The following is a 72,089-nucleotide window of genomic DNA, read 5'->3' as shown; positions in this document are numbered from 1 at the left end:
AGATTTACATCTTAACAATTTTCAAATATTCTTTGGTGTCTCTCAATAAAACTTTGTATTTTTCGTTTAGATTCTGAACATTTTTATTATATTTATTCCTAGTTACTTGACACCAACTGGTCTGGCTATCTTACAGGAAAGCCATTTACTGACACTGTAACTTTATTTTATTAACTGGTAATCCAAAGACTGAATCCAGACTAAAAGCAATCCATACTAAATACAATTATTTTGAATACTTTATTTTGAAAACTTCAATTAGCAATATTCCATGTCCTTTTGAAAAATTAAGAGATCTAGACCATTCCCAGAAATTACCAATAGGCTGGAACTAAATTGCACTGTCCCCTTTGCGTAGGAAATAATCTTTACTTTCCTACTTTCATCTGCACTACTTTCATCTGCACTACTTTCATCTGCACTACTCCTTGTTTTATTCAAAAACTAGGGCTGAGTAGGAAGGGATAAACATCAGTGATCTTATGCTGTTGTTGATATAGTTTTTCTAGTAACAGAGTAAGAAAAGTAGAACTTTTTTTGTAAATATGAGTCTTGGTTGGGTTTCTCAGAAAGCACAGCCTGTGACAAGGAGTTGAATGCAGAGAGTTTATTTGGGAAGGAATGAAGGAAGCAAGAATGAGGGAGTTAGGAAGACTGAGAAAGCGAAGGAGAGAAAAACAAGGCAATATTCTTTGCTGAACTGGTTACTGCAATAAACAATGGAGGCACAATCCTCCCCAAGGACCTCTGAGAACTGTGAAGATGCCACCTCAGAATTTTTCCTTCAAATAATGAGAGCTGGTGTATTCATCCACTGCTCCCCCCTCTCTACATTAGTTGAGGGCTGCAACTAGGGACACTTCATTCCACCACCCCACCCCCTGCCCCACCCAACTCTGGGCAGAATCAGCTCCCTTAACTTTGGGGAAAGCCCTGAGGCAGAAAAAAACAGCGATACTGCTGGGGCTTGAAGTAGGATCAAGGAAGTATCCACCACAGTCACTTCCAAAATCAAAGGGTGGAGAGGTTGTGGCTGGGGAAACCCAGCAGCATCGACAAAGCCATTTTCCTGTCAAAAGTGGGGAAATCAAGATAAAAATCAAATGAATGCATGTTTGAATAAAGTATCTCTGTGTCAAAAAAGACACAACTTAAGACTCCATTGTGAAGAGACCTTCAAGATGGCAGAAGAGTAAGACGTGGAGATCACCTTCCGCCCCACAAATATATCAAAAATACATCTACATGTGGAACAAATCTTACAGAACACTGACTGAATGCTGGCAGAAGACCTCAGGCTTCCCAAAAGGCAAGAAATCCCCATATACCTGGCATGTAGTTGACACGGCTTTGGTGCTCCAGCTGGGTGTCAGGGCTGTGCCTCTGAAGTGGGAGACCTGAGTTCAGGACTTTGGTCCACCAGAGACCTCCCAGCTCCACATAATATCAAACAATGAAAGCGCTCCCAGAGACTCCATCTCAATGATTAGACCCAGCTCCACTCACCAACCAGCAAGCTAGAGTGCTGGACACCCTATGCCAAACAACTAGCAAGACAGGAACACAACCCCACGCATTAGCAGAGAGGCCACCTAAAATCATAATAAGGTCACAGACACCCCAAAACACACCACCGGATGCGGTCCTGTCCACCAGAAAGCCAAGATCCAGCCTCAACCACCAAAGCACAGGCACCAGTCCCCTCCACCAGGAAGCCTACACAACCCATTGAACAAAACTTAGCCACTGGTGGCAGACACCAAAAACAACAGGAACTACAAACCTTCAGCCTGCAAAAAGGAGACCCCAAACACAGTAAGTTAAGCAAAATGAGAAGACAGAGAAACAGCAGATGAAGGAGCAAGGTAAAAACCCACCAGCCCTAACAAATGAAGAGGAAATAGGCAGTCTACCTGAAAAAGAATTCAGAATAATGAGAGTAAAGATGATCCAAAATCTTGGAAATGGAATGGAGAAAATACAAGAAACGTTTAACAAGGACCTAAAAGAACTAAAGAGTAAACAAACAATGATGAACAACACAATAAATGAAATTAAAAATTATCCAGAAGGAATCAATAGCAGAATAACTGAGGCAGAAGAATGGATAAGTGACCTGGAAGATAAAATAGTGGAAACAACTACTGCAGAGCAGAATAAAGAACAAAGAATGAAAAGAATTGAGGACAGTCTCAGAGAACTCTGAGACAACATTAAATGTACTGACATTCGAATTTCAGGGGTCCCAGAAGAAGAGAAAGGGACTGAGAAAAAATTTGAAGAGATTATAGTGGAAAACTTCCCTAATATGGGAAAGGAAATAGTTAATCAAGTCCAGGAAGAGCAGAGAGTCCCATACAGGATAAATCCAAGGAGAAACATGCCAAGACACATATTAATCAAACTATCAAAAATTAAATACAAAGAAAACATATTAAAAGCAGCAAGGGAAAAACAACAAATAACATACAAGGGAATCCCCATAAGGTTAGTAGTTGATTTTTCAGCAGAAACTCTGCAAGCCAGAAGGGAATGGCAGGCCATATTTAAATGAAAGGGAAAGGGAAAAACAACCAAGATTACTCTACCCAGCAAGGATCTCATTCAGATTTGACGGAGAAATTAAAACCTTTACAGACAAGCAAAAGCTAAGAGAATTCAGCACCACCAAACCAGCTCTACAACAAATGCTAAAGGAACTTCTCTAGGCAGGAAACACAAGAGAAGGAAAATACTTACAATAACATACCCAAAACAATTAAGAAAATGGTAATAGAAACATACATATGGATAATTACCTTAAATGTAAATGGATTAAATGCTCCAACCAAAAGATGTAGACTGGTTATATGAATACAAAAGCAAGACCTGTATATATGCTGTCTACAAGAGACCCACTTCATACCTAGGGACACATACAGACTGAAAGTGAGGGGATAGGAAAAGATATTCCATGCAAATGGAAATCAAAAGAAAGCTAGAGTAGCAATTCTCATATCAGACAAAATAGACTTTAAAACAAAGACTATTACAAGAGATAAAGAAGGACACTACATAATGATCAAGGGATCAATCCAAGAAGAAGATATAATAATTGCAAATATTTATGCACCCAAACATAGGAGCACCTCAGTACATAAGGCAAATGCTAACAGCCATAAAAGGAGAAATCAACAGTAACACAGTCAAAGTAGAGGACTTTAACACCCCACTTTCACCAATGAACAGATCATCCAAACTGAAAATAAATAAGGAAACACAAGCTTTAAATAACACATTAAACAAGATTGACCTAATTGATACTTATTGGACATTCCATCCAAAAACAACAGAGTACACTTTCTTCTCAAGTGTTCATGGAACATTCTCCAGGATAGATCATATCTTGGGTCACAAATCAAGCCTTGGTAAATTTAAGAAAATTGAAATCATATCAAGTAACTTTTCTGACCACAACACTATGAGACTAGATATTAATTACAGGAAAATATCTGTAAAAAATACAAACACATGCAGGCTAAACAATACACTCCTTAATAACCAAGAGATCACTGAAGAAATCAAAGAGGAAATCAAAAAATACCTAGAAACAAATGACAATGAAAACACAATGACCCAAAACCTATGGGATGCAACAAAAGCAATTTCAGTGGAAATTTCAGTCTTTTTTCTGGTACATTAACTTTTGTAACATGCATATTTTTGTACCACAGTTGTAGTTGACACTATGGTTTATTTCACAATGGAGTCTTTTTTTTTTAACATCTTTATTGGAGTATAATTGCTTTACAATGGTGTGTTAGCTTCTGCTTTGTAACAAAGTGAATCAGCTATACATATACTTATATCCTCATATTTCCCCCCTCTTGCATCTCCCTCCCATCCTCCCTATCCCACCCCTCTAGGTGGTCACAAAGCACCGAGCTAATCTCCCTGTGCTCTGTGGCTGCTTCCCACTAGCTATCTATTTTACATTTGATAGTGTATATATGTCCATGCCACTCTCTCACTTCATCCCAGCTTACCCTTCCCCCTCCCCGTATCCTCAAGTCCATTCTCTACATCTTTATTCCTGTCCTACCCCTAGGTTCTTCAGAACCTTTTTTTTTTTTAGATTCCATATATATGTGTTGGCACACGGTATTTGTTTTTTTCTTTCTGATTCACTTCACTCTGTATGACAGACTCTAGGTCCATCCACGTCACTACAAATAACTCAATTTCATTTCTTTTTATGGCTGAGTAATATTCCATTGTATATATGTGCCACATCTTCTTTATGCAGAATCCTTTAATAACTTTTAAATAACATCAGACTAATGGAATTCTTAAAAATGATTTCAATGTCCAGTCCTATAAATTAGGTAATTCATGTGGCTCTTTAATTATACCACCACATTAAAAATTATTTTTCACAGCAACAATGTAGCCTCAATTTTAAGACTGGTGTTTTAATACTCTCTCTGTGCTCTTAAGCAAATGGTTTCACCAAGCTATAGATTTTTTCTATTTAAAATGACATAATAATTTAATGGAATATTAATACCAAGTAAAGATCAAATTAGATCACTGATAACCTTATGAATAAAATTTCAGGCAAGAGAATCCAATTTTCAGAACTTGATAAAGAGGTCTACTTGTGGTCAGATTCAATTAGTCTCAGAGTACAAGAATAGTTATTGGTAAAAACCTCTGAAAATGATAAAAGGAGACTCAGAAATCTCAGCGAAAACAGGATGGTTTATAGGATTGCTCAGACTCTCCAGAAAAGATCCACTATAGACACGATAGTGAAGAGCTTTGTTTGTCATGCTAAGTAGTTTGGACCAAATTTGAAGGCAAAGAAGAATGGAAACAATTCAAAAGCAGGTAGGTAAAATAGTCATAGTTATTTTTAGAAAGAAAATTCCACACTCAGTGTAAATGGTCAAAGTGGTGACTCTTTGGGAAACAAAGTGGTTTAAAAAAACAACAGCTAGGCAGCTATAGATCAGGTAAAATGTGATACTTGACTTGCAGTGATAATTGTAATGAAGAGCAAAATTTAAAAGCTTACATGATGGGACTCAGCAGCCATCTACCCTCTCTTAATCATCAGAGAAAGAATGATTTATATCCATAAAGAAATGTGTCATTGGGCAAGTGAACTTTGAACCACACAGGCTCAGATGGTATTAATAGTTACAAATTTAATAATGGCACTCTTACCTACTTGCAAAATTTACTCAGCATTACAAGTGAAATGCTGAATTTCAGGGGGGTGGTCATAATTTTATAAAGAATTACTGGAAATGCTTATGGGAGTTGAATTATTTCCAAGAGCAGTGTTGTAATGTGATGGTGGATCATCTTCCATTCTTGCAGATGTTTTTCTTCTGAAGCTAGAGACATTAGAATCATTCTTTTCCCCTCATGCTTACTCCCCACAAATCAAAATTATGGGAAGTTTCTAAACACGTACAGGTGAATGACTGCAATGCCAGCCTGTAAGCTAAGTGGTTGATGCTGCTTCATTAGGTCAGATTGAATTGCTGAATCAGTTCTGAACAGAATCACAACCGATGATAGGTTCTCTTGACAGGTAAAGGCAAGCTAGTCCAAAATGTATTTCTATTTTAGTTGGACATAGCTATATTGGGCTTAAATCAGTAGAGGGCCAACAACTTACCCTCAAAGCCAGTTGATACATCTTTATTATAGCACAAAACTACAACCGCCACACAGATCCAAGCTGCTTTTCACCTCAAGGCCCTGGCACATGGAGGTCTTCTTGGAACACTCTTCCCAAACACCACAAGTTTCTGATTAGTGCAATTAATTAGGGCTGGGAGGTGTGTACCACAAACCAGAAAGAAGGTAGTATCCACAAGAGCCTCAGCTAGATCATCTGGCAAATGCTACCTCATGAGAAATGCCATTGTTTCTTAAGGCATTACTGAAAGCATCACTAAATGACAATTTTAATATCTGCCCAACCACAATTTGGAAAGCAAATAGCTATGTAGTGCTTCTAACTTTAGCTTCTTTAATTCTCAGGACATTTTTAAGCTCTCTGTTTTGCATCTTCTTTTGAGCATTGCTGTGAGGAAATCACTAATCTTATAAAACCAAAATCATAAAGTGATGACAAATGTCACAGTCTTCAGGAAACTATATCCAGTTGCTGTTTTTCACTCTTTTAATAGTCCAAGTTTTATAAATTAGTACATTTGACACTGAGATTTCAGAATGATATATTTATTTAAAGAAGTAGCTAAGTAATACATTTTTATCTGTGTTTATGTTTGATATTCTTTGTAAGTCTCCCAGTAACCAATGATATATTATTCTTAAGAGGGAGAGGAACTGTCCTAGGTAGAACTGTGTTTTGAAAAAGCACAGCCTGGGCTTTTGCTTCTGTAACTTTTTGCCCTTTTACCTTAGAAATAGCATTTATTTGGACTTCTATAAAAGACCTTGTATTTTAATGCCTTTAGAATGAGATTTTGTGTTCAAGTGTTTTTATTTAGTTTTGGTCCATTTATTGTCTACTGTTATTCTAAAAATAAAATAAATAAAAACCACTCTTATAATTTACTTGACCCAAAAATATTAGTGTTATATTTTATTTGGAAACTGAAAAGTCTCAGCACCCTCTGGGAAGCCAAAAAACTGACTGAAGATTTACTTTACCAGAGCAGGGAATTATTGTAAGATCAACTGGACTCAAGCAAGAATGGAAAACACAAGGATCAAAAAAGATTATAAACACTGAAAGTGTGGGGAGGGAAATATAAAATTTATCCAAACAACCTTGTTAAAAGCTTTTGGTTAGAATTAAAAGGTAAGCAATATTTTCAGACTATGGGAATTTTGCCAGTCTACAACATAACACAAAAATTCCTTTGACACCAGTAAGAAATTTATAGCCATCTAAACCGTGGCCTCACATAGGTCTGCTTTGTCTTTTTGTATACAATTTTTTACTGTCAATCTATATTATCCCATGTTCTAGCCACTTTCTGGATAGTTCTTACATTTTTCAGGTCAAATTTGTTTAGGGTTGGAGCAAAAGAAGTGTTTAGGAAAAGAATTAAAATACCAGTACTAAAACAGTGGTACAGTTTTGCACTGTCAAAAAGCTTCATGGTTCTTTGTGTGTTTCATACCATGCCATCTGTGGCTGGTTAGCCTAGTTGATTAGGCCAGTGATTCTCAAAGTGTGTTCCTTAGACCAGCATTGCCTAGGGACCTTCCCCTGGGATCTTGTTAAAAAATGTAAATTCAGTGGTTCATCTCAAGACCTACTGAATCAGTCACTGGGATGGGGCCTGGCAATCTGATTTAGCAAGACCTCCATGTAAAAGAGATGCATACTAACATTTGAGAACCACTGGATAATAAACGTAAGGTAACATACTCAACTCTTATATGGTCCATCTACCATAACTTTATCTTAAAGTCTCAGACTATACTCTTGTTATGGGCTGAATTGTGTCCCTCCAAAATGCGTATGTTGAAGTCCTAATTCCCCAGTCCCTCAGAATGTGGCTGAATTTAGAGATAGGGTGGTTAAAGAGTGTCATTAAGGTTAAATGAGAACTCTAAGGTGGTCCTTAATCCAATATTACAGGTGTCCTCATCAGAAGAGGATATTAGACATAGACAAAAGACCATGTGAAGATAAAGGGAAAAGACAGCCATCTACAAGTCAGGGAGACAGGCCTTAGTAGAAATCAACCCAACTGACACCTTGATCTCAGACTTCTGCCTTCCAGAAATGTGAAGAAATAAATTTCTGTTGTTTAAGCCACGCAGTCTGTGGTCCTTTGTTATAACGGCCCCAGCAAAATAATACACCTCCTCATTAACCCGCTTAACCTTAAGTTGGAAACTGTTGATGGTCACAGAAAACATATGGCAAACAGGAAAAATGATATTACATAAAATTATATTCTTTTCTGGAAAAACAATTGAAAGGCTGAGTCCTACTAATGATAGGTCTTAGTGGTATTGTTGAATACTAAAGGTAGTATTACTTTTGTGTGGTCTAGACAACTGTTTTCCATCCTGAGTTAATAATAGAGACCAGGTGAGCTGAGTGCAATATTTTAAAAAGCCTAATAGAAATCTACCCAAGATAAGACTTCAAGAATATAACTTAAAAAAAAATCTGAAATTGCTAGCATGATGTTGGATCTATTGGTTATACATCTGGGATTTAAAAAGAAAAGTTAGATACCCATCTCACATGACATAAAAATATAAATTCCATTAAGACTACACAATTTAAAGATAAAAAACAAAATTTGAATTGTAGAAAATGACATAGGGGGATATATTTATAACCTTTGAGGACAGAAAGACTTTCTAAACAAGAAACAAAAGAAGGAATCCATAAAAGGTTAGTTCTACCTAAGTAAAAATGTAAAATTCTTGCATAGTGAAAGACACCTTCAATGCAGAAGAAAATGGCAGCCTGGTACAAAGGTATTTGTAACATATATCAAAAAGTATTAATACCTGCTATGGACTGAATTGTGTCTGCCCACCCCCCAAAATTCCTATGTTTAAGCTCTATCCCCCAATGTAATGGTATTTGGAGATGGGGCCTTTGGGAGGTAATTAGGTTTTAATGAGGTCACGAGGGCAAGGTCTTCATAATGGGATTAGTGCCCTTATAAGAAGAGACCAAACAATTTGTTCTCTCTCTCTCTCTGTCTCTGGCATGTGAGGATACAGAAAGAAGATGGCTAGAAAGAAAGCCCTAGACCAGTTATCTAACTGACTGACACCTTAATCTTGGACTTCTCAGCCTCCAGAACTGTGAGAAATAAATTTCTGTTGTTTAAGTCATCCAGTCTATGGTACTTCATTAGAGCAGCCCAAGCTAACAAAGATAATATCCTTAATATACACAGTCTTCCTGCAAGTCAAGAGGAAAAAATGAGTGTATTAAAAATAGATAAAGGTCAGGAACAGGAAATTTATAGAGGAAGCACAAATGACTAATAAATGTATGAAAACATGCTCATCTTCATTAGCAAAGTGAAATGCAAGTAACCTAAAGGATGACTTAAAATATGCTTTATCTTTGCCAATAAGATTGGTGACAATAAAAAGATTGCTGGAATACACAGTAGATGATGTCAGGAATAGGGCATCTTCTCTTAGAAGAGAATGGCTGCACACACTGCACAATTTAGCAATGCATATGAACATTGAAAATGAGCATGTCTTAAGCCAGCAATTCCACAACATACACACACACAAAGTAGAAAGGTGTGCATATCAAAATAGCATTATTTGAAAAAGGGAAATAACTGGAAACAAAAACAACTCTCCTTCAATAGGAAAATTGTTTATTTAAGTTATGGCACATTTATATTATGTAATACTATTTAGCTGTTAAAGAAGAGTATTCTGAATATATTGACATGGACAATTGAAATTAAGTGAAGAACACAATAGATGTCTCATTTTTTAAAGCTAAGATGATGTTGGTGTATACTAGTGTTGAATTGCCTCCTTTAATGTGGGAAAGCTAGCACTGTAACAGCAGGATGCACTTTGTTAATTTGGAGTTTACCAATCAGACATTAAAAATAATTCAAATGAAATTAAATATGAAACTCTAAGACTGAGTTTACATCCTAAGTAAAAATGTAAAGGGCACTTCAAATCCAAAATATAGTTCCTTTAGATTTCAATAATTCTACCTTTCCTTTTTATGAATAAGATGTATATAAAACAGTATTTTCATTATTCTTTCACAAACTATCTAGATTATTAACTAAAAAGTATACTTTAACAAATATGAGATTTTTGATAATGTAAAAACCTTCCAACTATTTTTTCATAATTGCATATCATATCTTTATCATATTACTTTCAGTTGATATTTTTGCAGGGCAGAAAGACAGCTCTGCTGGAAATTCTTTGCAATAACTCCCTACAGAATCTTTGAACAGGACACTTGGTATATATGAACTTACATCTCAAGATTCCTAAGATTGAAATTTAACCAAGTTTCTGATTCATTTCATATACTGTCATGTTTGGGTTCAAAATGAATAGACTTGGAGAAAAAGAAAAGAAATGTAGTTTAATCTTGTTCTAGTGCTATTATACTACTTTGGGTTTTCTGACAGTTCGATAAAATTCAATGGCAAAGAGTATATCAAGGTATCAAAATATTCAATTATAAGGAGACTGAAAATTCAAAGGCAAAAATAAATTTCAAATATCCTCATCTATTAGAAAAGCAACTATTTCAGACAGTGTTGCAACTAAGCTATTCTTAGGCATTGTACAGAAAGGTCCCACTCCCTGCATTTTTAAGAACCAAGTTTTTCACTTTTTATTCTATGATGTTTTGTTTTGTTTTGTTTTGTTTGTCATCTAAAATTTCTATTAATTTCAAAAAGCTTGTGGAATATATAATGGCATTCATTCTGTCTTATCTTTATAGATTACAAGATTCTTAGATTACAAGATTCTTAGGTGAATGAGATCTAAATGTTTTTAATCCCACGATGTTTCTAAATAAAAAAAAAAAATTTTTAACCTGGTTCCAGTTTGAATGCCGTTAGAAAGGCAATAATGAAAAAAAAATTACTTAATGTGGAAATCACTAGTGCTATCTACCAATTATTTTCAGTTCTCCTCCTGGACATTTTATAGTATTGCATTTACCTGCCCCGCTTGAAGTTAGTGGGGCCATATTATTTGCTTTGGCCAGAAATGTGTGAGCAAAAGTAATATGTATCACCTCCAGGTGTAAGCTCTAAGAGCCAGTGCATGATTCACCAGGCTGTTGTTCCCTTTAGCACTGCAGACAGCAACATATAAGATGATGGCTGCTTTGTCCCCTGAGGTCTCTGAGTGGTTACGGTAAGCAGAGCTCCCCTTCTGAGTGGACAGCATCCACAGGTGAGATACAAGCCTTTCCGGGTTTATGGCACTGAGATTTGCAGGTTGTTTGTTATCACAGGTATACTTGGGCCACTGTGTTTTGGAAATGATCAGATTCCCATCAGAATTATGACCTACCTACATAAAATGAGGCACAGGTAAAAGAAAGAAAGCAGATGTCACAGAAGAGTGGACAGGAAAGGGATAGCAAAACGTAATAATGGAAAACAAGCTGAAATTCTTCCCATCTAATAGCAGGTAAAAATGGAAGTTTAGGTAGGTTCAAGAGTTCCAAGTTTTATATGATCTTCCTAAAAATAACCACTCTTGATAAACATTAGTCCAAGTTTATTTTTTAAAAATCATTTGTTTAAAGTTTTAAACTAGTCAAAGCACTAAAATTACATGAATTGCATACTGATGGAAGCCACAAAATACACATATCACTCTTTACTCTCTTATACAACCCAACAAGTATGAAGAGAACAAAATACATTTATTCACGTAACACATTTCATCTACTGTTAAAATATGTCAATAACAAGTTGAAGTCCAACACTATTCTTTACCAGGTGGTAAAATATTCTGACCTCCAGATGAAGGAGAAGGAAAATGTACACTCCCATCCTTTATATTCTCACCTTAGACAATTAATTTAGAGCAATAATTGTGATATAGGTGATGCTAGCAATAAGTTTCACAAAAAGTTCACTTTATTTATTTAACAAATAATCTTATTTGGATTCTAAACTCAGATTAGCACAAAACTGAAGTAAATTTTTCATTTTAAGACTGAAAATAATCAAACAAGACCATATGTTTTACAAGACAGATATATCTGTGTATGTATGTGTGTGTGTGTGTGTGTGTGTTTTAAGTATTTTCCACTTCAGCAATACAGATAGTTAGAAGCAACTTTCTGCCTTTAGAAAAAATGTCTAAAGAACATATTTCTATCACCTAGTTAAATCCATCAGCAAAAAATCTGATGTTTTGGGATACACTTACAGCTAATTATGAATCAGCATTATCTGTCTCTGCATTCACAAGCATAAAAACCCAAGTGCTGTTGGGGGTTTTTTGATCTCATTTTTTTTAGAGTTCACTAACATCAGAAAAAGTCTGGTATTTTCAAGTAATTTGCCTAGAGTAATATAATTACCCAGAAATAATTTGATCAAACTGCATGTGAAGTTGCCTAGCTACTACTTAATCCAATGAGAAGGGAAATTCAGTTACTCTGATGGTCTAATGATAAATTTTAAAATAGAGTGTAAAACTTCAAAACTGGCAAACTTGCTGAACACTATTTACTTTGAACAAATATATGAAAGTTATTGGTAGATGCTCCATTTATTATTCCTTATATAATAAATTGTCAAACTACACTGAAATACATATAATAACAGAAATAAAATTCTGAAGTCAGATATGCATATTGTTGTGTTCACTTTATTTCATTTTCTGTGGACAAAAAAGCTTAACACAATGTAAACACACATATTCTTTGACTAATTGTTTTTTCAATTTTTGGTGTTTATTTTTTGAGTTTAACAGCATCATAAAACCAATTTAGTTACCCTAAACCTACGCTCAGATAATAGAGATAACCCTTCCAGGTTATGCAGAGAATGACCACCCTGTCACTTTCAAAATCTTGCATGCTAAGCTCATACTCTCCCACATATGGGCATGTCACAATATCTCCTCAATGCAGACACACATGGCCAGAGTGACATCATGACCAAGGGTCATGAAATAGAGCAACAATTCTGTCATTTGAGTAGAAGCCACAAGGAGAAGAGGCCTAAAACTCTGAATGAGGGTTTCTCCTCCACATCTCTCCCAGATCAGGCTCTATGGGAGTGTTTGCTGCAGCGTGCTACCCAGCCTGAGAAGAAAGGATGGAGCTTTGGTGCCTTGTGCCTCTTCTTACAAAACGCCAACACTCTCTCAAGCAACTGTAGGAGATACATATCTCCTCTAAACCATCTACAAGTTCTTTTAGTCTTTAAGTGCTCCTAAAACACATGAGAACATGTATGTAATACAACAAGATAACAAACTGCAATGGCTTTTTTTTTAAGTATATACACTGAAGATATATATATCTTAAAATAACCAGTATGTAATTGCCAGTTTAAAAATGAACAAAAACTTCGCACATCCATGCTCATTTGCACCAAGAAATTCTTTCCAGTTTTGGCAAGTATCAAGCACCTACTCGGTACTCTATATATGAGAATGACCTGCATTTGTATGATTCATCATTTACTGGTCATAAACTAAGAATATCATATGCCAGTGTGTATATGTATGTTTCCCTACTTTAAATTCATTGGGAAAAAAAAAGATAGTTGTCTTTAAGTCTTCACTGAGGCTATTTGCTTAATTTCTTTTTTTTAAAATTTATTTATTTATTTTTGGCTGCGTTGGGTCTTCGTTGCTGCGCACGGGCCTTCTTTAGTCACGGCGAGTGGGGGCTACTCTTCGTTGCGGTGCGCGGGCTTCTCATTGTGGTGGCTTCTGTTGCGGAGCACAGGCTCTAGGCGTGCGGGCCTCAGTAGTTGTGGCACGCAGGCTCAGTAGTTGTGGCGCACGGGCTTAGTTGCTCCGCAGCATGTGGGATCTTCCCGGACCAGGACTTGAACCCGTGTCCCCTGCATTGGCAGGCAGATTCTTAACCACTGCACCACCAGGGAAGCCCCAATTTCTTTCAATGTATTCATTAGAGTTTACCAACATTGACTAAAGTTAACAATAACTTCCAATGTAAATTACCAGTCAAAGGCAAAAATTTGTGAAAATAATAATTTAAGTCTAATTGAACTGCACAGATTTCCTAGAGAATCTAAAATCAGTCTCACGGGGAAGATTAATTTTAAAACAGACCCCAGTTAATGAAGGGACTCTTTTTACAGAAATGCATTTCCCTATTATAAAGCAGAACTAGCTACTCTATGCTGTGATAGACCCACTACATTTTGAATGATTACTAAAATTCTTTGGGTTAAGTTATACAAACAAGCAAAAATAAAGTTTAAAATATCACTGAGAAATTTGGGGAAAGATTTCAACCCTTGATCTCTTGGTTAGCCATTATAAGGGTCTCAAAATGCCTGCTAATTGCCAACCCTCTCCTTGGCACTGGTAGCACAGGCTTTAGAAGATGCCACATTACAGATTTAAGGAGCCCTCTGAAGTTCTTTGTGTGTGTGAGAGAGTGTGTGTGTGTGTATGTGTGTGTGTGTAAGTGGAAAGAGCCACGCTAGCTGCAGGTGGTCTTTGAATATTATTCTCTAGAGGTTGTGTTTCTTTTGTTCCCTGACATAGAAGTGACACTGTGTCAATGACTCTAAAGGTAAAGTGCATTTGCCAATGTTCTTTGCACCTATCACTTGGGGTTTAAGTTCTGTTTTGCATTATCTATGGCAGAGCTTCTTAGGAACTGCTATAATGCATGTCACCTATACATGTGCTCACAGAGCCTTTGTTTCTCTAAAAATTATTGACTATACACTAGAATTTTCAGAGGAAATGGTGATTACTTGAAAACTATGACTTAACAAGAATATCTTCAAACAACACTTGACCTCCATAATAATAAATGCAAGCAGTCATATCTGTCAAATATGACAAGGATAGGCTTATTCTAAACAGGCTCACAAGATCAGGCAAACTGACAGCCACACCTCACGTATGTGGAAGTCATTATAAAAAGCCACAACGAATCCACTGTGACATGACAACACTCTAATTGAGGCTACATAATCTGGGGTAAAACAGACCAGATCAAAAGAGGGCGCTCCGCTTCACTGTGCTTAGTCTATAAGGAACTGCTATAGAGCAGTGACACCCCCAAATAACCATTTCACTGTACGGGTAGTAGGCCAAGTAAATGCTACAGGCTTTAAGAGAGTCACTTGTTCCAAAAGCATCAATAACACAGATAAGCCCCAAATTGTTTTCAATTTGACTCCTGTGGCATTATTTCATCACGTTTACCTCCAGTTGACAAAAACATGTGAAAATGCACAATTATACAGTTAATTTAACAAATTTCAAAAGCCAAATCTGACAAAAGTGCCCCCAAAACTATCTGGCTGAGGGTTGATTTTTCCAGTTAGGCTTTCTATATTTATACATTAACTGAAATATTGCCAAAACTTTCCTTAATTTGGTCCTAGACCTACACTTATTTACCATCCTACTGAACTAGGTGCTTGTTTGCTGAGTTACTTTCTCTGTAACTGGTGACTCAGAAATAGCAGCAACCTTTAAGGAATTTTTAATGGAGCTAAGCTCCCAAACATGTAAGCTGATGATATGTACTCCACAACAGCGTCTGGTAAATGTGTAGAGACTCTTAAGGACAGCCTTCCGAAGAAGAATATACACCCAGGGATCTAAGATTTGATTCCATGTTGCCATTCGAAGAGTAAAAAGCGTTCTTTCACAGGCACCCATAAAATCTTGCCTATTCATTCCAATGCTGGCCATTGTCACCTGCAAAACAAAATACGGAAATCAGCTGAGAGACATTTTCTTACTCCTATAGTTCTGTTTTTTAACATCTTTATTGGAGTATAATTGCTTCACATTGTCGTGTTATTTTCTGCTATATAACAGTGAATCAGCTATACATATACATATATTCCCATATCCCCTCCCTCTTGCATCTCCCTCCCACTCTCCCTATCCCACCCCTCTAGGTGGTCACAAAGCTCAGTCCTATAGTTTTTTAACTGAACAAACTGCTTTATGCTATTCATTTCACTTTCCACAAAGTGATGTTATTTTGCAAAATACTGAGAAAAAGAAATGAACAGTCACAGAAACATTGATGTAGACATCTGAATCCTTTGAATTTAAATTGACATCAGAACTACAAAAATGTTAACTTATCTGGCAAGTCAAATGTGCACAAATAGGTATGTGCACATATACCCAAGAGAGGACAAACACTGATCCTAGTAACAGACCTATTCTTACTTCTGGGAAGAGAAAATTCAAAACCAACACACATTTGTAAATTTCAATGGAAAAACTAAAGTTTATTTATGCAAATAAAGTATAGATAAGCTAAAGTTTGGATAAACTATAGAGCTTTAAAATTTTTATTTAGAGCATCTGATACTAATTTGCACATGGTATGTTATATTGTTCTGGAATGTTACTTTTAGAATTTTCTGCCTGGTAACTACAATGATACCAATGTTTTCTCTTTCATATTCCCTTTCCTTCATCTCTTACCCTAACCTTAACTTGGCTAAAATATTCCAAAATGCAATGGGATTTCCTAAGGGCTTTGAGGAAATGGGTTCCCCTCTTCATTACCATTGAGACTTAACAATAACAATGTAGATTTTGGTCTCATGTGTCCATTTCCTGACCACTCATGATGTTAAAGAGATCATTTTGTAGAATAAGTTCCATAAATGGTCCCAGCTATAGGTTAGAACTAGTCTAATCACTGAGCCCAGCTTTAACTTCTAAATGAACAACTGCAGAGCAAACAAGATATCTTTGAAAACACCTAGGATATAAAAACAAATAACAAATAAATGAACAAAAGGTAAAACTGAAAACTTAAGGGAGACAGATTATTATGCCACCAGGATTAAGAGAAGATGTAAAAGCCTAAAACCCAAATGAAAAGAAAATCAAGTCTTCTTGGTCTTCTTGATGGATCATTATCAAGAAGAAATATCTTAATTTGGCCTGGTGATACTAATGGTTGAAGGAAAAATGTCCCTTACCAAAACCTTCATTATCTACACAACAAAGTAGAAACTCCTTAATTGCCTTTTTGATGATGCATCTGAAATCCTCCTCTAAACCTCATCTCTCCTGCCAACACCCTCTGCTCCAACCGCTGTAAAGGCCTCATCTGTCCCAAATGCACCATTCCCTTCTGAACTTTGGCTTGTGTAAGTCTCTTCATTTTGAACTTCTACTCCCCCTTTCTCTGCCTGACAAACTCCTACGCATCCTTCAAACCCCATGTCAAAATGGGCTCACCTCCATGAAACTTTCTCTGGCTTCACCGAGATGAATTAGCAAACTGTGCTGCCCCAGCACCCTGTCTATACCCAATTGTATCACTTGCCACACTGTCTGATAATTATGTATTATCCTGTATATCTATGATCATCTCTTCTTTGTATTTTTATTTCTAATATCTGGTACAAAGCTGATACCTAAGATGTTCTTAGTAAGTGCTGAAATGAATAAAATTGTATTAGTTTTATTCATTGAGGCTATTTCTAGAAGCACAGCAACTAGTCATCAGAGAAACATCTGCTCATCCATCACAGAGGTCTAATATTTTGAGGCTTAGAATGCTTCTAAAAGTTTTAACACAACACCATCCACTAGTAAAGGATTCCAAGCTTTTTTGTTGCCACTAAAAGGAACAAGATCTTGCAGTCCACACAGATCCTTTGGGAAATGGTTCTTTCCTTTATGGGTCCTTTTGTAGGGGAAAAATGTATCAAAGTGCAGGCTTCATGATTCTCTAGCTAAATAAGGCCGGCCAAGTTTCAACACAGAGAAAATTAGTCCCCATACAATAGTACCTGGGTCAGGTTCAGAGTCCTATATCCCTGCTCCCCAAGTTAGCCAGCAGGATTGAAGAAATAAGCCTATATGAGCCCTGTTCCTCTCAGAAGAAAGCAGAGCCAAGCCCCAGTTGGCTATCGGATTGAGATATTGGGTTGGCCAAAAGTTCATTCAGGTTCTCCATAACATCTTACAAGAAAACCTGAACAAACTTTTTGGCCAACCCAATATTTTCACTTCATGTTTTTTCTTTATTCATCAAATATGTGTTGATTACCTGCTATGTGTCAGGAAATGTGCTAGGCACTGAGGACACAGTGGCAAACAAAGCAGACATTCCCTGCCCTTATGGAACTTAAAATCTATTTGCTGAGTTTTGGGAGGGTTTTTTTGGTTCAAGAATGAAGGAATCAATCTTTCTCTTGCTTCATGAATATTAAGTGAATGCGTTTCCTATTAATGACTAGGTGTGTTCCTGGAGATCTCAGAACCCAGCCAAGACATGGCTCTGTGTAGTCGGGAAAAAAGATGCTTGGTGCAATTGCATGGAACAGCTGGGCCTAGTTTAGAAACAACCTGAAACTAACACAACATTGTTAATCAACTATACTCCAATATAAAATAAAATTTTTTTAAAAATGCCTGAATTACATGACACACACTTCTCTGACTTGACTCTTCTCCCTCCCTGCAAGCAGCAGTGTGGTCACCAGCCGTGAAAAGCCATTGAGTCCTCTGCTGAGGGCAGCCAGTACTCAGACTTCTCTCCAGAACACCAGAGCAGTGGCCAGGCATTCCCTCTCTCTCCCTCCCTTGACCCCCAGCCCCAACCTGGAAGAGAGGTTGCTTTAGGGCCTAGCTTGGGAGAAGCACCAACCACTTACCCACCAGTAAAGATGTGGGTGGAGTGTTCATGTTAAAGAAAGATCATAGTATATTGTTGACAATAGTATATTATTGAAAATTCAGGACAACCAAGTATGCAACAAAGGATAAATTATGGTAATTTCATGTAATGGGAAAAAAATGAAAGCACTGATGTTTGTAAGATTCAGTTTGTAAGATTCAGTCTTAATTTTTTTTAAAGCAAGTTACCAAACTTCACTGTACGGCACATGCGGCATCTTAGTTCCCCAACCAGGGATCGAACCCATGCCCCCTGCAGTGGAAGCAGAGTCTTAACCACTGGACCGCCAGGGAAGTCCCGCAAGTTACCAAACTGTATTCACTGTATGATCCCAATTTTGAAAAAAAAGAAAAAAAACATAATTTTGTGCATGCATAGAAAAAAAAACCTGGGGTGTAGTTCAATGTTTTCCTTTGTTAACTCTAGATAGTAGAACTACAGAGGATTTTGATTTTCTCCTTTGGTTTGTCTCTAATTTACTAATTTGTTGGATAGATTGTGCATTGCTTTTGTAATCTGTATCTTTTTTTCCCATGTAATTTGTTGAAATATACAAGCGTACCTTGTTTTATTGCTCTTAGCTTTATTGTGCTTTGCAGATACTGCATTTTTTTCTTACAAATTAAAGGTTTGTGGTAACCTTGTGTTGTCAGGTGATGGTCAGCATTTTTTTTCGCAATAAAGTATTTTTAATTAAGGTATGTACATTGTTTTGTTAGACATAATGCTATTGCTCAGTTAATAGCCTACCGTATAGTGTAAATATAATTTTGTATGCCTTGGGAAACCATAATTTCATGACTCATTGCGATATTCAGTTTATTGCAGTGATCTGGAACCGAACCCACGATATCTCCAAGGTAAGCTTGTACTATGGTACTAAAGAATCAGAGCTATTGTTAATCATTTATGAATGCCTATGTGTATGTGAGAGAGGTGCTGCAGAATTGCTGGGGAATTTCAGCCCTTATAAGCCTGGTAGAAGGTTGGGAGTTGGGGTAAGAACAGGAATGTCTACCATTTTCCCTAGGCTCCATCAACATCCACCTCACAAGCCCTGAAAGCATTCTTCTCCAGCCAGCCCACGGGAACTTGGATTCCAGAGAGCCGTGCACAGATTCTCATCACACACGCAGCCTTTCATCTAGGTTCTAAGAGCTACCCGACACGTAACTATTGTGTGTTATTTTCTAAAATATCTTCCATTAGACCTTGGCAGGTTACAGTTGGTCATCTTTGTTTATGATTAGAATTCTAACTGAGAAGTGGAAAGGCCAAATGTTTGGATACTCTATGAAAACATAAGTGAATTAACCTGATACTTCTCAAGACACTCAACATTAAGACAATAGAGAAATAATGGAATCAAAGATGTGTATGGGCCAGAGTGTTTATGTTCATTGCTAGCTTCAAAGAGCATAACAGACAGATGTTACAATACAATCTCCATTTATTTGGGCTCCATAGTACAATTATATCAACTGTTAAGGTCACCAAATTAATGAATCTACCAGGCTACTTTACTCACAGATAATAGAGCTCATGGTCACTAAAGTTTTGTTCTGGAAGTTACTCCATCATCCCCTACCCTAAGTCTGTATATTTGTTGACTGGTATCAGCACTCCAGTGGCTGTTCACAATTAAAAGCAATGGTAAATTCAAGAATTATAATTCTGTTCCTTTGAGTAATCACAAAAGTAAATCAAGCCAGCAGTAGTAGTTTGAGTGTCTACTATGTCCAGGCCTTGTGGTAGATGCTAGTGATGCAAAGAACAATATTTAGAGAAATCCCAACATATGATATATTTTGCTTTGTCTAGTTTTTACTTCTGTCTCTGCCACTAAAATATCATCTTTAAGGCATGTATTTTTATCTGGTTCTCTGCTGTATCCCCAGCACCTGGCATAGAGTAGGGTAGGCCAATATTTGTTGAATGAATTAAATGAATGAAGTCCCTATGATGAGAGACTGACAAGAAAGCAAACAGTTATAATTTGTAAGTAATATAATAAAGACATATAAAAGGTACCACAGGCAGAGCTATTTGCTGGTACATGATCACAGATGCAGTAATTAAAATAATGAGTTTTTGCAATTTTTCTAGTACATCAAAACTTCATTTACTCAGACTTTACTAATTTTGAATTTTGTTTCTGCTAAAGTTTGCATTTCTCCTTGGCACCATTTTTTAAGGAAATTTAAATGAATACATAATAAAAACATTTCTGGTAGAATGTCCAACTTCTTTAGATACGAGGCCATTTTCTAGCATTTTATTAACATCTATTTTCATATGAACAGTGTCTATGACAACTATACATTGTTCTCATCTAGTCACTAAAGCAGGTATTTTCACACATAGATTTCTTTTCTTTTTTTTTTTTTTTTTTTTTTTTTTTTTTGCTGTACGCGGGCCTCTCACAGCTGTGGCCTCTCCTGTTGCGGAGCACAGGCTCCGGATGCGCAGGCTCAGGGGCCATGGCTCACAGGCCCAGCCGCTCCGCGGAATGTGGGATCTTCCCGGACCGGGGCACAAACCTGCATCCCCCGCATCGGCAGGCAGACTCTCAACCACCGAGCCACGAGGGAAGCCCCTCACACATAGCTTTCTTATTCCAAGCAGACCATTCCTTTCCTCCTTTCTGTCCTCATAAAAGACTTAGTTCAGGGACACTTTCTTTGGGGACTGAAAGCATACACAGAAGTACAGTTCACTGATTTGCAAGTTATTGTCCCTTATAGCATGGTCATCCAGAGACTGATCTTTAGGGTTGGCACTTGAATAACCACAGAGATGGGGGCTAATTGTGATTATGTGATTACAACCCAGTCTTACCCGATGATGACAATGGTCCATCTGGAAGCTTTACCAAGGAATCATTTCATTACATCTCCAAGTTTGAGAAGTTCAATCTATGTGATAATTTGGATAACTAGTGAATAAAGAACCAGGTATAGATGAATGATTTTTAAATGTCACAGCACCTATGATTATTGCAAATTAGAAATTTCATTTAATTTAATTTCATTTTCATTTAAATTGCCTTAATGGCAATTTTGGAAAAGGTACATTATATAAATCACTGAATCCATCTCAGTACAACAGGTAACTTTTAGAATTGAATATATTTGTGGTGATTTAACTCTAGCATTTATTCTTAAAATAGAATATTTTATCTCTGCAACAATGACTACAAGAACTTTGAGAAAAAAACTTACTCTAGTGTAACTCCCAAATAATAGATTTTTTTTTAAGTAACAAATTGAAATGTAGAGGCTCTAACAGGATATATCTTTCAACTATGAACTTTTCCCATACGTGAATTTTATAAATTTCTCCATTGTTGAATATAGAATCATTTCCTATTTATTGAATACTCATTAAAATTAAGACAGTATTTGCACATGGTGAATGATTCAGAGATAAGTAAGACAGAAATATTATAGTGCAGGGAGAAATGGACAAAAACATGTGGCATTTCTTATACCACAACTCTAGAACAGCTGTGAAATGTTGTCTACCCCTAAAGTATACATCAGTGCTGCAAAATACAAACACACGTACAATAGTATTTTTTTTCTGTTTGATGTGTTGATAGAGGATTAACCAATGGTCCGATTGACAGCACATTTTTGTCTCTGCCTAAAGACATTGACAGTTACAAAGAAGTGAGAAAACAGGGCATGCTATATCAAGATAGCTCACCCTAGAATGGGACTGTCCTAAATCATAATATTTTGTATGCATCTTTGCTGCTTCATGCCGGCTGAGGAAATCAGGTTCAAAAGGAAGAGCAGGAAAAATTTTCAACTGAACAGTACATAGAGAAGAAAAAAATTATAATACTTGAAAAAACAAATATTAATCTTTCTAGAGAATGTTCATTTGTAGAATCCGTGTATTTTCATTTTCTATTCCAGTATCTTCCCCCAGGCCTGCACTTCTTTTGAGTCTGTTTAGAGGGAAAATTTATGCCAGAACTCCTAGGACTAATCGTCCACGTGGTCCCCTGCTGCTAGGCCTTACAAAAAAAAAAAAAAGTTGTATTTTTTTTCTGACACTTTTCAAAGGAATAAAATACAGTCATTTATCCCAGAATACAAAATATAACAAAAAATTTAAATAAATAAAATGTTTATACACACACACACACACACACACACATATACATGTATATCACATGTGATTTCTTTAAGGAAAAAAATATAGGAAATGTGAAATGAGTACAATCAAAAGATATGTTCTACAAACCAAATAGAGATTGTATTGAGCTACAATGAGAGAAACTTACTCATAAATGAATGAGAACAAACTATACCGTTAAGAGAACATCTTTATTACAACTGCAGACTCTATCATAGAACTGGACCACCATCAAAACACAGGCCAGGGCTTCCCTGGTGGCTCAGTGGTTGAGAGTCCACCTGCCGATGCAGGGGACACGGGTTCGTGCCCCAGTCCAGGAGGATCCCACATGCCGTGGAGTGGCTAGGCCCGTGAGCCATGGCTGCTGAGCCTGCGCGTCCGGAGCCTGTGCTCCGCAACGGGAGGGGCCACAACAGTGAGAGGCCCGCGTACCGCAAAAAAAAAAAAAAAAAAATACATGAAACACAGGCCAGCATCAGGCCATAAGAACTGATCTTCCTGGTAGTTATGGGATCCTAAATCATGGGAAAGGCAGAAAGTCTCCTGTAAACCAGAGCAACATGCTATGTCACCTATGAGTGAGATACAGCCACAAATAATAACAACTAAAATTAGAACTGAGTACTGCCCTGTGCTAGGAAAGCTCTTTTTATGTATTAGGTCAAATAAACCTCACAATGACCATATGACATATGTACTATTGTTATCTACACTTTACAGATAAGGGAACTATGGTTCAATAAGATAAAAGACCAGTCCATGTTAAGTGTCAGGGCCTGAATGAAAGTATGTCCAGGGCCTGTCCTTCTAATTACTACACCAGACTGCCTAAGGGCCCTGCAATTTACTTGCTCAATATTCTTACCAAACTTCACTCTGGAGAGTAATCAAAGCTTCCTAGGGAGTGGGAGACACTGAGAGAGACACTTGCCTGAGGGAACAGAGATCTCACCGCAACCAGACCTGGAGAAGGCGGCCCCTGGAATCTGCTGCTCCAGCTGACCTCTCCGTCCACCCTGAGGCAGTGGTGGGGATGGAAGAAGAAAGCGGGGCAGGATTGAAGCCCTGTTCCAGTTGTAAAAATACCTGAAGAAGCCTTTCTCTTTTTCCCTTCAGATTAACAGATATATCCAACTTGCCCCTATGAGAGGCCAAGAATAAGGCAGAGGCCATACAACAAGGTTTAGGATTGATGTCTCTCAGTCAGAGGGGTCCGAGGTACTATGCTAAAGTTTCTCGGCCCAAATCTAGTCATGAGCTACAGTAAATGATTATGTGTTTTTGTGATCACTACCTCTAAGGCCTACGTTCATGTTTCAAAGAGAGCAAAAATATAATTTAACTGATCCTGAGAGAAGGGAAAACAAAATGTGCTTCATTTATTATGTACACATGTACCTTTCTACATCACTTCACCTGAGAAGACAGAATCACAAAATCTTAGTGAACACAGGAAAGTTTCCTTTATCTAGTCCAGTCTTCTTCACAAAGCACAAATTCCTTGCAAGTGTCCTTAAGTAACTAGTGGGAAAGACTCAGCACTACTCATGAAAGAATCTCTGCCATTTTAGGGCTTCCCTGGTGGCACAGTGGTTGAGAGTCCGCCTGCCGATGCAGGGGACACGGGTTCGTGCCCCGGTCCAGGAAGATCCTGCATGCCGCAGAGCGATAGGCCCGTGAGCCATGGCTGCTGAGCCTGCGCGTCCGGAGCCTGTGCTCCACAACGGGAGAGGCCACAACAGTGAGAGGCCCGTGTACCACACACACACAAAAAGTCTGTGCCATTTTAACTGTGTGAGTTGTTGAACATTCTCTATTATCACAAGCTAAAATTTACTCTATGTATCTTAATGTTTCCTCTCCGGAGCATCATAGAATAAGTGCACTTGTTTAATGTCAGCCTTTCACATACTTTAAAGATAGCGCTGGTCTTATATTTTCTTCATTTCTTCAACTGCTCCCCATACAACACAGTTTGCAAACTCCTGGCTGTCTGCTTCTTACACCCTAGTTTCATTCTTCCTTTTAAAAATTGCACTGGTCAGAAATAAAATTAACATTCTATAAATGGTCCAGTAATTACAAAGCTCAGTGGAACAATCATTTCCTGTGATCTGGACAGACTACCTACCTGTGCTTCCAGGAGTATGTCAGCTAGTTTCTCCTTGGCATGCAGCCTATGAATGGATCCTAACTCCTAGCACATTATAGAAAATAAGCTTCTTACTTATTAATTGTACTGTTAGTGAATATGTAGAGTAAGATAACCTTCACTTTTCCCTGCTTGTTTCCAAATTATTCACACTTAGATGTATGAATGTATAAATATACATCAACATATTCATACATCTAAATATATGCAGAGTTAGAGTCACAGATTTATGACTCTGTCTAGATTTACTTCATGGTATAAACATCCAGTTCCAGAGCCTCATATGTCAAACCTGAGGCAGCACCAATGCATACGCTCTTTGATCCACTTTGATGATGTCCCTCAAACCCACATCCTGCTCCCTCTTCAGTGTCCTATCACTTAAAAACCAGAACATTATATTACAGGCTCCTAACTGGTCTTCCAGACTCAACTTTTTTACGTATTCATTTATCTTATTTCAATTTCTTTATTCTTTTATCAAATATTTCATAAATGCCAAAAACATGTCATTTTCCTATCTTTCCCTCACTGGGAATGACCTATCCTTCTATCCTTCCTACCCCATCTTCTCCAGGAAGCCTTCCCTAAGCTCTCTATAGCTTGGTAATCTCTCATTCTAAATGCATTCACATCATGCTTGACACCACTTCATGAGCATTGACAGACATAGTATCAGTGCAATATGAAAAATATAATGAGATAAGGTCAGTATATGTATAATAGTCCTTCAATTATATTTTAAGTGCCTTGAGGGTAGGAATTATGTTTTTCACTTTCTCAAATCCTTCTCCTCCACCTTACATAAGACAATAGAGAAAAGACTCCCACAGCTTAGGTGAGAAAGACAAGAAGAAACAGGCAATTTCAAGAACAGAAGTTCAGAGATTTAAGCAGAAAGCAGGCCTGACAACCCCAGATCCAAGTCAAGCATGCAAAGTGAAAAACAACAGACATAAAAGAAAGCTTATGTGGACATGTGTTTAAAGGAATGCCTCAGATATATGAGACCATTAAATTTTAGTCTGCCCAAAAGTGCTTATTTACTTAAAGGGACCTGGTTAGTTACACTGAGTTTTAAATATTTAATTTTTTTAAGCTTAGAAATCAAACATCTCCCCAGAAATCTTTCCTGTCCTTAGGGAAGGGTCATAGTCTCTGGTCAAAACTGAGAATGATATGGGAGGGTGAAGAGGAGAGATACAGATGCAGAGATTTCCACTGGCCAGATCCCAGAAGGACTTGGGAGCTTGGAAATGGGAGGCAGGGGGAATGGGTGCATTCAAGGTGCTACAACAGAAACTTCTCTGCCTTAGAGGTTAAAAATCTTGTGCCGATTATCACACTAAGTGAGGTAAGTCAGACAGAGAAAGACAAATATCATATGATAGCACTTATATGTATCTAAAAAGATGATACAAAAGAACTTATTTACAAAACAGAAATAGAATCACAGACATAGAAAACAAACTTATAGTTATTAAAGGGGAAAGGGGGAGAGGGATAAATAGGGAATCTAGGATTAACAGATACACACTACTATACATAAAATAGATAAACAAGAAGGACCTAGTGTATAGCACAAGGAGCTATATTCAATATCTTGTAATAACCTATAATAGAAAAGAATCTGAAAAAAGAATATATATAAGAGTATATACAATAGATGCAGAGAAAGCTTTCAACAAAATTCAACACCCATTTATGATAAAAACCCTGCAGAAAGTAGGCATAGAGGGATCTTTCCTCAACATAATAAAGGCCATATATGACAAACCCACAGCCAACATTGTCCTCAATGGTGAAAAACTGAAACCATTTCCACTAAGATCAGGAACAAGACAAGGCTGCCCACTCTCACCACTCTTATTCAACATAGTTTTGGAAGTTTTAGCCACAGCAATCAGAGAAGAAAAGGAAATAAAAGGAATCCAAATGGGAAAAGAAGAAGTAAAGCTGTCACTGTTTGCAGATGACATGATACTATACATAGAGAATCCTAAAGATGCTACCGAAAAACTACTAGAGCTAATCAATGAATTTGGTAAAGTAGCAGGATACAAAATTAATGTACAGAAATCTCTGGCATTCCTGTACACTAATGATGAAAAATCTGAAAATGAAATCAAGAAAACACTCCCATTTACCATCGCAACAAAAAGAATAAAATATCTAGGAATAAACCTACCTAAGGAGACAAAAGACCTGCATGCAGAAAATTATAAGACACTGATGAAAGAAATTAAAGATGATACAAATAGATGGAGAGATGTACCATGTTCTTGGATTGGAAGACTCAACATTGTGAAAATGACTCTACTACCCAAAGCAATCTACAGATTCAATGCAATCCCTATCAAACTACCACTGGCATTTTTCACAGAACTAGAACAAAAAATTTCAAAATTTGTTTGGAAAAACAAAAGGCCCCGAATAGCCAAAGCAATCTTGAGAACGAAAAATGGAGCTGGAGGAATCAGGCTCCCTGACTTCAGACTATACTACAAAGCTACAGTAATTAAGACAGTCTGGTACTGGCATAAAAACAGAAAGATAGATCAGTGGATCAGGATAGAAAGCCCAGAGATAAACCCACGGACATATGGCCCACTTATCTTTGATAAAGGAGGCAGGAATGTACAGTGGAGAAAGGACAGCCTCTTCAATAACTGGTGCTGGGAAAACTGGACAGGGACATGTAAAAGTTTGAGATTAGATCATTCCCTAACACCATACACAAAAATAAGCTCAAAATGGATTAAAGACTTAAATGTAAGGCCAGAAACTATCAAACTCTTAGAGGAAAACATAGGTAGAACACTCTATGACATAAATCACAGCAAGATCCTTTTTGACCCACCTCCTAGAGAAATGGAAAAAAAACCAAAGATAAACAAATGGGACCTAATGAAACTTCAAAGCTTTTGCACAGCAAAGGAAACCATAAACAAGACCAAAAGACAACCCTCAGAATGGGAGAAAATATTTGCAAATGAAGCAACTGACAAAGGATTAATCTCAAAAATTTACAAGCAGCTCATGCAGCTCAATAGCAAAAAAACAAACAACCCAATCCAAAAATGGGCAGAAGACTTAAATAGGCATTTCTCCAAAGAAGATATACAGACTGCCAACAAACACATGAAAGAATGCTCAACATCATTAATCATTAGAGAAATGCAAATCAAAACTACAATGAGATATCATCTCACACCAGCCATAATGGCCATCATCAAAAAATCTAGGAACAATAAATGCTGGAGAGGGTGTGGAGAAAAGGGAACACTCTTGCACTGCTGGTGGGAATGTGAATTGGTACAGCCACTATGGAGAACAGTATGGAGGTTCCTTAAAAAACTAAAAATAGAACTACCATATGACCCAGCAATCCCACTACTGGGCATATACCCTGAGAAAACCATAATTCAAAAAGAGACATGTACCAAAATGTTCATTGCAGCTCTATTCACAATAGCCCAGAGCTGGAAACAACCTAAGTGTCCATCATCGGATGAATGGATAAAGAAGATGTGGCACATATATACAATGGAATATTACTCAGCCATAAAAGAGATGAAACTGAGCTATTTGTAATGAGGTGGATAGACCTAGAGTCTGTCATACAGAGTGAAGTAAGTCAGAAAGAGAAAGACAAATACCGTATGCTAACACATATATACGGAATTTAAAAAAAAAAATGTCATGAAGAACCTGGGGATAAAACGGGAATAAAGACACAGACCTACTTGAGAATGGACTTGAGGATATGGGGAGGGGGAAGGGTAAGCTGTGACAAAGCGAAAGAGAGGCATGGACATATATACACTACCAAACGTAAGGGAGATAGATAGTGGGAAGCAGCCGCAGAGCACAGGGAGATCAGCTCGGTGCTTTGTGACCGCCTGGAGGGGTGGGATGGGGAGGGTGGGAGGGAGGGAGATGCATGAGGGAAGGGATGTGGGAACAGATGTATATGTATGACTGATTCACTTTGTTATAAAGCAGAAACTAATTTAAAAAAAAAGAATGATTGAAGCAGAAATTAACACAACATTGTAAATCAACTATACTTCAATAAAGTAAATTAAAAAAAAGAGTATATAACTGAATCACTTTGCTGTACACCTGAAGTATTGTAAATCGACTATACTTCAATTTAAATCAATAGACACCAAAAATACAAACAAAAAAGAAACATTGTATATCTATACAAGAAAGTACTGTAAGAAAAAAAAAAAAGATGTGAGACACTCGATATCTTCTAATAGGGCTGTCTCCATGGCACATTGTTGAGGGTAAAAAAGCAAGGTGCAGGAAAGCATATATTACATTTTGTATGAAGGGGAAAATAATTTATACATATATTTATGTTTACCTGCATATTCATAAAATGTCTTTGGAAGAATAAGTAAGAAACTAATATCAGTGGTTGCCTGTCAGGGATTGGACAAGAGTGAGAGAGACATACCATTTTAAAGTTTTTGAATTTGAACCAAATCAAAACATAATGCAAACAGTAATTCCAAAGGAGACAAAACAAATAAAACTGAAAAAGTCAAAATTAAAAACTTTTTTGAAGCCCTGATAAAATAATTTTACCTTCTTTCAGATAAATTGTATAATCTTTAAAAATCGTGAATCACTGTATTGTACACCTGTAACTTACATAATATTGTACATCAACTATAACTCAAAGAAAAGATTTCAAAAATTGCCTAAAAAATTATCTCATTCTTTGAACAAGAATTTAATGTGTACTACCATTTAAAAAAAGAGAGAGAGAGAGAGAGAGCTTGTGCCATTCCCGCACTTTCTACATAATAAGTTGTTAGATTCAACCACTGTTAAATCAAACTCACTGGTAATCAGTTTGATTTAATTTTAGAGAAGCCACCTACTGCTGGCCATTGGATATTCCATTCAGTGTCTGACACCCCCAGTCACAAGAGTGGTACGGGAAGACTAGGCCCACCTAAGGTGGCTTGGGCATAGTAGGAATAATGGAATTCCTTTACCCCAATCTATCTTCAGTAGAGGGTAGAAAGGGAAAGGAAAAGTCATGTTGGCACTAGATATATATTAACAAAACTCCCAACAGTAGTTACTATTTTTCTGATACTGCAGCTAAGAAAACTAAATCACAAAGACATTAACTTGCCCAAGTTTGCACTGCCGGTAAATTGCAGAGGCAGGATTTAAATCCAAGTCTATCTGGCTTCAAAGCCTGTGATCTTTACCATTCCCAGTAATGAGACCAGTAAGTGCTATGTTACACTCATGAACAAGAAGATAAAAAGAGGGGCTTCCCTGGTGGTGCAGTGGTTGAGAGTCCGCCTGCCGATGCGGGGGACACGGGTTCGTGCCCCGGTCCAGGAAGATCCCATATGCCGCAGAGCGGCTGGGCCCGTGAGCCATGGCCGCTGAGTCTGCGCGTCCAGAGCCTGCGCTCCACAATGGGAGAGGTCACAGCAGTGAGAGACCCGTGTACCACACACACAAAAAAAAAGATAAAAAGAAAATAACAATTAACATTTAGTGAGTAGTCACTATGTTCCAGGCACTGTTTTAACACTTTATACCTAATATCATTTTTAAACCTATTAACTCTTTGAGGAAAGCAGTATTATCCCTATATTAAGATGAAGGAACTGAAGCACTGAGAAGTGAGGCAATTTGCCCCAGGTCACCCAACTAAAATGTGGTGGAGTCAGGATTTGAGGAGTGGGATATGGTGGATAAGGATTCATGTACTAGTCTCCCTGGCATTGGTAGGTCTCATTTTTAAATCTCTAGGTTTCTATTTCTGTCTGCCTATGTCTAGTTGTCTTTCTATCTGATTCTAGCACTCTCTCACCTGGTATTTCTATTAATATACTTTCACTAGAAACTTTTATTTAAATCGGGAACATATACTTATAAATGTATTGCTCCAAATCTCTTGTGCCATAACAACAGATGCAACTGACAGGTAAGTCATATGAGTTGGGTACCCACTGAGACTAAGAAGGATGGTTGTCAAAAAGCTGCAAGGGCAGAGGAGAGCTATTTATCCAGAAGGGAAAGATATTTTTTTTTAATATTAACTAATAGATGTAAAGTGATAGAATAGACAAAGCTCAGCATCGGTTTTTTTTCTTCTTCTTCTTATCTACCCCATGATAAATGGCATGATTATCATTTTATTAGTCTCTTTCCTCTCATCCTTTTGACTGGTCATCAAATACCCTTTTGGATCTTTTTTTTTTAATTATTTTTTTAATCCACACTTCTAATTGTTATCCTTAGTCGATCATTTCTATTCTTAAGCAACATTGAAAATAAAAAATCAATAGGAAAAACTTTTAGGTCTTAGAAAAAGAAAACGTGTATGAAAATATGTATGTTTCTTTATATATCCTACCTTGTTATAAAAGTGATTTGAGGCATTTTACTTTGAATTATGCTTTTAGCAGTATTGTAAACTCTGTTTTTTTCTAGCTATGATTATCTACCTTAAACCCATAGTTAGGCTAAAGAAATATTGGTTATGCTATAAACATTAGCAACGAGAGATGCATAAGATATTTTCATCTTAATCAAGAAATGTTTATCTAAAATGTCACGACTAAGATAATTATTAACAACTCACCTATGATTTAAAGAGAGAACAACTGGTTGGAAATCAATTGTAATATTGGAGGTGCACTGTTTGGGGAATAAAAGACTACTTTGTTTGACTGCTGGCAACACTGGTTTTTTTTAACGTCTTTATTGGGGTATAATTGCTTCACAATGGTGTGTTAGTTTCTGCTTTATAGTAAAGTGAATCAGCTATACATATACATATATCACCATATCTCCTCCCTCTTGCATCTCCCTCCCACCCTCCCTATCCCACCCCTCTAGGTGGTCACAAAGCACTGATATCTCACTGTGCTATGCGGCTGCTTCCCACTAGCTATCTATTTTACATTTGGTAGTATATATATATATGTCCATGCCACTCTCTCACTTCGTCCCAGATTACCCTTCCCACTTCCCGTGTCCTCAAATCCATTCTGTACGTCTGTGTCTTTATTCCTGTCCTGCCCCTAGGTTCTTCAGACCTTTTTTTTTTTTTTTTTTTTTAGATTCCATATATATGTGTTAGCATACGGTATTTGTTTTTCTCTTTCTGACTTACTTCACTCTGCATGACAGACTCTAGGTCCATCCACTTCACTACAAATAACTCAATTTCGTTTCTTTTTATGGCTGGGTAATATTCCATTGTGTATATGTGCCACATCTTCTTTATCCATTCATCTGTCGATGGACACTTAGTGGCAACACTGTTTTAATAACAAAAGCAGACTGTAGCAGTAAGGTGTTTCAGGACGGATGTTAAGGTGTTTCAGTAAAACATCTGCCCTGAAACACATTATGTTTTTCCAAAGAGAAATTTCCTACAGGCAAAGTCGTTTTATTACTACAGAAGATCAGAAAGATTTTCTAAAGCCTTCTCTAGGTCTAGCACAATAATTTATTATGTAATGGGAATTTTTAATGAAATGAGTGTCCCTTTAAAGAGAAAAAACATCCACCATTTTTAAGAGAAAATCAGTCATTGAAAAAGGCAAACTAAGCCCACAGACCAAATGCAAAGGCTCTCAGCAACCTTATGGGTAAGTTTGTTACAAACTCTTTACAGATGAACAAATTGAGACACAGAACACATAATAGGTAGAGTCTGGGTCAGGATTATAACCAATGTCTATTTAAATCTAAAGCATATTATGAGTATAGTTCAAAATGAAATCAACATATACTTCTGGTCAGGAAAAAAAATCAGGCCTCACAGATTATCCAGTCAATTTAATTAAAAATAATTTCATTTCATGGCAGCACTTGCGTCAGTCTGGTTGTTTGGTCACCAAGATAAGACAACTCATTAATCATTGAGATTTCTTTTTTTACTTTCTGAACTTAATTCTCTGGAGTGATGTAGTTACACTTTTAATTTTTCTTTGGGGTATCTAAGTAGCAAACTGAAATTTATCTTCCTTCGTTGTAAATCAGTGTATACACTAGCATTCTCTAGACAACAGTCTACTGGCCTAAATCCAAACAAGTTCACTCCCATGTGATTTTCAACACTTAGCCATAAAGCTCTGTTCCAAATCTGTTTCCTCTATGAAACAATCTAGTGCAATCATTATACTCCACATGGTTCTTTCTCGTCACACTTTGTTATGTATTACCCAATTTTCAACTGTTTCAGAAGCACATACCATGGATCCACTAAACAGTAAATTCTATCAAGAAAAAGACTTTGTCTTGTGGACTCCTTTATCCCAAGTGCCTTGTTCAATGTGTGGTACATAACAGGTGCTCAATAAATACCAAATGAAAGAATGAATGAGAAGAAATTTTATGGTCCATGGAGGCTACAAGCCATGGCTCTTATTTTACACTGTGCTGGGCACATAGTGAGTGCCTAACTGTGAATTGGTATACAATCTTCTCAGTAATTCAGAAAACCATCCCAATTTGCTGCAATGGCCACATCATATCATAAATAAATGAATAGCCAACACTCATCAAGTTCATGATACTTTTATGCTCAACATCCAATAGAAGCAGAATTAATGGGTTGTAGGGTTTGGGGAAAGGGGATCTTTTTAAATTTATTATTTTATTTTATTTTATTTTATTTTATTTTAGGTAAGAGATTCAGTTAGTTGAAGTGGTAAACTTAGACCTTAAAAGTTTAGCATAAGCCTGTCATTGATGTGTCTCTTTGACATGATTTTGGGAATGCAATTAAAATGACATTTTTGCATTCTATTGATCATCACTTCCTTAAGACCTCAGAAAGGCTGTCATTTACTGGTGTATTAGCATCATCATCATCATCATAAAAAATTACAATAAATTATTTTGTTAGTTTAAGATACAGTTAAGACTCAGAGGCCAGCAATCATTGTCTAAAAACTAAACCATTTTACGACAATATGAAAAATTACTGCATTTGTACCATTTAAACCTTTAATCCCATAGCTTTTTTTAAAGTCATAAAAATTCAACTTTTAAATAAAACCAAAACTCTACAATGCAGTATATACAGTTATTAGGTTTAGTTGATGTTCTTTCTGAAATAAAGTACTGACTGGGGGACCTTCAAGATGGCAGAGGAGTAAGACACGGAGATCACCTTCCTCCCCACAAATACATCAGAAATACTTCTACACGTGGAACAACTCCTACAGAACACGTACTGAACGCTAGCAGAAGACCTCAGACTTCCCAAAAGGCAAGAAACTCCCCCATGTACTTGGGTAGGTAGAGCAAAAGAAAAAAGAAAAAACAGAGACAAAAGAATAGGGACTGGACCTGCACCTCTGGGAGGGAGCTGTGAAGCAGGAAAAGCTTCCACACACTAGGAAGCCCCTGCACTGGAAGAGAAGGGGCGGGGGGCTAGGGGGAAGCTTCGGAGCGACTGAGGAGAGCACAGCAACGGGGGTGCAGAGGGCAAAGCGGAGAGGTTCCTGCACAGAGGATCAATGTCGACCAGCACTCACCAGCCCGAGAGGCTCGTCTGCTCAACCGCCAGGGTGGGTGGGGGCTGGGAGCTGAGGCTTGGACTTTAGAGGTCAGATCCCAGGGAGAGGACTGGGGTTGGCTGGGTGAACACAGCCTGAAGGGGGCTAGTGCATCACAGCTAGCTAGGAGGGTGTCCGGGAAAAGGTCTGGAGCTTCCGAAGAGACAAGAGACGACTTTTTCTTGCCTCTTTGTTTCCTGGTGTGCGAGGATAGGGGATTCAGTGCACCGCCTAAATGAGCTCCAGAGACAGGCGCAAGCCGTGGCTATCAGCGCGGACCCCAGAGACGGGCATGGGACGCTAAGGCTGCTGCTGCTGCCACCAAGAAGCCTGTGTGCAAGTACAGGTCACTCTCCACACCTCCCCTCCCGGGAACCTGTGCAGCCCGCCACTGCCAGGGTCCCGCGATCCAGGGACAACTTCCCCCGGAGAACACATGGCGCGCCTCAGGCTGGTGCAACGTCCCGCCAGCCTCTGAAGCCTCAGGCTAGCCCCGCATCCGTACCCCTCCTTCCCCCCGGCCTGAGTGAGCCAGAGCACCTGAATCAACTACTTTAACCCCGTCCTGTCCAAGCAAAGAACAGACGCCCTCAGGCAACCTACATGCAGAGGAGGGGGTTAATCCAAAACTGAAGCCCAGGAGTTGTGCAAACAAAGAAGAGAAAGGTAAGTCTCTCCCAGCAGCCTCAGGAGCAGCAGATTAAATCTCCACAATCAACATGATGTACCCTGCATATCTGGAATACCTGAATAGACAAGGAAACATCCCAAAATTGAGACAGTGGACTTTGGGAGCAACGATATATATTTTTTCCTTTTTCTCTTTTTGTGAGTGTGTATGGATATGCTTCTTTGTGTGATTTTGTCTGTATAGTTTCACTTTTACCATTTGTCCTAGGGTTGTGTCTGTCCTTTTTTATTATTTTTTTTTAGTATAGTTTCTAGTGCTTGTTATCATTGCTGGATTTGTTTTCTGATTTGTTTGCTCTCTTTTTTTATTATTTTTTTTTAAATTTTTAATAATTATTTTTACTTCAATTATTTTTCCTTCCTTCCTTCCTTCCTTCCTCCCTCCCTCCCTCCCTCCTTTCCTTCCTTCCTTTCTTTCTTCCTCTCTTTCTTTTTCTTTCTTTCTTTCTCCCTTTTTTTCTCAGCCATGTGGCTGACAGGGTCTTGGTGCTCCGACCAGGTGTCAGGACTGAGCCTCTGAGGTGGGAGAGGCGAGTTCAGGACATTGGACCACCAGAGACATCCTGGCTCCACATAATATCAAATGGCAAAAGCTCTTCCAGGATCTCCATCTCAACACTAAGACCCAGCTCCACTCAACGACCAGCAAGCTCCAGTGCTGGACACCCTATGACGAACAACTAGGAAGAAAGGAACACAACCACACCCATCAGCAGAGAGGCTGCCTAAAATCATAATAAGGTCACAGACACCCCAAAACACACCACCAGACACGATCCTGCCCACCAGAAAGAAAAGATACAGCCTCATCCACCAGAACACAGGCACCAGTCCCTTCCACCAGGAAGCCTACACAACCCACTGAACCAACCTTAGCCACTGGGGACAGACACCAAAAACAACAGGAACTACGAACCTGCAGCTTGTGAAAAGGAGATCCCAAACACAGTAAGTTAAGCAAAATGAGAAGACAGAGAAATATGCAGGAGATAAAGGAGCAAAGTAAAACCCACCAGATCAAACAAATGAAAGGTAATAGACAGTCTACCTGAAAATGAATTCAGAATAATGATAGTAAAGATGATCCAAAAATCATGGAAATAGAATGGAGAAAACATGAGAAATGTTTAACAAGGGCATAGAAGAACTAAACAGCAAACAAACAATGATGAACAACATAATAAATGAAATTAAAAATTCTCTAGAAGGAATCAATAGCAGAATAACTGAGGCAGAAAAACGGATAAGAGACCTGGAAGATAAAATAGGGGAAATAATTACTGCAGAGCAGACTAAAGAAAAAAGAATAGAAGACAGTCTCAGAGAACTCTGGAGCAACATTAAACACATGAATATTCGAATTATAGAGGTCCCAGAAGAAGAAGAGAAAAAGAAAGGGACTGAGAAAATACTTGAAGGGATTATAGTTGAAAACTCCTCTAATATGGGAAAGGAAATAGTTAATCAAGTCCAGGAAGTGCAGAGAGCTCCATACAGGATAAATCCAAGAAAAAACATGCCAAGACACATAATAATTAAATTACAAGAAATTCAATACAAAGAAAAAGTATTAAAAGCAGCAAGGGAAAAACAACAAATAACATACAAGGGAATCCCCATAAGGTTAACAGTTGACCTTTCAGCAGAAACTCTGCAAGCCAGAAGGGAGTGGCAGGAAATATTTAAAGTGATGAAAGGGAAAAACCTATAACCAAGATTACTCGACCCACCAAGGATCTCATTCAGATTCAATGGAGAAATGAAAACCTTTACAGAGAAGCAAAAGCTAAGAGAATTCAGCACCACCAAACCAGCTTTACAACAAATGCTAAAGGAACTTCTCTAGGCAGGAAACATAAGAGAGGGAAAGACCTATAATAACAAGACCCAAACAATTAAGAAAATGGTAAGAGGAACATACATATCGATAATTACCTTAAATGTAAATGGATTAAATGCTCCAACCAAAAGACATAGATTGGTTGAATGGATACAAAAACAAGACCCATATATATGCTGTCTACAAGAGACCCACTTCAGACCTAGGGACACATACAGACTGAAAGTGAAGGGATGGAAAAAGATATTACATGCAAATGGAAATCAAAAGAATGCTGGAGTAACAATTCTCATATCAGACAAAATAGACTTTAAAACAATGACTATTACAAGAGACAAAGAAGGACACTACAAAATGATCAAGGGATCAATACAAGAAGAACATATAACAACTTTAAATATTTATGCACCTAACATAGGAGCACCTCAGTACATAAGGTAAATGTTAGCAGCCATAAAAGGGGAAATCGACAGTAACACAATCGTAGTGGGGGAATTTAACACCCCACTTTCACCAATGGACAGATCATCCAAAATGAAAATAAATAAGGAAACAAAGCTTTAAGTGACACATTAAACAAGGTGGACTTAATTGATATTTATAGGACATTCCATCTCAAAACAAAAGAATATACTTTCTTCTCAAGTGCTCGTAGAACATTCTCCAGGATAGATCATATCTTGGGTCACAAATCAAGCACTGGTAAAATTAAGAAAATTAAAATCATATCAAGTATCTTTTCCAACAATGCTATGAGACTACATATCAATTACAGGAAAAAAACTGTAAAAAATACAAACAAATGGAGGCTAAACTATACATTACTTACTAACCAAGAGATCACTGAAAAAATCAAAGAGGATTTCAAAAAATACCTAGAAAAAAATTACAATGAAAACATGATGACCCAAAACCTATGGGATGCAGCAAAAGCAGTTCTAAGAGGGAAGTTTATAGCAAAACATTCCTACCTCAAGAAAAAAGAAACATCTCAAATAAACAGCCTAACCTTACATATAAAGCAATTGGAGAAAGAAGAACAAAAAACCCCAAAGTTAGCAGAAGGGAAGAAATCATAAACATCAGATCAGAAATAAATGAAAAAGAAATGAAGGAAATGATAGCAAAGATAAATAAAACTAAAAGCTGGTTCTTTGAGAAGATAAACAAAATTGATAAACCATTATCCAGACTCTTCAAGAAAAAAAGGGAGAAGACTCAAGTCAACAGAATTAGAAATGCAAAAGGAGAAGTAACAACTGACACTACAGAAATACAAAGGATTATGAGAGATTACTCCAAGCAACTATATGCCAATAAAACGGACAACCTGGAAGAAATGGACAAATTCTTAGAAATGCATGACCTTCTAAGACTGAACCAAGAAGAAATAGAAAGTATAAACAAACCAACCACAAGCACTGAAATTGAGAGTATGATTAAAAATCTCCCAACAAACGCAAGCCCACAGGCTACACTGGTGGCACAGTGGTTGAGAGTCCGCCTGCCGATGCAGGGGACACGGGTTCGTGCCCCGGTCCAGGAAGATCCCACATGCCACAGAGCGGCTGGGCCCATGAGCCATGGCTGCTGAGCCTGCATGTCTGGAAAAAAAAAAAAAAAAAAAAAAAAAACCACAAGCCCAGGACCAGATGGCTTCACAGGCGAATTCTGTCAAACATTTAGAGAAGAGCTAACACCTATCCTTCTCAAACTCATCCAAAATATAGAAGAGGGAGGAACAGTCCCAAACTCATTCTACGAGGCCACCATCACCCTGACACAAAACCCAGACAAAGATGTCACAAAGAAAGTAAACTACACGCCAATATCATCGATGAACACAGAGGCAAAAATCCTCAACAAAATAGTAGCAAACAGAATCCAACAGCACATTAAAATGATCATAAACCATGATCAAGTGGGGTTTTTCCCAGGAATGCAAGGATTCTTCAATATACACAAATCAATCGATGAGATAAACCATATTAACAAATTGTAGGAGCAAAACCATATGATCATCTCAATAGATGCACAAAAAGCTTTTGACAAAATTCAACACCCATTTATGATAAAAATCTTCCAGAAAGTAGGCATAGAGGGAACTTACCTCAACATAATAAAGGCCATATATGACAAACCCACAGCCAACATCATTCTCAATGGTGAAAAACAGAAACCATTTCCACTAAGATCAAGAACAAGACAAGGTTGCCCACTCTCACCATTATTTTTCAACATAGTTTTGGAAGTTTTAGCCACAGCAATCAGAGAAGAAGAATAAATAAAAAGAATCCAAATCAGAAAAGAAGAAGTAAAGCTGTCACTGTTTTCAGATAACATGATACTATACATAGAGAATCCTAAAGACTCTACCCGAAAACTAGTAGAGCTAATCAATGAATTTGGTAAAGTAGCAGGATACAAAATTAATGCACAGAAATCTCTGGCATTCCTACACTAATGATAAAAATTCTGAAAGAGAAATTAAGGAAACACTCCCATTGACCACTGCAACAAAAAGAATAAAATATCTAGGAATAAACCTACCTAAGGAGACAGAAGACCTGTATGCAGAAAACTATAAGACACTGATGAAAGAAATTAAAGATGACACAAACAGATGGGGAGATATATCATGCTCTTTGATTGGAGGAATCAACATTGTGAAAATGACTATATTACCCAAAGCAATGTACAGATTCAATGCAATCCCTGTCAAACTACCAATGACATTTTTCACAGACTGAAACAAAAAAAATTCACAATATGTATGGAAACACAAAAGACCCTGAATAGCTAAAGCAATCTTGAGAAAGAAACGCGGAGCTGGAGGAATCAGGCCCCTGTACTTCAGACTATACTACAAAGCTACAATAATCTAGACAGTATGGTACTGGCACATAAACAGAAACATAGATCAATGGAACAGGGTAGATAACCCAGAGATAAACCCACACACATATGGTCACCTTATCTTTGATAAAGGAGGCAAGGATATACAGTGGAGAAAAGACAGCATCTTCAATAAGTGGTGCTGGGAAGACTGGACAGCTACATGTAAAAGAATGAAATTAGAACACTCCCTAAAACCATACACAAAAATAAACTCAAAACAGATTAAAGACCTAAATATAAGGCCAGACACTATCAAACTCTTAGAGGAAAACATAGGCAGAACACTCTATGACATAAATCACAGCAAGATCCTTTTTGACCCACCTCCTAGAGAAATGGAAATAAAAACAAAAATAAACAAAGGGGACCTAATGAAATGTAAAAGCTTTTGCACAGCAAAGGAAACTATAAATAAGACAAAAAGACAACCCTCAGAATGCGAGAAAATATTTGCAAATGAAGCAACTGACAAAGGATTAATCTCCAAAATTTACAAGTACCACATGCAGCTCAATATCAAAAAAACAAACAACCCTAATCCAAAAATGGGCAGAGGACCTAAATAGACATTACTCCAAAGGAGATATACAGATTGCCAACAAATACATGAAAGAATGTTCAACATCACAAATCATTAGAGAAATGTGAATCAAAACTACAATGAGGTATCACCTCACACCAATCAGAATGGCCATCATCAAAAAATCTACCAACAATAAATTCTGGAAAAGATGTGGAGAAAAGGGAACCCTCTTGCGCTGTTGGTGGGTGTGTAAATTGATATAGCCACTATGGAGAACAGTATGGAAGTTCCCTAAAAAACTAAAAATAGGACTACCATATGACCCAGCAATCCCATTCCTGGGCATATACCCTGAGAAAACCATAACTCAAAAAGAGTCATGTACCACAATGTTCATTGCAGCTCTATTTACAATAGCCAGGACATGGAAGCAACCTAAGTGTCCATCGACAGATGAAAGGATAAAGATGTGGCACATGTATACAATGGAATAGTACTCAGCCATAAAAGAAACAAAATTGAGTTATTTGTAGTGAGGTGGATGGACCTAGAGTCTGTCATACAGAGTGAAGTAAGTCAGAAAGACAAAAAACAAATACTGTATGCTAACACACATATGGAATCTAAGAAAAAATAAAGGTTATGAAGATCCTAGGGGCAGGACAGGAATAAGGATGCAGACGTAGAGAATGGATTTGAGAACGTGGGGAGGGGGAGGGGTAAGCTGGTATGAAGTGCGAGAGTGGCATGGATATATATACACTACCAAATGTAAAATAGATAGCTAGTGGGAAGCAGCTGCATAGTACAGGGGGATCCTCTTGGTGCTTTGTGACCAACTACAGGGGTGGGATAAGGAGGGTGGGAGGGAGACACAAGAGGGGGGAAATATGGGGATATATGTATATATATAGCTGATTCACTTTGTTATAAAGCAGAAACTATCATACCATTGTAAAGCAATTATACTCCAATAAAGATGTGAAAAAAAAAGTATGGACTGCAACATTTCTGTGTTTTATAAAGCATCTTATCTTACCTAAAATTTCATAGTTGATAATATGAATTATATCAGCTACCTTTGTGGCTGAAATGTATGGCTTTTGGTAAAGTATAAGAAGAAGACTGAGAATTTGCCAAAGTGTTCTACTAGAAAAGAAACATGAGCCATGCTATCATTAATCCTTAACAAGAGCTATACGGCCTTGTGAGATCTGCCATTTATGAAGCAGATTGCATCCTCCACCTATTTTATGGGTAAGTCCTGGTTATCTCTACAATGAGCACAAGTGCATTCTATCCCTTTTAATGGGAACAGCAACCCATCCATGAAACATCTCCTTGACTCAATACTGACCCCAAACTTTTGCTCCACCAAAGACACTTCACTCACGTTACTCTCACGAATCACGGTGTTTTTTATGAGCATTTCCTTGCCATGCTACTGACTGAAGTATTGCTTACTGCCTCACTGGTAGCTTGCCAAAGAATGACATAGGTGGTGACCCCATTCTTTCTATTTGTCCCAAATGAGGATCTACATCATAAAGAGTATACGAAAATGCTGGTGACCTGGCTTCATTCCAATAAAATCATTAGTGTTCTTGTCATGACCCTCAGTGTTCAGGAGGACCTATAGGTGAAACTGTTTGGGACCCTGGATGTCTGTGGCAAACTGGATGTTAGCGCTATCCAGGCTACCTCTACTCTGTCCACTCACACCACACATTTCTATCATTCCTTGCTGACAAGTGACGTCAAATAAAGCAAAAGGCAAGAGCACTAAGACATGCCTAGCAGGATTCAGTCACCTCATTTAAGACTATCTGTAGAAATGAATCATGCCTATAATGGAGGTTCAGGAATGTTCCTGCCTTCTCCACTCTCAGTGTGGTGTTAAACTTGATGCTACATCAACCCTAATCTTAAGCAGCCTCTTGGAAAAATATATTGGTTGTCTTCAATTGTTTATCCCTGAATAGGACACCACTTTGAAATAAAGATCTAGCAATAAGTTTTTAGTTCCAGTGAATAATTTAAATTGTGTATAGTTCTTGCAGTATGGGGCAGGACATGGGATTTTTTCTTTGTATGTTTTTGCTTTTAAAGGCATATTGCCAATCTAATATAAATAAGTCTCAGTAATAGACCAAAATCAACAATAGTACTCCTTGGTGCGATCATTATGTAGATTTATTACATAAGCCTATCACTAATTTCAGAAGATTGCTTACAATTTATAACTAGCGAATTGAAACAGTTTCTAAGATTTCAAAACAGCAAACAAAATATTATAATACCACATTTGGTCCTGTAATATAAAAAAGAATTTGGGTGGCCATTGTCCCCTGGTTACTGGGCAGGAGCCTCTAAGCCCTTAGAATTTCCCAAATGATAGATTTGTCTTTATTATTCATGATGGGCCCCTGGAATCAGGCCTGAGTTATGCTAATGAAGTGATTCATGGTGGACCCATAAGTAATTTCAGGATGGGGTCAGGCCATGCTGGAAAGACGACTCATGTAATTAGTGGTTTGGAGCTTTGAACCACATGAGATCATCCTGACCTCCTGGAGATTGACAGGGTCAATGATTCAATCAATCATTACTAAGTAATGAAATCCAATAAAAACTCTGGACATCGAAAGCTTGGGTGAGCTTTCCTGGTTAGCGCAGCACCTTGATGTATTGGGAGGGTGAAACATCCTGAAGACATGTAAACTTGGTGTTTAGGACCCTCCTTGATCTTGCCCTATGGGTCTCTTCCTTTGGCTAGCCTGATTTTTATCCTCTACAGTAAAACATTAAACATAACACTTTCCTGAGTTCTATGAGTCATTCTAGAGAATTATCAAACCTGAGGAGGTAGTAGGAATGCCTGAATTTATTTCTAGTTGGTCAGAAATGAAGGTGGCCTGAGAATCCCCAAGCTCGCAGTGAGTGTCTGAAGTAAGGGCAGTCTTGCAGGGGACTGTGCCCTTAATCTGTAAAATCTGAAATAACTCTGGCCAGTCAACATCAGAATTGCATTGCAGGTCCCTTGTTACATCTTCAAGCACGTAAGTGTGATAAAGGTTAAGTAAGGCTGGAAATATTATAATAGCCATGGACTGCTTCATTTTAGGCATCCTGATATTGATCTTACATGTTGGAACTGGTGATTGGGATACCATTTTCATACCATTAAAAAGCAGCCGGAGGATATACATGAACTTTTCAATTAAGCCATGGTGGATACCCTAGGCATAACTAGTAGCAAAAAAAAATTCTTGCATTTGTTCAAAGTATAGAGTTTTCGATAAAGTTATTATGATCCCCTTCTGATTGACTTAAGACAAATACTTTATTATAGAAAAGTATAAAAGGTTAGAATTGGAAAGAACCTTAAAAATCATGTAGCTTAAGTTGTTCATTTCACAGGGAAGAAAATAAATGAGGCCAAGGAGATAAGTGATTTGCCCAATAGCTATTTAGTGTCAGAGCTGGGACTAGATCTGCGACATCTCAAATCATACTGTGATTCCCAAGCTCCTTGTGGCAAAACATATTCAGTTACTGAGGCAGATCTATTTTAGTCTAGTTGTCTTGCCAGTGAGAGAGAGAGCAAAAAATAGCATGCAGGATACAATCACATGTTTTGCCTTTCTTCTATTGATCATTAAAGTAACCCTTTTCATGTCTTCTTTACATTTCTGCTGACTTACCTAACAAAAGAGGTAGCCAATGCAGATATTCACTCATTTCATAAGCATTTATAAAGCATCTATTATAAATCAGTACTAGGTACTTAGAGATATCAAGATTATTAAGCCCCTCTTTTCTAGTGAGAACTTCATCCTTCATTAAAAAATAAACACAGCTGTATAAGTCCTGTGATCAAAAGCTGCGGATATCATGGGTGGGTCTTTTCTGGCTGACTAAGGAATTTGGCCATTATTCTGTAGGCCTGACAAGCCGTTAAAGGGTTTTAAGCAAAGCAAAACAAAAAACAGAAAAAAAAAGAAAAAAAAAACCTTCCCTAAGGCATACATGGGACATGACCTTGCCAACTTGCTTGAAGATCACAATAGAAATGCTTCCTTGTCTTGTTGCTTTTCTTTCTACATGCCTCAGCAACCACAATGGTTTTGCCAAAACTGTGAAGATGGCCAGATACACTCTAACTTAGTATTGTTCAGCCGCTATTATAGAAGTCTTATGATAAAGGAGGTATAACCAATTCCTTGTCTGAACAGTTAAAACTCAGTTCTGTAATTCCTGGCTCAAGTGAGGGCCATGAAGAAATTTGAGCCAGATAGTAAAGGAATAAGGCACCCATTTGAGCGTGTAAGCACATTTGACATCCCTCATGGACCTTCAGCCCACTGAGTCACTGAGGCACTGTCTGGGGGGAAAAACAAGGAAAAGATTTCTGGCTGCAGGAGTCCTTCCAGCATGGAGTTCTCCAGTTCTATAAGAAACAGTGGGAGGCATGTTACCGCTTATGTAATCCTTGGGTAGCTTCTCAGGATTCCAGGGACAAAGAGTGAGACAGTCCATCAAAACAAACACACAAGTATAAATTAATTATACAAAAAAAATGAATTCGGGCCTCCCTGGTGGCGCAGTGGTTGAGAGTCCGCCTGCCGATGCAGGGGATACGGGTTCGTGCCCCGGTCTGGGAGGATCCCATATGCCGCGGAGCGGCTGGGCCCGTGAGCCATGGCCGCTGGGCCTGCGCATCCGGAGCCTGTGCTCCGCAACGGGAGAGGCCACGACAGTGAGAGGCCCGCATACCGCAAAAAGAAAAAAAAAAAAAAAAAAAAAAATGAATTCAATCTTTGTTAAGAGAACTAGCAATTAAGACTATCAGTTTACTATCCAGAGACAAAGCCAAATTGAGGGGCATCCTACAAAATAAAGATAAGAATACATCAAAAGTGTCAAGGTCAGGGGCTTCCCTGGTGGCGCAGTGGTTGAGAGTCCGCCTGCCGATGCAGGGGACACGGGTTCGTGCCCCGGTCCGGGAAGATCCCACATGCCGCTGAGCGGCTAGGCCCGTGAGCCATGGCCGCTGAGCCTGCGCGTCCGTAGCCTGTGCTCTGCAACGGGAGAGGCCACAACAGTGAGAGGCCCGAGTACCGGAAAAAAAAAAAAAAAAAAGTGCCAAGGTCAAAAAAGACAAGGAAAGACTAAGAAATTGTCACAGAGACTAAGGAGACATGACCAAGGAGTCACAACAATGTAATGCTGGATCTTGGATTGGACCCTGGAACAGAAAAAGGGCATAGTAGAAAAACCATGATCCAAATAGAGTCTATATTTAAGTTAATTATCTTGTACCAATGGGATTTTCTTAGTTTTGATAATTGTTCTATGGTAAAGCAAGATGTTAACATTAGGGGAAGCTGGGTGATGGGGATAGATAGATAGATAGATAGATAGACAGATAGATAGATAGGTAGATGATATAAACTCTCCTTAACATCTTTGCAGCTATTTAGTAAATCTAAACTAAAAAAATTAAAAAATAAATAAATAAATAAATAAATAAATAAATAAATAAATAAAGCTTGTATAGTTTTTTTTGTTTTTTTGGTTTTTTTTAAAGGAATATAGGTTTTAGAGTCAGAGTCTTGGGTTTAAAACATAGTTTTATTTCTTACTAGCAATGTAGCCTTGGGCAACTTCCTTAATCTCTCTGTGCTTTACTTTCCTCATCAGTATAATAAAAACAAGTTTAGGGCTTCCCTGGTGGCGCAGTGGTTGAGAGTCTGCCTGCTGATGCAGGGGACACGGGTTCGTGCCCCGGTCTGGGAAGATCCCACATGCCGCGGAGTGGCTGGGCCCGTGAGACATGGCCGCTGAGCCTGCACGTCCGGAGCCTGTGCTCCTCAACAGGAGAGGCCACAACAGTGAGAAGCCCGTGTAAAGTTTATAAGTGAATAAGGTTAAATAAAATATTTAAACACTTAGTATTATGTCAGGTACATAATAAATTCCTAAAAAGTTACATCTAGTATTTGCTTATGAGCATCAGCATAATTATTAAAGATGTCATTATTATTGTTGATATTATTAGGATTTTCTGGTTTCCTGGAGTCACTTGAAGAACTAATAAAAATGCAGTAATACTATAGATAGCATGTATTTACTCTCTTCCTTATTCTGTTGGAGTCAGATGGAGTAAACTGGCTCTAATACCTTCTGGGGTAAACTAACTCATCAAGCCTGGGTATGTGCAGTTCCTGAGTGTGCTGAGTGTGGAGGCTGAAGAGGGCAAGTACAGAGATGGAGACGGTTTCACCAGCCTCTAACAAGTGCCCTCATCAAGTTATATCATTCTTTTTCAATGAATAGATGATTATACTCAATAAGCTACTACACCAGCTGCCTAAAAGGCACCATCAAGATTAAGGAATCCATACACTGTTTTATGCTATCAATTACAACCAGATCTTTGTGTTCCAAAGAGCTGTTGAGATTTTGTTTCCAGAAATCTGATATTGATATTTTTGCTGATTGGAGGCCACTTTTATACATGCTAGGAATACAGTTCCCAAGAGTTAGGAGTGTATCAGTACAACATTTGAACTAATGAGTGACCTGAGTACTTTAAAAACTCTCTGGATCACTTCTTTAAACAACGAACCAGAGACAGTCCCTGATTTACAAACTTTTGAAATAGCATTCATTTATCAGTTACTTTTTAGAACACAGAATACAGCTCACATAACAATGTAGAACCTACTTACTATATAAGCTTGTTTAAAATATTGTGCCATTGACACAAAAAATTAACTAAAATAAAATTCTGTTGCAATGTTAGTAATCCTCACACACACAAAAAAAGAGTTATTTTCTAAATGGAACTTTATGTCATATCTGAAAGCTATGTAGGGTTCTGACCCCTAGATTGCCAATTTCCTAGGTAGTCCAAAGGTACTCATACTTGTCTTTCACATTTTCCTTTTCCCCAGATGCTATTCTCCAACATAGACTTCTATTCCTGACCACTTCCCCATGAGCTCTGAATTGTACTAATTCTCCCCCTTCCACTGCTTCAAGGTACTGACTACCCTGAGCTCACTCCCTAAAGATATTATTCCATAATTTTAAGTTTTTTAAAAGGTAAGTCAGACTTCTGGGAGAAAGGAGAGGGAAATGTACAAACTAGTTCAATCTTTCTGTAGGACAACTTGGCAAAATACCTCATACATCTTCATAAGATATTTCCCCTTGAAACTATCAATTCCATGTCTATGAATTTATTCTAAGGAAGTAAATAGAATTAGTGTGCAAAAATCCACAGGATGCACACCTCAAAGTTGTTCATAAAACAGAAGAGCAGAAGCAGCCTCCAATAAGCAGTGATTTGTAAAATAGGTTATAGGATACCTACACAATGGAACAGTTTGTAGCCATTAAAATGATGTTGCCTAAGAATGCTTACAGATAAAACATTTATATTGTAGTTAAGCAAATAAAGATTACAAAATAGTAGCATTTTAGTTTGATTACTATAATAATTATAATAACTGAAACTTATTGCATAATTACTACATACCTTCTGAAATAGGTACTACTAATATTCCCATTTTAATTATAAGGAAAAAGAGACAAAGTTAATTAACGTGCCCAAGGTCAAATGGTTAGTAAAGATAATCTGGCTCCCAAAATCACACCCTTAACACAGCCTCTCTAATACCTGTGTATATGCTTTGAGAAAAGCATAGAAGAATATCAACAGTACTTAAGAGAGGTTGGGTATGTACCTGTCATAAGCAAAATTTTTACAATAGAATGACTCCCTGAAGATGTCCCAACCCAATCCCTGAATACAATGAGATATATCTCCTATGATTATTATGTTATATTAAAAGACACAGTGGACCTTAACACAGTGCAACTATCACAGGTGGACCTAATCTAACCATAGGAGCTCCTCTAAAAGCAGAGGATTTTCTTCAGCAGGTAGCGCGAGAAGCCAGCGAAGATTCCAAGTGTAAGGAGAATTCAGTACACCATTTCTGCTTTGTTGATGGAGGGGACTACATGAGAAGGGAGTTCAGCTGCCTTTAGGACCAGAGAGCAGCCCCCAGCTGACAGCCAGCCAGGAAATGGGGACCTCAGATCTATAGCTACAAGGAACTGGATTCTGACAACAACCTAATCAGCTTTGCAGAGAATTCTTCCCCCAAGCCTCTAGGTTGGAGCCCAACCTCACTCTTACCTTGATTTCAATTCCCTGAGCAGAGAACCCAGTTGAACCCACCCAGACTTCTGACCTACAGAACTGTGAGATAATAAAGTGGGCAATTTCACGCTGCTAAGTTTGTAGGACTTTGTTATCTAGCCAAAGAAAACTAATACAGTACTTATGAGGGACTTAGAATTAAGAAACTAAAATTTGTGTATTAAAAACCTACAACAGCATTATACTTGATGGAGAAAATATAGATGCATTTTAAGATCTGGAACAAAATAAGAACATCTATTATTACTACCATTGCCTAACTTAGTATTATAATTCCTCACCAATGCTATTTTTAAAATGAGGTATATAAGAATTAGAAGAAAAAGGATCAAACTTTGTTATCTAGAAATGATTAGAATCAATAAATGACTGAAACCAATAAAAGAGTTCAGCAAGTTGCTGAATACATGACCAACTCAGAAAAATTAAAAACACTTCTTCTCACTAAAATTAGCAACCACAGAATACAAGAAAAATAAAAAAACATTCAAAATAGCATAGAAATTATAAACTATCTAGGAATTTACTTAATCAAGAAATAAACAAGCCCTTTAAAGGGGCTTACTTTTTTTTTTTTTTTTTTTTTTTTTTGCCGAACGCAGGCCTCTCACTCTTGTGGCCTCTTCCGTTGCAGAGCACAGGCTCCGGACGCGCAGGCCCAGCGGCCATGGCTCACGGGCCCAGCCGCTCTGTGGCATGTGGGGTCTTCCTGGACCGGGGCACGAACCCATGCCCCCTGCATCGGCAGGCGGACTCTCAACCACTGCGCCACCAGGGAAGCCCGGGGCTTACATTTTTCAATTCTCCTTTTCCTGTATTTTCCAAACCATATTTAATGAACACATATTACTTTGCTAATGAAAATGTACCATATCAATGGTGATATTCAAAATGTTTAGAACATTGGTACCAATCAATTAGAATGGCATGGGCAACAAAGAAGTAGTTCAGTCATACAGGTATATGCCAGGTGAAGAAGAGCTTCATGACTTATAATTATTAATTAAGTAATTATTATATTTCTTTCCCTGAATTGGCTGGGAAGAACAAACTTCAGCCTTCCACTTTCTTTGAAGAATTTCTCTCAATTAACTATTTTTTCCTGTACTTACAAAGAAAGGTAAGAGAGTGCAATTAGATCAACAAAGCAATCTGGCTTACTTAAAAAATGCATGCAACAAAAAACAGAACTGGCATAGAAGGGAGAAGGACATGTCTACAGGGATGGCGAATGGGAAAATAAGAAAACAAAACCAGGAAATTCCCTGGCGGCCCTGTGATTAGCACTCAGCACTTTCATTGCGGTGGCCCAGGTTCAATCCCTGGTTGGGGAACTAAGATCCCACAAGCTGCACAGCTCAGCCAAAAAACAAAAAAGAAATCAAAACCAGCCCATGTGGCCTGCACGTGACCAGCAGACTGACCATCCTATCCTGCCTGAGGGGACAGAGTAAAACCGTGTAGCTCAAATCACATCTCCCCACACGAACTCAGTCTTCAGAGAATGCAAATGCTGGGGACCTTGCCATTACCTGCCTTCAAATTATGAAATGACCAGGGTAATAATCCTTGGAGCTTGATTTTCAGATGCCAGAGACAATCAAAAGATAGTAATTAAAGCATGTCAACATACTAAATAAGTACTTTTACAAAATCCACCAGAGTGGTAAGTAACTTTAACATAAAAAGCAGCTTAAGAGGTCAAATTGGTGGGTTTTTTTTTTTTTTTTTTAATCACAATCCTGGTCTTCCCAACAGATAATTTGTTTCTCCTCTTAACATAGAATTGTTTTAGAAATGTCAAGAAATGACTTCTAAAAAATACTATCTCAGAATTTTGCACTTATTCCTTTCCATCTTTGGATAATTTTTGAAATATTATTTGTTCAGCTAGTTCACTATCACAACATCAATGGTGCCTAACTAACAATAGTTGGCATTGCACAAAGCCGTAAAATATTTAAAACTGAGGAAATGCAAAGGTCCACTTTACAAAACAGAAACAGACTCACAGACTTAGGGAACGGACTTATGGTTACTGGGGGGGCAGGGTGGGGGGACTGATAGATTGGGAGTTTGGGATTGACATGTACACACTACTATATTTTTGTTTGTTTGTTTGTTTGTTTGCGGTACGCAGGCCTCTCACTGTTGTGGCCTCTCCCGTTGCGGAGCACAGGCTCCGGACGCTCAGGCTCAGCGTCCATGGCTCATGGGGCCCAGCCGCTCCGCGGCATGTGAGATCTTCCCGGACCGGGGCACGAACCCGTGTCCCCTGCATAGGCAGGCGGCCTCTCAACCACTGTGCCACCAGGGAAGCCCAACTATATTTAAAATAGATAACCAAAGAGGTCAAGTTGTTTTCACTTTATAAACACATTCAAGAAGGCAATAGAGACAAGCCCTGTATTCTTTAATCATGATTCATCCCAAAGTGAAGGCAGTTTGTTGCCAGATGACACTATTGATTCATTCATATCACTAAGAAAGGTCTAGTAGGTCTGAAAATGACCATCAAAGGTATCAAGACTATTCTTCCCTTAGGAGATTGTCAGTAAATGCTCAGGAAATTTCATCCTTGCAGTACTGTCAAACTGGTTCCAAAGCCACTCCCTTCTTTCCAGTATATAAATTCTTGTTATTTTTTCCATCAAGCTACCAAGTTTTGTGGTATTATTTGCAATACCAGAAAGCCAAGCCCTTCTTCTGTGGTTATATAGAAGACATTGGATTCCTAAGCGGTTTTGTAAATAATACCACAAAAATGACCTTGCTTAAAAGAACATGATTTTTCCCAGAAATAAACAATAGAAGATAAACATATGTAATCAACAAGAAATTAGGCTTTGCATTCAGGTAAGTGTTTTGATAAAGAAGAGCTGAACTAGCCTCCAGATTTCCCTGATTGGGTTAACCAGTGAAAGAAACAAGATCCCAAAACCTGAATTGCAAAGGTCCAAAATCCCAAAAGGTGAAACGATGTCAAGTTGGCATCTTCAAGAAGAATTGACTTTATTAAATACATTCATATTAAGAAGCACATCATGAAAAGAAAGGAGGCGGTACAAACCAAAAATGGTGTTTACTACAAGTTTATGGAAAATAAATCAATGTAAGGAAAAGATGCGACCATTTAATACAAGGAAGAAAAGAAAACAGAAAGTTTATAAATCGATTGAATCAAAAGACAAGAATTGCAATTCTAGAAGAGAACTCTGTCTCATGATTGGTAGTTAAGCACCTATTTCACTAAACCCAAAGACCACCAGAGACCACATAAGCCTGAAGTCAGGGGGGCTTTGGTCAAGAAGTCTCTACCCTCCATTGTTTGGTGTAGACTAAACATAAATGAAGTTTCCAGCAAAGCTGCTCCTTGGAAGGTCATGGGCACTTGCTCACAGAGTTCTTTTGTAATGGAGCCAGTTCTGCTCCTGCCTCCCCAAATAAACTACAGATTCCTTTGAAGTTAGGATGTCATTTTATTCATGTTTATATACCCATGTAGCACATGTGCAAATAAATGTCCATTGAAAGCACTTAGTGAATGTTTTTCAAATTACCACTGAGTTTTACTAGAGTATCATTTGGAATAATGGTCATAATAATAATCAAAACAATCAGCACCTTTCGCTGGGTGCTTACCAGATGTCATGTGAAAATTCACAGGTTACTTGATTAAATCAATATATAGATATAATCAGTACTGTTAACCATATTTTACAGAAGTTAAAATTGAAGCCTACAAAACTCCGTAATAATTTGTCAAAGGAGATGTGGCTAGCATATCTAAACTTGGGTAGTGAGAAATTTCTGCAAAAGAACATATATATATATATAAAAAACTGAATCCCTTTGCTGTATAGCAGAAATTAACACAACATTGTAAATCAACTATATTTCAATAAAATTTTAAAAATTTTGAAAAAGAAATTTCTGCACACTGCAATAGGCTATGGGAACTCACCTAATTAGAAGTAGAGATTCAAGTATAGGCTACAGAGACTCAGTATAGTCATTATGCTGTGGAGTCAACACTGATGAAGATGCTCATTGATGTAGACAACATAAAAAATCAAGACATCTTTGACTATAGTAGGTGCCTGCTAAATATTTGGGAAGTGAATGCAGAACTAAAGTGGGAAACAACAATTTTTCCAAGTCAAAGAACTGTACTGAAGTCCTAACTATGCCATTCAACAGGGAATGAATACTGATCCTTTCTTCCCAGCAACAGAAGCTAGAGAATAGTTAAGCACCTTGACTCAGAAAACACAGCCTCTTCTCAAGTCAGAATTTGCTGAGGCTTGTTATGGTGGGGCTTGCTCTCTTTCTCTGCACTTACATACTTTAAGGTCCTGTAGAAAAACTCTGTAAAATAAAAGGATATGCCCCATTCCTGCTTTTTACAGTTTAAACAATGGGAACTATAGTATTAAAATCAATAGTAAAAAAAAAAAAAAAAAAAAATGGGGCTTCCCTGGTGGCGCAGTGGTTGAGAGTCCGCCTGCCGATGCAGGGGACACGGGTTTGTGCCCTGGTCCAGAAAGATCCCACATGCCGTGGAGCGGTTGGGCCCGTGAGCCATGGCTGCTGAGCCTGTGCATCCGGAGCCTGTGCTTTGCAACGGGAGAGGCCACAACAGCGAGAGGCCCGCATAACGCCAAAAAAAAAAAAAAATGTTTTTAATTCCAGAGTCAAAACCTAAAAACCCCAAACAAGGGATATGTAAACTCCTGGCCCATGGTCCGTCTGACATGTAATACACACTGTCCTAGAAATGCATGTACATGTGTGTCCTTCATACTGTTATCATAGACACAATAATCGTTGAACATTTTTCTTTTGTTGTAAAATAATTATTAGGGCATTTCAAAGCTGATTTCTCTAGAGCAGCGGTCCCCAACCTTTTTGGAACCAGGGACTGGTTTCGTGGAAGACAATTTTTCCATAGATGGCAGTGGGGATGGTTCAGGCAGTAATGCAAGCAATGGGGAGCGCTGGGGAGTGGCAGATGAAGCTTCACTCACTCGCTCACCTCCTGTGTATGGCCCGGTTCCTAAAAGGCCGCGGACTGGTACTGGTCCCCAGCCCAAGGGTTGGGGACCCCTGTTCTAGGGTCAAGAAACAGAAAATCATTTGTAACTAAAGCATGGAGTTATCAAATTTGTGAGTGTGAGTGTGTGTGTGTGTGTGTGTGTGTGTGTGTGTGTAGCTCTGCAAAACCAAAACCAAAAAAGATTACAATAATAAAGAGAATTAAGAGAGCCAAATAACCTCATCTCAAAAGCAAAATAGCATGGATAATTGCATATTTCAACCAAATGAATGTTCATCAAATTGCCCTTTGCTAAGGCAGCAAAGAAGATGTACTGAGATTATAAACCAAGTAGAATAGATAAGATGTAACTAAATGTTTCCTTTAAAACTTTTGCCACACAATATAATTGCATTTTAAGCCTTAAGGAGAATTGTTTTGAAAGTGTTTCCTTTGTTACTCACAAGCTAATCTTTATTTAATAGTGATTTATTATTTGCCGTACTTCCCAATATAAGTTCTAGAAAAGCAATGTATACATTACTTATATTTCAAATGAAATTTTTCAAACAACTTTCTGCTATATTCCTATTCTGTTGTAATCCATTCTCTATGTAGCAGCCAAAATGATCTTTTAAAGCCATACATCAGATCATATCTTTCTCTTGTTAAGAAAGCATTTCAATCTAATTTAATCCAAACTCACAGTGACCTAAAACGTCTTCGAAAATCTGACCCTTGCCTTCCTCTCCATCCTCAAATCCTACCACGCTTACCTGTGGTTAGGTAAACCAAAACAAATGGTTTTTTTTCTCATTACAAGAAGCTTATACCCACCACTGAGTTTTTTGTGCTGGTTGTTCCCTCTACCCGACCACCCTGCCCATGTATCTTCCTGTGGCTGACTCCTTTTTGTCATCCAGGGCTAACCTCATCATGAGGCCTTCCCTGACCATCCAATCTAAAAGAGCCCCAGCCTACCCTCTGTCATAGCACATACAGCTATACGAAGTCATTCTGTTAATTTCTTTACTTCTTCTTCCTCTCTCTCTCCCTGTCTCTCTGTCTCTCTCTGTCTCTCTGTCTCTGTCTCTCTCTCTGTCTCTCTCCCCCCCTCCCCAAATAGTCCCTCCCCCTGGCTACCCCACCCTCAGAAGAATGTAACCTCCATAAAAGAGGGAATATTGCCTGTCTTATCCAGCACCATGCTCCTAGAACACAGAACAGTCTCTGACACATGAAAGGCTCTAAGAAAAATATTTATTGAATAAATGAACATTTCTAAACATATTATATTTACGGATGCATTTTAGTTTTTTTTAGAGTGAATTTTCACTAAGGCCATATCTTCAGCTCTCTTTAACAATCAAGGACCATGGCTTCTTCCAGCTGCAAACATGCCTGGTTATGACTGCAAGACATTCGGAACAAAGAGGCTGTTCACTGAGAGATAAACACATTTTCAGGATGAAAGTTTGTTTCACTGTAATCAAAATTCTGAAACTGGCTCTTCATGGCACGCTATTCTTGATATGCAATACCAACTAACAGAGCTGCTATTTTTTTTTAATTTACCCAGATAAATTAGGACCCATTTAGCTTGGGGACAGCAGGGAAAGGTAGGAGACTAAGGATATTATCAATAGGAAGAAGAGAAGCAAATTTTTTTTCTAATTTTTTGAAGGCAGACTTTTTTAGCAAATTTGTTCAAAGACTTACTCCCAGTCAGGCCTATGTCAGAAAAATAGTAGAGTACAAAAATAATCCTCCTTTTAATCCTGTTCATCTTTCTTCACAAATTACAACCATCTCAATGTCTTTGAGCTATCTTCATGTCAGAGCTCTTCTCTGTGAATCTTGACTTAAATCTGAAGATATCTTAATTTTATCTATATAAAATTTGCATTGTAACACATGGCCAGTGATGTTACAACTGCTCATGATGCTAAATGCAAATAATGTCCAGCTAAATGCAAATAATGTCCAAGAATACGATTGTATTCTTTGGGTAAACCTTCTGAACATACAGAATCGTAAATAGTTTCCACGTCTGAAGAAAGATACAACTGAAAACATAATAGGGATTCAGTGAGTTAACATCTGTAAAGTGCTAAGAGCTTTGTCTGGCATATGGCAGGAGCTATATAGATGAGAGGTTTTAATTAATTCTTCCACTACAAAACGAAATTTCTAGGCAAACTTTACTTTTAAAATGATCACCACAGTTATAATTTCTAGTTACATTTCAAGAACTTTACTGCTTTTTTCCAAAACTAACCTTTAAAAATAAAATCCTTATGTGACATCATATGCATTTAATAACCATCATTATAAGGATGTTGCTTCATTCACTAATTTCTTTTGTGATGAAAGGATTCTAATGGATGAGCTGCATTTTCCTTGAACCTCTCCAAGTAGTGTACCACGCACTGCAAGAAATAGAGTAGAAACATATGGCCTTGACTCTGTCATTAGGGGCTCCCTGTCCATTTGATATATTAGACAGTCACAAGACAAGTAGTGCAAATTTATGACTATATAGAATTTGATGCTATACTTTATCCATAGAAAGAGAGATAAATGTGGGTTAGAATAATCAGAACAGGTTTCATGGAGAAAATCATTACAGATATAAATAAAAACAAATCAAGACTTCCAGAATTGTAATTTCTCTAATAAAAAGAAAATCGGATTTGCATCAGTGTAACATGCTATAGTGACATATTCTCCTAGAGAGATGATCTTTAGCCACCAGCCATATATACATTTGACTATACTTCATGCTAAACCATGTAATTTTGGCATTTCATTTATGAAATGTTAGACTTTCTTCAAGAAATTTTGGAAGGAAAAATACTTAAGTTACTTAATCAACATTCATATATGAGTGTTCTGATTTTAATTAAAAAAGCATTTCTTAAGGAACTGTATTCACCTGTACTTAAAGTCATGCTAGCACATTTATTCCTCTGTCCCCTCCTCAGTCTGGGTGGTAATCTGTCACTGAATAGGGAGGCCAAACTTCTCCCTCTACCTACCACAAAGAAAGCTCCTGTTTCCCACAGATGCCAGTGGCATTCAGTGGACAGGAAAAATGAGCTTAATTCCAGAATATACACCTTCATCCTTCAAGCTGAAACGTTTTGGTTTTGGCTGTTGGAGAAGGGTGGGTAGTGGGGTGGAGGTAACAAAGAAACTCCTCAGGACTCACGAGGCTTTGTTACTCTGCTCAGGACCTGAATATACAGGGCATCCTTCAGAAATCACTGTGATGCGTGATTTTTAACTGATTGCTTACTTGTCCCATTATCCTGTTTAGCAGATAAATAAGCTCTGGGCGAGTTGAATTGACATGAACTTGAGCTTTCGGCAACCATGTAAAACAAACCAAGAAGTCCAAGAGAAAGGTGACTCCAATGCTGTGGTTATAGCTTAAGTCAATTCATACTCAAAGCAGGTATTCGAGACAAGGGCACCGATATAGGTAAAGCTGGTTATTCATTCATCATAACAGCCAAATATAAAATGGCTTGCCAAATCAACCATGAAATCCACATCAATCTAAAACCATTGAAATAAGCAGGCTAGCTTTTGTATTACTACCATTTATTTTAGACAGACAAACCTAAAGTGGGCAATCAGGAGAAGGTCAAGAGCACACAATGGAAATGACCCCTAGACATACTGTTGTCTTCTCCATCATCCAGGAACGCTTTTAGCAAGCTGGCCCTGGCATCGTATCCACAGATGAGCCTGATACAAGCTTAGAGAGAAGAACTAGAAAGGCAAAGATGTCCTCTAAATGTCATGCATTTAGAACTGCCTAGTATTTTTTTTTTCTTGATTGAAAACAGCAATTCTTTATATTCCCTTGAAATAAGAAACAGTCTGCCTTAGCTGTCTTTGGACTTTCAATGGAAAAAACAATCACCACACATCCTATAATAGCTTCAAAACCACCTCATGCTAGCAAAGATTATAAAGACTATGGAATTTTTTTTTTTAGCTCTTTTGTATGTCAGGTGGTTTTTTGATTCAGAAATAGTATATGAGAGAAACACTGAAATGGTCAGTCACAAAAATGTCATTATAGAAGCATATAAATATTAAACTGTATCAGAAACTAATTTTCTGTTCACTGCACTGAATTCAAGCATAATGATAGAGATATGTGTTGTTACTTCTGTGTTGCAATTTGGAAATAAGCTTTCATATTAGGATATGAGGAGAAAGAAGGCATTCACAAAGTTTTTTCTTTCTATATGCAATTCTAATCTGGCTTTTCCCCCAAAACTGCATTTCTAATTTAAGCCTATCCACAGGATATGCTGGGTTGGAGAAATATTCTCAGAAGTTTCTTCCTAGTGCATAGGTCTTGGGCAATTCCAAACTACAACCTGGAGCAGGGACAGGCCAGTTACAGGTGCTGAGGTCCACTGTGGTCTGTAACAAATTTGTGGGAACAGGTAGAACTGACTTACTTTCTAAACTGGAAATTAGCCATGCTTTTCCCTTCACTGACCCCCCTTCTGATTCAACTTCATGCTTCCCAAATTAGCAGAACCATCCACCAGAATACAGACTACAGAATATCAGAAAATGTACTCCCCATGTTGTATTTTCTTCAATGCCAGAATTCTAGAGCTCAGCCAAGAGGTATTGGGGGCATGACAGAGAGGGAGAGAAAAGCTCTTCTTGTTCTGTTTGAATGTTATGATGATGCTGTATTCCATTAATAAGAATGGCACAAAAAGATTCTTAGACTATCCCAATAATAGTAAACGCACAAACAAAATGCAAAATACCCGAAAAGTCTATTGCTTTCATTGCACTAATAATGCTCACCTTCAGTATAAGATAAAGAAGAATTCAAGGCAAACTGTTTTAAAAGTGAGAGGGAAGGTCGCTTTATGTTTATAAAAGGAATAATTTACAACAAAGAATTAAAGAATTAATGAATTAATGAATTAATTAATCCCGATGACATTACGTTGAAATCTAAATCATCGAAATCCAATGAAAACCATTAGAAATGCAAATATAAACTAACAAAACACAAATATAATAAAATTCCAAGTTCTCATACACATTATTTGACAGAACAGTTAGAAAGAAAAATAAGAAAATAAGATTCTATAAACAATAATCTTGATTTAATACCTATGTATTGAACTTTGTAACTTAAAAAAGAGTGTAAATTATTTTCAAATGCCCATGGGATATTTACAAAATCTGATAATAAGAAGTTAACTAAAAAAAAAAAAAAGAAGAAAAAAAACCAAGAAGTTAACTAACTTGAAAACAGTAAGATTTGTAAGTTGATGTAAGGCATTTTTTTTAACATCTTCATTGGAGTATAATTGCTTTACAATGGTGAAGCAACTGACAAAGGATATAAGGCATTTTTAAACTGTTAAACTAAACAGCCCTATGGAAAGACTAATTTTACAAGAAAAATTTCAAATTTTGTGTTATGATGAAACTACAAAATTATTATACAAAACATGATTATGATCATGAAAGGGGACACTCTATATTGTAATTGATAAACTGAACACAAGTCTAAATAAAATGTGAAGAAAATGGTAATTGTACATAAAGTTAAAGTTAGATCAATAGGATGAAATGAAGAGTATAGAAAGATCCAAACACATTTAAGAATTTCATATATAACAAAGGTAGGAGTTTAGAACAGCTGCAGAAAGACCATTTAATAAGTGATTTGGGATAACTGGCTAACCATTCAAAAGAAAATTCATGTTATTAACTTGCAAATTAAACCAACATAAACTATGAATGTATTAAAAACATAAATACAAAAAAATGAAAAAGCAAAAGTGCTAGAAGAAAAAAGAAATGAATACCAATGTCATCTTAGCCTGAAAAAGTATTTCTTAACTTGAAACAGAAAGCAGTAACTACAAAAGAAATTATTGATTCATTCACTACTTGTATAATTAAAATACTAAGTTAAAAGGTGAACAATGAATATGGAAAAACAATTGCTTTTATAACAATTGATTTTATAATTATTTTTATATATTAGCATTATCTGGTCTTTGTTATCCAAAAAGTTTTTGAAAATCATTTACAGATACCCACACATTCACAAAAGAAAGGAGATAACACCCAATAATATAAGAAAAAAAGTTCACTCCTTAATCAAAAAAATTAAACTAATATGTATTCTGTATCAGATGAGTAAAAGAATGCACCCAGTATGTTAATAGTGTTTATCTCTGGGTAGTCAGATTTGGAAGACTTTTTAAATTTTAATGTGTAGTTTGCTGTACTTTCTTACAATAAAATTTTATAGTTAAAGAAAACATTGCATTATTTCAAAGTAGCTTGAGGGAATATAACACATGAAATTTAATATTCCTTGATAAGGATAAGATGTCCGTGGAAATAAAGGGAGGTCTTTCCTTTCCAACAGAGTTCCTATAATATGAGAGCGCCTCTCCACCCTCACACCTATATATGTCAGCTTTCTGCTGCCTTCGCTGCTTCATCCCTGCTTCACTTCTCATCCTGCATTCCGTCTCTCTGTCATTTGTGTGGTTTTTATTTTCCTTGTTTTCTGGTCCTCTGCCGTGAACAAAAATGCAAGAAGCAAAATAGGGGAAGATGTAATCAAAGTAATAACAATTACTGTTGCTGCTGCTGCTACAGCAATGTTATTATTTATTATTTAATACTAATACACTTTTGGGCCCTGAGGTTCCTCCACTTATTACTAAAGCAATTAATCCTCTACCCTTCTCCCAGGCAAGGTCAGAAAAATACAAATAGTTTTATTTATGTCATACTAAAAGAAGAAAGAGAAGGAAAAGGAGGACACACATAAGAGAGATTGGAGGAGCGAGCACAAAGGTTGTGGGTAAATTGAAGGAGCTAGAAAATATGATTCCTAGAATTTGGCTCAGGAAAATTTTCCCAGGTCATGTCTCTGTCTCTGTGCTTTACTATCCTCCTGGAGAGACACCCAGCCTTTTGTTCAGTAAAAACCTGCTCAAAGAATAAATCAGTGAGTAAATTAACAAGTAGATTAAAGAATAAATGATTTTTATATTTTCTTCATTTATATTATTAATGTTCATAGCAACTTGGTTTTCTTTATCTTCAGTCCTTGCTAACACTTTCTTAACCTAAATTCTTGGAAGGAATTATTGGGTTTTGTGATGCTTCATTTCACCAACATTTATTTCTCTTCTATACCCTGAGTCACTTCCCTTGTCAAAAGATAGTATAAAATACTACTTTGAATTATGCAATTTTTATTATCTGATTTAATTTTTCTACTACTCATATTTCATTACTTGAAAAATCTTCTAGCTTTTAATATTAATTTATTACAACCTGCTGTATTCTAATCTTGTTTGAGCCTGTCCCCAATACTAAAGAGTTTGTTATTCGTACACTTTTATATCTCTAGAAATTATATACATTATTATCTCTTTTCTCCTTGTTTTACCTTACAATTTACGTTACTTGACTTTGGATCACAATTTTTTCCAGTAACATTTCCTTCTAAATGATATGCTATAGATATTTATAAGTTATCAAAAATAATCTCATCTACTACATTCATAACAATATGCCTGCTACTTTTTTTTTTTTGCCCATAGCTATTTTATTGCATTTTTTTCAAGCAAGAGCATTTATTTGGTTATCCATTTTAAACATAGCAGAGGGATAGTTTGGGAGTTTGGGCTTGACATGTACCTGCTATTTTATTCTAACATAAATTATAATCAAATATCTTCATATTTCAGTTTTCTATATATGTCTTCCTTTTTCCTTTTCTATCAATACTGTTAATTAAGGCCGTGGATATAGTGACCAATTAAATCACAGAGATTGTTATTCTGCATCTAGAACACTGCTTGGCACCTGGCAGGTGCTCAATAAACGTTTGTCAAATAAGTAGACAAATAATTCCTTGTGGACCACCAAATTGGAAGTAACGGCTTCCTACTACAGCACGCTTATTCATTTAATAACTAATTAAAAAGTGCCTTTGATCAGCTTGTTGACAGATGATCTTTTGTTGGCTTTTATTGGTCGGCAGCATTAATATTTGCCAGTAATAGCAACATAATGATAATAGTATAATAACTGAGGCATATGGTACTATGTCAGACACTATTTTAACTTACATCTATTCATTTATTTAGTCCTCACAACAACCCAGTGAAGCGATACTATTACTCTACCTATTTTACATGTGAGGAAATTGAAGCACAGAGTGGTTAGGGACACACAGGAATCAGAAGAAACAGGACGTGAAACCAGGTTCTTAACTACTACATGACACTGAGCTAATATTTTAGCTCCTCGAGTATATCTTTTACTCCAACTAAGTTGTCAGCTCTTCGAGGAAAAAGCTTTATCTTTTAACCCCTGGAATGGGCACAGCCCCAATAGTAGTACTTTATACATAACAGTCTCAATAGTTTTTTGCTAATTTTAGCTTGGTTCAATAATGTATAAGTTAATATCTAATACATTATTATAATTATAATACTACATTATTAGATTATTTGAGTTCATATAAGATGTGAAAGATTAGCACAAAACATCTTTACTTCTGGTGAGACAGTGAAATGAGGCACAATATCTGAACCTTCGAGGGACATTGTTCAGGAAAGTTTTCTGATCCCAGTGTGACCAAACCTTCTCAAGAGAGGATAAATGGAAAACATCTGGAGTAAACACAGATGACTATTTCTAATTGAGATGGCAGGTGGCAATAACAGCAATAGATGCTTGAGGCTCTGGGGATTGTGTTGAGCATCTACTGTATGCCAATCACTATGTTATGAGATTGTAAGGAGGACAAATCATATTTTCCAGTGGTACTTTTAAGTAAGATCTATTTTTATAATCAGTTCACGGATGTACAAAATTGGCTTAGAGTAACTCCAGGTCACAGCTAAGAGATGGTGGGGCTGGGACCCTGCCCCCGGCCTGTGCTTAAATAACTAGAGCATTCTAAAAGGAACGCTTGATTTGGGACTGTGCACTAAAAGCTAAAGGGAATCTTTTACACAATCCAGTTGTCTCTGTCTCCTTTGCCCTCACACCGCAGCCACACTCTGTTCTGGCATTTCACAGTCTGAATTTAATTTGGGGATTCAGTAGCTTAGAAGGAGTGAGAAAAACCATCTCCCTGTCTGTATAAAGCCACAACTGTACCCACTCCCCTGTGGCATTACCATCCTGACACCCAGGACGGAGGACTGACAGAATAACAAATTTACACAAGCTTTGAAAGGTAATATTTGCAAATATCAAAAGACAAAATTCTCCTATTGAATGAAATCCTCTCTAAATACAGATAAATGACATTGAAATAACAGTTAAAATCTGTTGTGGCTGTAAATGATTTCCGAAGCAAACATAAATGCAAATGCATTTTATATACCTCCTATAAGGATGAGACTAAGCAAATAAAGTTAAAACTGGCAACCCAGAGAGATTTGGGGCAAATCAACATCTTGAATTGTTCTTGAAATGTTTGGGGGCTTAATTTAAAACCCCAAAACACATTAAGCCAGAGGAGTTTTAGACCCATGAGGGTATAAATTTAATCCACATGTTTCTGATTCATTTACACTTGAATCATTCAAGTCATGTTTTGTAAGTGCCGTCTCAATGTCTGATATGTTTGGGCGTTTTTATGTCTCTCTCCTTAAAAACAGGAAGCCATATTTTGCCAAGAGTAAATAAACTTAAAATACCTAAGTATTCCAGACAACCGTGCACAACTAAATCAACAGATGTTTGTGTAAATTCTCAACGTAGTAGTGTCTTTTTTTTAATTGATTGACTTTTGGTCCAATTTTGCACCATACTTTTCCATGAAGGGAGATCATATACTCAAATGAGTTCAATTCCAAAGGCCTATGCATAACTCAATATATTTACCAAATCACACTGTAAACCTATGTGTAACATACTTTATATTTAGATAATGTGTGAACAAATGGACTTCTAGAAAATGGTCCTAAACTGGATTCTATGGGAAGCAGACTTTGAGACAGAGATCTACATGCAGGCATTTTTCTGAGGACAGTGAGGTGATGAGGAAAGCAGGACTTGGCACAGGGAGAAACAGAGCTGGAATGGAGCTACAAGCTCTGAAGCACATATGACCCTTCAGAAATGTCCCAAATGAGGCAAGAGGGTAAGTGCTTTGGATCCCCACACCCACCTGTCACTGTACACAGAATGACCAAAGAGAGGGGGACACAACCACGGGCAAGGCAGCTCCCTTGGCTGAGGGTATTTTCCCCAGGGGCAAAACTCACTCCAAAGGGGATCTGGGTGGGGCACCAGTGTCTACTAAGCAGGTCTGTTGGAGTTCTCTGAGAATTAATCCTCCATGAATATAAGACCTAATCAATCTTTTAGTCTGATTAGCAATACAAATTGAGCCATGTAGACACTCAATCAGCTGGCAAAGGCTTGAGGTAAGCAAGCCCATTTTATAGAGAAATTTCAACATTCACTATGGAGATTTTATGACAATGTACAACCAGTATCTGCAGGTCTTTACTCAAAGAAATTTTTTCCTTCTGTCTCCTGAAGTGACCCCGTCAAAGATAAAACACCAATAAAAAATACATACATTTTGGGAGAAAAAATGTGTGCATGTAGAGAAAAAGGTGGTGCTAAAGATAATAATGGGGCAAAAATAACTATGAATAAGTTACATCACCTAATTGTTTCCTTTGCCTTCAATACTTTGTATTTAATACTTGGTTCCTTAGTTCATTCATTCAATAAACATTGGTTTATGACCTACTACTTATAGAAACTAAAACACAAACCAGTAATATAGCTCCTAGCTACCAAGGACCACTGAGACTAACAGAGGAAATTGGCATGAAACATCATAACAAAATAATATCATTCCTAGTTTATCCATGATGCTGACAAAATTCCTAAATTCTAGCACCAGATGCAAATTGTAGAATGTTCAGGATTCTCCAGGACACCATTTCCAACTAATACTCCTGGGGAACCTCTGAACACACGTTCCCCTCTCAGACTTCTCCAATCCAAACCCCAATTCAAAGTATTGGAAGTATTCCCGAGGCTCTCCTGACCTCATCAGCAGACTGGGTCCAAAGTGGAAATGAGGGCCATTACCCACTGAGCCCTCCTTTATGTGAGATTCATTTAGCAAATACTTACTGAGCTCAACTCTGTGCCAGGCACTGGTCTCAGAACTGAGGACACAGCAATAATCATGGTCCCTTCCTTCAAGGAGCTTACATGCTAGAGGCAGAAGCCAAAAAACAACCAAATAAACAGAGAAATGTACCCCATGTTATCCGATACTGCTAAGTGCTATGAGAGTAAATAAAGCAGAGCAATGGAGGAGAGAAGAGAAAGGGTACTTTTTAAGATAGACTCCCTAGACAACATGATATTTAAGAGAGGAGTTGGGGGAGAGCCACATGGATGTCAGGAGGAGAGTACTCCAGGCAAGAGAACACCAAGGTTTCGGGGACAGGAATATGTTCCCAAATCTCTCAGAACTGCTCCTCTGTCTTAAATACGATAATGAGAACCAGCCTTTCCAAGAAAGCAATCTTTACTAGTAGTCAAAGTGTTCTATTCTGTTGTGTTGTTCCATCATTTGCCACTAGCCCTGTAAGACCTGATCATTATGATGCCAATACCTTTAGTAATTCAGTAGAATTCAATTAACCATTTGTTTTTTGATTTATATCTGACAAACATCTTAGTGACCAAATGTTTAACCATATGACTAGAAATACTAGCAGAAGAGTAACAACCTTAGAAAAATCAAATTCAAACACTACCTACACAAGGAAACACATTTTTTGGGTAAACTCACCTACATAAGATATCATTTTGCTCTTCATATACTTTATACTTCTTTTCCCAATTCAAAATGAACCTCAACCCTTGAAGAGAAGGTAAACAAACTAAATAGCCTTCCAGAAAAGATCCCTGAAGTTTAATTGTGTCATAACTCTACAGTTGCTGACTTAAGGAACAGATTAAAAATTACCATTTGGTTTCAATATTTGCTTAATTAACGCTCACCTACAGAACTCAGAATCCACATTCTGGTCAATCATTTCCAATCTCTTGACATTCATACTACTTAAGTTACAGTCAAGCAGTCAACAAGTATTTAATGCTCTGCCAAACTAGTGAAATAAGCATAGCAATAATAATAAATTCCTTTTAGGACTACATATTCTAGAAATGGAACATTAAAAAGAATCAGTACCTGTAGAAAGACAGAAGCAAAGACTATTAAGGAAATGTTACTTAGAAGTGCTGTTAAATGTCTTCATTTTCCCTGTCACTCTAGAAACATCGGAAAAAATCTTCAAGATTTATTTATTTGGAAAAAGTGATTTACCTAGAATGCATGCAAGACAATTTTATAATTGCCATTTGACTCTCAAAGATTTTTGTATTAACTTGTTGCTAAATGGAATTGTAAGCTAATAAGTACCTACTGTATTTTCCTGGATTTTTCAGTTGGGATTGTAATTAAATGAATTTATATGAGTTAACCATGTTTAAAACTATAAAATTCAGATATTGAAATTTTTTAAAAGTCATTAACAAGTTATATTTTAAACTAATATTACAATTGTACTACATTTCTAAATTTCAGTTCCTGAAAATACATACACACACACACACACTTCCCCCTCTGTGAGGGAAAAAAAAAACAAACATTAAATTTTAAAAGAACACCATAAGGGATTTTTAGGGTGGTAAAACTATTCTATATTATACTGTAATGGTGGACACATGTCAATATACATTTGTCAAAACCCACACATTGTACAACACAAGGAGAACCCTAATGTAAACTACAGACTTTAGTCAATAATAATGTACAAGTATTGGCTCATCGATTGTAATGAATGTACTACATCAATGCAAGATGTTAATAATAAGGATGACTGGGGGGTGGAGGGGTGGAGACATGAGGAGCTATATGTGAACTCCGTGTTTTCCACTCATTTTTCTGTAAACCTAAAACTACTCAAGAAAAATGAAGTCTATTAAAAGAGAGAGAGATTTCTAACAAACATCATGATCATCTTACCTTTGTATTAAAATCAATCATCAAACTTAATAAAGTATCCCCCTTTTCATCAGCTACAAATTTTAAAAGTTTTAGAAATTATGCCACTACTGATGTTTTGATGCAGTAAATCCTGCCAAACCCAGACACCATCATCTGCATTACTCACTTCCTCCTTTTAGTGTATGCACCTGTACCCGATTCCAGTTTGAGGCTTGAAAATGACAGTGAACACAGGTCAAAGAGTGTCTTCAGATGTTCATTCAAATGACAAATCCAACATTTCATCCTCATCAATTATAGAGAGAAGGCACATGGTGTAAAGTAGGCCATTGACATGGAAGATGTCACAATTATAGTGCATCTATGGGAATTTAGAAGCTTGGTTTCAGAGGTTTTTTTTTTTTAACTAAGAAGCTTTTAAAATATAGGGTGGAGAATAATGGCTCAGTCATTAATACCTATGCAGTTCCTCCTGGGCACTTAGGTGGTAAAGGAGAAATGGTTCAACAAAGGAATCAGTGTTGGGTATTATTTTGGCATTCCCAAGCCTGGGTTTTTCAATCAGGTTCCATTTAGAGTTGTCTGGTGGTCTTAATGTAATGTGCAAGGCACTTATGTCCAGGCCACAAGTTATAAATCCTTCAGCCAGAACTTGCCATGAAGACCCAAGACTCCACAAGAGAAACTGAAAATAATGCTTGAAACAACTTAAAACATCAATCCAGCAAGGGGTATCTGTGGTAGACCTACTACACATCTAATGCAGAAAAAATTTCCACACTAAAAAGCATTTTAGAAGTATTGATACATTGGTGTCATAGGTGTAGCAATAATTCACAGTTAAATAGAACGCAGACCTCAGAAAATGTTTCACAAAAATAAAATTATATTCCACTAGGAAATATGTTCAAAAGATGAATTAAATTGTAATATCTATTTTAACAGTAAAGAAAACCAAAAATTTAGGAAAAGAAATTAGAGAAAAACATAAATTCAAAATATCATGGTGAGGATGAAATTTTGTTACTTTCCATTCCCTTACAGTAGTTAACCTATAACTCCTATTTCTCAAAGTCAAAAGCCAGAACTAAGTAGAATTTAAAGGTGACTCAGAACAAGCAAAAACCAAAACACCAGTGATTAGCCCAGTTGTCCAGATTATCTGTGTCTCATTAAGTTCACTATTTCATGGTTTTCAGGCTTCCTCCAGAGCTAGGACCTTCATTTTTACATTTTCTTTAAATATTTTCAGCTACCTCTTTTCTCCCTTTCTTAGTATTCCCTTTCCAACCCTCAAATTAATTTCATTTTTGCTCAGACTCACTGTTTATTTTAAAAAGTTACTCTATTTAAAAGTTTAAGAAGAAGAGGAGCATTATTCTAAGGGAATTTCCTTTGTCAAGTAGCATAAATTAAACTCTCTAAGAATGAACACTGAAATGACTCGAAGTGTTGACAGAACTCATCTCTGCAATTCAGATTCAAACAACTGAACTATGAGCTCAGATGAGACCCCTAACTGGGGTCACCCAAGGCCTCCTAAATTGACAATAAGCCAGCCTCAAAATGTTGACTTGCCATTGACCGATGTAGCCTATCCTATCCTCGGTTGGGCCCCTAGGACCAGTTCTGGAACATCACGAAAAAAATATTTAAATGATACAAAAATTCCAGAAGCCAAATTCAAATTGTAAGGAAATAACAGGGATAGAAATAAGGAAATATTTTAAAAGTAGAAATCTTTTTGCAGAATAAAATCAACTACCATAGGATCTGTCTACAGCAACAGCTCTCAAAGACTTTTCTGTTCACCAGGACCAGCAGGATTGTTTATTAAAACTCTACTGGCAATAGTTCTTGGACAATGGACCTAAGGGGGTCTAGAAGAACCGCATTATTAACAAGCACCTGCATAACACGATGCAAGGTATGACCATGGCCTTTGTGTTATGTCTACCTTTGTCTCACCCTTTTGCTTTACCTCTACCTGGGTATCACCTGTATTACTATCTTTGGATACCAATCTGTTTCCCCACTGGTACAAAAAAAGGGATGAAAATAATCTTTACTGCCATCAGGAGCTACATACAGAAGGATGTTTTCTCTTTCATTGTATGTTATCACTTTTTCCTTCATAGAGTAAACTGTTGTAGAGAGTTATGGTCATACTTATCAATCATAAGTATTTTGTCTTCTACCTAGAAAGTCATATAAATGACTTATGTTTGTTGCTAATTCTTTAAACTTAGCCATCATTTCCAAATAAAAATACCAAGATGTTAAATATAGTTGCTGGCTAAATTGAAAAAGAGGAAGGAATGAAATGATAAGAGAAGAATCCCTGGTTCTCCTGCCAGTCATACCCCTCCCTGCATTACTATTATCCTGGGTTTGTGAACTAGTGATTCCTTACCTTATCTACCCATCTAGTTCACCTGCACTATCCAACTATCTCAACTCATCACCTCCCTTTGCAAGCTGAGATCTGGTCATTGTGTGTTGAGAAGCAGCCAGTCTATAAATTACAAGTCCATGTGATTTTCTATCAAGACTTACTGGAGTCCATTCTAATATTGTTTTATGACCATTTTTTTTCACATTTTAGAAACTAGTCATATTCAGTATATTAAAATTATGTTACTTCTGTGAAAATTACTTTATACCACACTGCAACAGGTAACACTATGGTTAGAATTGTTTAGGGAGATATTTCTTTTAATTCTGGGCTTGTGGGGAAATAACCATCTATGTCATAAATAACTTAATTCTCAGCCAGAGCTGAGAACTAAAGTAAGTTCTGAGTAGAAGTAAATTCCAGCATTTAAAAGATGAAACAGCATTGCCCATCAAGACTACCAACTTTGAAAAGACAAGAAACCTTGTATTGAATATCGATTAACTGAACAAAGCAAAAATTCTCAAAACCATAGGTCCTTACCAGAAACGGACTCCAGCAAACGCAGGAGACACACATTATACCCAGGAGCTGGATGACCATTTCAAAATGATGAGACCTGCCTTGTCTGTGCTGCTGACTTTTAAATTTAACTCTTAAAAGTGAAATTCCTGTGATGGCATTGCAAAAAAATGAAATACCAAGGGCTAGGAGCCCCAGAAATGAAAAAAGTAAAAGATAAAACCTATCTTCCCAGTCTTTGATGTGATCTGTTTTGTAGAAACACCAGGTCTTCGACGCTTGAATTTTATAGTCACGATGCCCAAGGATGGGCAGCAAAGCTACGAAAACAGCAAAGAAGCACACTCCACTCAACATCATTTTAACATGTTTGGATGTAATTTTCGTAGAGTGAAATATTGGTTGGGTGACTCCAATACATCGCTCAATGGCCATCACACTGCCTAGAAAAAGTGGGCACAGACCAGAGAATACCATGCAGATACCAAAAATACTGCAAAGAACATTTGATTTGTCAAAATGGATCCAGTCTTTATCAGAAGCATATACAAAGACTGCTATAGCTCCATTGATGAGGTGCCCAAAGAAATCTGTGATTACCAGAGCACTAGCTAAAAGCAAAAACGATGACTTGTACTTCTGTCTAAATCTCTGGTATGCCTTCATGAGAATAGCAATAGCAAGGCTGTTTGATAAGATTCCCACTGTCATGAAGGTTATCGAAAAAGATATTGAAAGCTCTTCTTCCATTTGGCAAGTTGTATTTGAAAGGAGCCCAGCTGCAGGAGACACTGGCTGTTTGGAATTGTTCGTGGACATTGTGGTGGAGATAAGAGCTGGCCACTCAAGTCATCTCCCTCTCAAAACAGTGCAGGCTTGCGGTCCAGAGATCTGCAGCATAAAGACAGAGAAATTATGAGCCCTGGATAACTGTTCATCTGACATTGAAGGCCAAAGCACCCCAGCACCCTGTGGTGGGAATCAGATTTATCTGGCCTGTCATGAGCAAGGTCGCATCATAATGAAAACAGCACACATCCGCCTGCAGTTCCACATTTCATTTTCAAGGTAAAGAAGCTACCAGAATTGAGACCCCTTGGTTAACCTCTATGGCTACTCTGCCACTGGGCACCTCCTAAACTGCCTCCTGACACTTCACTGACACCTTAAAACTCCTAAGGTTTATGAAGTCGCTTAACAAGGCTAGATTTAAACCCAGTTGAGTTTTTAAAGTATAATAGTCTATTTTAATAACTAGGTGACTTTCTAAAGTTTCTGCTTTTTTCTCTGATGAGCTTTGGCCCCAAAGTGCAGATTATTCCTTTGAGACCTATGACTGTCAGGCAGACAAAATCATCTTCTCCAAACTTTGGGAGGGTGCAAAGTGGAACCACAAGCCCGCTGACGCTGCATGGGGCTTCTCTGAATAAGTTCTAAAACTATTTGATTTAGGTCAAATAACAGCAAACCACACGCATCAGTGACCCCTGGAAGGCTCAGTGTTGAGTCTCTAGGAAGATTTTCTGGTCCAGCTACCACCTGTGCAGAAACGTTGGCTGATGAGAGCAAAGAAGGCGGGCCGCCCTCACTGTGGGTGCATCTGCCTAGATGTTGTTGATCTAAGTTACAGCTTCAGGGTAGCTACATCCCAGGCGAATTATTTATTTGTCGCTCTTTCCCTAGTGAGTTGAGGCCTGAGTCACAGACCCTCTATACCCGCCACCACTACCACCCGCCCCGAGCTATTTCCACCGGCGTTTCCCCAGCAGCTTTCCGGGAGGCTAGGAATTCCGGAGCCAGCCTTTCCTGGGACCTGCCCAAGTGGGGCCTCCCGGGACTGCCCGGAGGGCGGCCGCCTCCTCCGGTCTTACTCACAGCTTGACTTTCGATCACTACTACCCCACCGCCCCCAGGCCTCTGCTTGCAACATCCTTCCCAAACCTCTTAACTGCCTGAAACTTTCTGCGATTGCTCAAACGCCAGGGGCCGGTTTCCCTCCCACCCCGGGGGGCGCCAAAGGCCTGCGCTGGCCAGGATGCCGGAGTCGAAGTGTCGCGGGCAGGGAAGCAAGGAGAGGGAAGGGGATCTTTTTCTTTACCCGTTTCCCTCCTCTGAGATCCGTTCTACCCGGTCCCCAGGCGCGCACCTCAGGCTCCAGACGGATCAGACATTGCTCTGCGGGTCTCCCCAGCTTGGGGCATCTGGTCCAAACTTGTTGGCCAGTTCAGGCTAAGGTGCCCTCCGGTGCCGCTGGCTGCTGCTGCCGCCGGGCATACGAGGTGGGGTGGCTAACCCTCAGTCGGGTGGCCAACGCGTGGGAATCCAGCCGCTGAAAGGGTGTTTACCTTGGCATCCCGGGCCGCGGGCAGGGCTCTAGGTGGAGCAGAAGAGCGCGCGGGTCCGTGGGCCATCCCGCGCCCGGCTCCGCTCCGTCGCTGCCGCCGGTTCCTGGGGCGCTGCGCCGCGCTCTCGCTCCGGCTCCGGCCCGGGCTCCGGCCCGGGCTCCGACTGTCTCGCCGCGCGTGCTTCCGCGCGCTCGCCCAGCGCGGAACCTGCCGGGTGCGCTGGGCTCCTCCGATCCTTTAGCACCTAGCGGCGCTCACCGCCTGGGCGGGGTGGAGGGCGCGGTTGACCT

General features: G+C 37.9%; 1 protein-coding gene across 1 annotated transcript; it reads right to left on the bottom strand.

Annotated features, from left to right (window-relative positions):
* Nucleotides 1-15,108: 15,108 nt before the first annotated feature.
* PTGFR (prostaglandin F receptor) lies at nucleotides 15,109-70,273 on the bottom strand. The gene is made up of 2 exons (XM_060084732.1): nucleotides 69,476-70,273; nucleotides 15,109-15,399 (listed from the first exon to the last, which is right to left on the bottom strand). Exons 1-2 carry the CDS (start codon nucleotides 70,271-70,273, stop codon nucleotides 15,109-15,111), a joined length of 1,089 nt encoding a protein of 362 aa, XP_059940715.1.
* Nucleotides 70,274-72,089: the final 1,816 nt, after the last annotated feature.

This window comes from Mesoplodon densirostris, chromosome 2 (assembly GCF_025265405.1).
Source record: "Mesoplodon densirostris isolate mMesDen1 chromosome 2, mMesDen1 primary haplotype, whole genome shotgun sequence".
Taxonomy (NCBI): domain Eukaryota; kingdom Metazoa; phylum Chordata; class Mammalia; order Artiodactyla; family Ziphiidae; genus Mesoplodon; species Mesoplodon densirostris.
This window is presented reverse-complemented; position numbering and strand designations above follow the sequence as displayed.

What these genes read in the sequence shown, in the direction of transcription:
- PTGFR (XM_060084732.1), bottom strand. Translation starts at nt 70,273, where the DNA reads ATGTCCACGAACAATTCCAAACAGCCAGTGTCTCCTGCAGCTGGGCTC. An exon ending in TTTGCTGGAGTCCGTTTCTG is followed by an intron (nt 15,400 to 69,475) that starts GTAAGGACCTAT and finishes TTTGTTTTGCAG; the next exon opens with GTGACAATGGCCAGCATTGG.